Source organism: Triticum aestivum, chromosome 3D (genome assembly GCF_018294505.1).
Source record: "Triticum aestivum cultivar Chinese Spring chromosome 3D, IWGSC CS RefSeq v2.1, whole genome shotgun sequence".
Lineage (NCBI taxonomy): Eukaryota > Viridiplantae > Streptophyta > Magnoliopsida > Poales > Poaceae > Triticum > Triticum aestivum.
This window is the reverse complement of record NC_057802.1, coordinates 502,805,128-502,877,216: the sequence shown is the minus strand read 5'-3', so window position 1 is coordinate 502,877,216 and position 72,089 is coordinate 502,805,128. Positions and strand designations below refer to the sequence as shown.

General features: G+C 45.8%; 2 protein-coding genes across 28 annotated transcripts; one reads left to right on the top strand and one right to left on the bottom strand.

The window, feature by feature from the left end:
* Positions 1-43,521: 43,521 nt before the first annotated feature.
* Positions 43,522-44,954, bottom strand: LOC123075100 (protein PELOTA 1). Its single transcript, XM_044497777.1, has one exon. It carries the CDS (start codon positions 44,795-44,797, stop codon positions 43,661-43,663), a length of 1,137 nt encoding a protein of 378 aa, XP_044353712.1. The 5' UTR covers positions 44,798-44,954; the 3' UTR covers positions 43,522-43,660.
* A 13,906-nt stretch (positions 44,955-58,860) lies between these two features.
* On the top strand, positions 58,861-67,886 carry LOC123080013 (uncharacterized). 27 transcript variants are annotated; one of them, XR_006438198.1, is made up of 15 exons: positions 58,866-59,374; positions 59,509-59,630; positions 60,059-60,854; positions 62,035-62,102; positions 62,369-62,500; positions 62,584-62,682; positions 63,354-63,433; positions 63,545-63,594; positions 63,683-63,762; positions 63,915-64,061; positions 65,054-65,148; positions 65,740-65,918; positions 66,981-67,064; positions 67,287-67,356; positions 67,534-67,886. XR_006438198.1 is itself a non-coding variant. In XM_044502867.1 (9 exons), exons 5-9 carry the CDS (start codon positions 63,955-63,957, stop codon positions 67,689-67,691), a joined length of 552 nt encoding a protein of 183 aa, XP_044358802.1. In that variant the 5' UTR covers positions 62,818-62,852; positions 63,354-63,433; positions 63,545-63,594; positions 63,683-63,762; positions 63,915-63,954; the 3' UTR covers positions 67,692-67,886. The 27 variants fall into 27 exon arrangements, 4 of the variants coding, with proteins under 4 accessions (XP_044358802.1, XP_044358803.1, XP_044358804.1 ...); XR_006438197.1 differs by having other exon boundaries at positions 59,489-59,630; XR_006438194.1 differs by having other exon boundaries at positions 58,864-59,374; positions 59,509-60,854.
* Positions 67,887-72,089: the final 4,203 nt, after the last annotated feature.

Here is a 72,089-nt window from a genome sequence, read left to right as displayed (position 1 = left end):
CCTCCTCGGCCGGGTGTTTTGGTGTGGCTCTGAGTTCATCGCTTTCACCACCCACAACAGGTTCACGGAGTACACCAACATCTTCCATACCGCGACGCGCATGCACACTCTTCCGTACCCCATCGACAACACCCCGGGGGAGTAGTGAAAAGGGCGCCCGGAGGAGGAGCGAAGTGGAGAAGGCGGCGGCTAGGTTTCTAAAACCTCTATCTTTTTTAGTCTATGTTATGTTAAGTTGTAATTGAACTATGTTGGAGTTGCTATGGGCTTGTTGGCCCTTTTCTTAATTCTTTTATTAAGTTCTCTATCTATTCTATTATTAAGTTCTTCCTAGTTTGAACTATGTGATCGTGCTATGGGCTTGTTGGCCCTATCTACATATTGGGACTACATATTTGTTGATTGTTTTCTTAGAGAGCTCGGCTTGTTAGTAGGGTTCCCTTGTTAGTAACCACCTAGTGCATGCAAGCAAGCTTTGTTAGTAGGGATGAATGAGTAGAGCTAAGCAAGGGAGTGGCTCTTTTTTTACACAAGCCACAAATATGTAGCCACCTAGCTAGAAGAGAGGAACCAGCGGCAATGACCGTCGCTCATCAGTGGCGGCTGGCGTGCAAGAAAGCTTCTCGGTCAGTGCATCGTGGCGGACGCATCAGCGCATGCAGGCTCGATTGGCGCATCGTGGCATCGGTGCATGCAGGCTCGATCGATGCATGTAGGCAGGCTTTGCTGGGTGCATGCTTAGCAGGCTTCTGTCCTGGCGGCGCGCGCAGACGTTTAATGCAAGGGACGACCCAACAAAACAACGGCCCAACGGTCGAACAGCGACACCACCCAACGCGGCCCCACTTGTCAGGTCCAACGGACGACACAGTCCAACGTGGCCACACTAGTCAGAGTTAACAGTCAAGCCTTTGACCCGACGGCAATGTCCGTTGTGACCAGTTATGAGGGTTTCTAGCAAGGGAGTGGGGAAATTGAGCAAAAGTTAAGAGCGCGGGGATGAATGAGTAGAGCTAAGGAACCAGGGGCACAGATGTAAAAAACCCATAAAAATATCAACAACATCACACACAATTTTTTTGTAGGAACCCTTTGCGATGAAAATTTGTGGGTCTATTTAAGTCTACCTCCTTAAGCTTCGTTGGCTTCGTTTGCTCCAGTGCCGGTAACCCCCGAATCAAGGAATCCCGATCCCCATTCCCACAACCCCTTCTTGCAAAGATGGAAACGCTTCATGAGGGCTTGTACGGTAGTCGTGTCCTCACTGAGCGCGGCCGCCTACGCCGAGAGCACGGCCGCCTACGCCGAGAGTGCCGCCGCATCCGCATTGAGCGCGGCCGCATCCGCCGAGAGGGCATCTGCGGCAGCCGAGACGGCTGTAGCAGCTGCTGCAACAGCGGCTGCAAACACCGAGAGCGCTCGAGCTGCCATCCGTGCCACCGATGTCGCCCTGGCCCCAGTCGAGGCCATCCTCGCCAAGATCAAGGACGCACACGCCAAGATATTCCAGGCCACCTTGGAATCCAGCATGCAACCCACGTCCGAAAAGGCGGTGGTGGCCATGGTGTTGGGAACGTAGTAATTTCAAAAATATTCCTACGCACACGCAAGATCATGGTGATGCATAGAAACGAGAGGGGAGAGTGTTGTCCACGTACCCTCGTAGACCGAAAGCGGAAGCGTTAACACAACGCGGTTGATGTAGTCGTACGTCTTCACGATCCGACCGATCAAGTACCAAACGCACGGCACCTCCGAGTTCAGCACACGTTCAGCTCGATGACGTCCCTCGAACTCCGATCCAGCCGAGTGTTGAGGGAGAGTTTCGTCAGCATGACGGCGTGGTGACGATGATGATGTTCTACCGACGCAGGGCTTCGCCTAAGCACTGCTACGATATTATCGAGGTGTAATATGGTGGAGGGGGGCACCGCACACGGCTAAGAGATCAATAGATCAATTGTTGTGTCTATGGGGTGCCCCCCTGCCCCCGTATATAAAGGAGCAAGGGGGAGGCCGCCGGCCTAGGAGGTGTGGCGCGCCAGGAGGAGTCCTACTCCTACCGGGAGTAGGACTCCCCCCCTTTCCTTGTTGGACTAGGAGTGGAAGAAGGGAAGAGGTGGAGGGGAGGAAGGAAGGGGGGCGCCGCCCCCCCCCCTCTCCTTGTCCTATTCGGACTGGGGGGAAGGGGGCGCGGCCCTGCCCTAGCCTCCTCTCCTCTCTTCCACCTAGGCCCACTAAGGCCCATTAAGTTACCGGGGGGTTCCGGTAACCTCCCGGTACTCCGGAAAAATCCCGATTTCACCCAGAACACTTCCGATGTCCAAACATAGGCTTCCAATATATCAATCTTTATGTCTCGACCATTTCGAGACTCCTCGTCATGTCCGTGATCACATCCGGGACTCAGAACAACCTTCGGTACATCAAAACATATAAACTCATAATATAACTGTCATCGTAACTTTAAGCGTGCGGACCCTACGGGTTCGAGAACTATGTAGACATGACCGAGACACCTCTCCGGTCAATAAACAATAGCGGAACCTGGATTCTCATATTGGTTCCCACATATTCTACGAAGATCTTTATCGGTCAGACCGCATAACAACATACGTTGTTCCTTTTGTCATCGGTATGTTACTTGCCCGAGATTCGATCGTCGGTATCTCGATACCTAGTTCAATCTCGTTACCGGCAAGTCTCGTTACTCGTTCCGTAATACATCATCCTGCAACTAACTCATTAGTCACAATGCTTGCAAGGCTTATAGTGATGTGTATTACTGAGTGGGCCCAGAGATACCTCTCCGACACTCGGAGTGACAAATCCTAATCTCGAAATACGCCAACCCAACAAGTACATTTGGAGACACCTGCAGAGCACCTTTATAATCACCCAGTTACGTTGTGACGTTTGGTAGCACACAAAGTGTTCCTCCGGTAAACGGGAGTTCATAATCTCATAGTCATAGGAACATGTATAAGTCATGAAGAAAGCAATAGCAGCATACTAAACGATCGAGTGTTAAGCTAACGGAATGGGTCAAGTCAATCACGTCATTCTCCTAATGAGGTGATCCCGTTAATCAAATGACAACTCATGTCTATGGCTAGGAAACATAACCATCTTTGATTAACGAGCTAGTCAAGTAGAGGCATACTAGTGACACTCTGTTTGTCTATGTATTCACACATGTATTATGTTTCCGTTTAATACAATTCTAGCATGAATAATAAACATTTATCATGATATAAGGAAATAAATAATAACTTTATTATTGCCTCTAGGGCATATTTCCTTCAGTCTCCCACTTGCACTAGAGTCAATAATCTAGTTCACATCGCCATGTGATTTAACATCAATAATTCACATCACCATGTGATTAACACCCATAGTTCACATTGTCATGTGACCAACACCCAAAGGGTTTACTAGAGTCAATAATCTAGTTCGCGTCGCTATTGATTAACACCCAAAGAGTACTAAGGTGTGATCATGTTTTGATTGTGAGATAATTTTAGTCAACGGGTCTGTCACATTCAGATCCGTAAGTATTTTGCAAATTTCTATGTCTATAATGCTATGCACGGAGCTACTCTAGCTAATTGCTCCCACTTTTAATATGTATCTAGACCGAGACTTAGAGTCATCTAGATTAGTGTCAAAACTTGCATCGACGTAACCCCTTACGACGAACCTTTGTTCACTTCCATAATCGAGAAACATATCCTTATTCCACTATGGATAATTTTGACCGCTGTCTAGTGATCTACTCCTAGATCACTATTGTACTCCCTTGCCAAAATCAGTGTAGGGTATACAATACATCTGGTACACAACATGGCATACTTTATAGAACCTATGGCCAAGGCATAGGGAATGACTTTCATTCTCTTTCTATCTTCTGCCGTGGTCGGGCTTTGAGTCTTACTCAATTTCACACCTTGTAACACAGGCAAGAACTCTTTCTTTTGACTGTTTTATTTTGAACTACTTCAAAATCTTGTTAAGGTATGTACTCATTGAAAAAACTTATCAAGCGTCTTGATCTATCTCTATAGATCTTGATGCTCAATATGTAAGCAGCTTCACCTGAGGTCTTTCTTTGAAAAACTCCTTTCAAACACTCCTTTATGCTTTGCAGAATAATTCTACATTATTTCCGATCAACAATATGTCATTCATATATACTTATCAGAAATGCTGTAGTGCTCCCACTCACTTTCTTGTAAATACAAGCTTCACCGCAAGTCTGTATAAAACTATATTCTTTGATCAACTTATCAAAGCGTATATTCCAACTCCGAGATGCTTGCACCAGTCCATAGATGGATCGCTGGAACTTGCATATTTTGTTAGCACTTTTAGGAAAAACCTCCTGGTTGCATCATATACAACTCTTCTTTAATAAATCCATTAAGGAATGCAGTTTTGTTTATCCATTTGCCATATTTCATAAAATGCGGCAATTGCTAACATGATTCAGACAGATTTAAGCATAGATACGAGTGAGAAACTCTCATCGTAGTCAACACTTTGAACTTGTCGAAAACCTTTTTGCGACAATTCTAGCTTTGTAGACAGTAACACTACTATCACTGTCTGTCTTCCTCTTGAAGATCCATTTGATCTCAATGGCTCGCCGATCATTGGGCAAGTCAATCAAAGTCCATACTTTGTTCTCATATATGGATCTCATCTCAGATTTCATGGCCTCAAGCCATTTCGCGGAATCTGGGCTCATCATCGCTTCCTCATAGTTGGTAGGTTCGTCATGGTCAAATAACATGACCTCCAGAACAGGATTACCGTACCACTCTGGTGTGGATCTCACTCTGGTTTACCTACGAGGTTTGGTAGTAACTTGATCTAAAGTTACATGATCATCATCATTATCTTCCTCACTAATTGGTGTAGGAGTCACAGGAACAGATTTCTGTGATGAACTACTTTCCAATAAGGGAGCAGGTACAGTTACCTCATCAAGTTCTACTTTCCTCCCACTCACTTCTTTCGAGAGAAACTCCTTCTCTAGAAAGGATCCATTCTTAGCAACGAATGTCTTGCCTTCGGATCTGTGATAGAAGGTGTACCCAACTGTCTCCTTTGGGTATCCTATGAAGACACATTTCTCCGATTTGGGTTTGAGCTTATCAGGATGAAACCTTTTCACATAAGCTTCGCAACCCCAAACTTTAAGAAACGACAACTTTGCTTTCTTGCCAAACCACAGTTCATAAGATGTCGTCTCAACGGATTTAGATGGTACCCTATTTAACGTGAATGCAGCTGTCTCTAATGCATAACCCCAAAACGATAGTGGTAGATCGGTAAGAGACATCATATATCGCACCATATCTAATAAAGTACGGTTACGATGTTCGGACACACCATTACACTGTGGTGTTCCACGTGGCGTGAGTAGTGAAACTATTTCACATTGTTTTAACTGAAGGCCAAACTCGTAACTCAAATACTCTTCTCCACGATCAGATCGTAGAAACTTTATTTTCTTGTTACGATGATTTTCCGCTTCACTCTGAAATTATATGAACTTTTCAACTATTTCATACTTCTGTTTCATTAAGTAGATATACCCATATCTGCTCAAATCATCTATGAAGGTGAGAAAATAATGATACCTACTACGAGCCTCAATATTCATCGGACCACATACATCTGTATGTATGATTTCCAACAAATCTGTTGCTCTCTCCATAGTTCCGGAGAACGGCGTTTTTGTCATCTTGCCCATGAGGCACGATTCGCAAGCATCAAGTGATTCATAATCAAGTGATTCCAAAATCCCATCAGTATGGAGTTTCTTCATGCGCTTTACACCAATATGACCTAAACGGCAGTGCCACAAATAAGTTGCACTATCATTATTAACTTTGCATCTTTTGGCTTCATTATTATGAATATGTGTATCACTACGATCGAGATCCAACAAACCACTTTATTGGGTGTATGACCATAGAAGGTTTTATTCATGTAAACAGAACAACAATTATTCTCTAATTTAAATGAATAACCGTATTGCAACAAACATGATCAAATCATATTCATGCTCAACGCAAACACCAAATAACACTTATTTAGTTTCAACACTAATCCCGAAAGTATAGGGAGTGTGCGATGATGATCATATCAATCTTGGAACTACTTCCAACACACATCGTCACCTCGCCTTTTACTAGTCTCTGTTTATTCTGCAACTCCCGTTTCGAGTTACTACTTTAGCAACTGAACCAGTATCAAATACCGAGGGGTTGCTATAAACACTAGTAAAGTACACATCAATAACATGTATATCCAATATACCTTTGTTCACTTTGCCATCCTTCTTATCCACCAAATAGTTGGGGTAGTTCCGCTTCCAGTGACCAGTCCCTTTGCAGTAGAAGCACTTAGTCTCAGGCTTAGGAACAGACTTAGGCTTCTTCACTTGAGCAGCAACTTGCTTGCCATTCTTCTTGAAGTTCCCCTTCTTCCCTTTGCCCTTTTCTTGAAACTAGTGGTCTCGTCAACCATCAACACTTGATGTTTTTCTTGATTTCTACCTTCATCGATTTCAGCATCACGAAGAGCTCGGGAATTACTTTCGTCATCCCTTGCATACTATAGTTCATCACGAAGTTCTACTAACTTGGTGATGGTGACTAGAGAATTCTGTCAATCACTATTTTATCTGGAAGATTAACTCCCACTTGATTCAAGCGATTGTAGTACCAAGACAATCTGAGCACATGCTCACTGCTTGAGCTATTCTCCTCCATCTTTTAGCTATAGAACTTGTTGGAGACTTCATATCTCTCAACTCGGGTATTTGCTTGAAATATTAACTTCAACTCCTGGAACATCTCATATGGTCCATGACATTCAAAACGTCTTTGAAGTCCCGATTCTAAGCCGTTAAGCATGGTGCACTAAACTATCAAGTAGTCATCATATTGAGCTAGCCAAACGTTCATAACGTCTGCATCTGCTCCTGCAATAGGTCTGTCACCTAGCGGTGCATCAAGGACATAATTCTTCTGTGCAGCAATGAGGATAATCCTCAGATCACCGATCCAATCCGCATCTTTGCTACTAACATCTTTCAACATAATTTTCTCTAGGAACATATCAAAAATAAACACAGGGAAGCAACAACGCGAGCTATTGATCTACAACATAATTTGCAAAAATACTATCAGGACTAAGTTCATGATAAATTTAAGTTCAATTAATCATATTATTTAAGAACTCCCACTTAGATAGACATCCCTCTAATCCTCTAAGTGATCACGTGATCCATATCAACTAAACCATGTCCGATCATCACGTGAGATGGAGTAGTTTCAACGGTGAACATCACTATGTTGATCATATCTACTATATGATTCACGCTCGACCTTTCGGTCTCCGTGTTCCGAGGCCATATCTGCATATGCTAGGCTCGTCAAGTTTAACCTGAGTATTCCACGTGTGCAACTATTTTGCACCCATTGTATTTGAATGTAGAGCCTATCACACCCGATCATCACGTGGTGTCTCAGCACGAAGAACTTTCGCAACGGTGCATACTCAGGGAGAACACTTTTATCTTGAAATTTTAGTGAGAGATCATCTTATAATGCTACCGCCAATCAAAGCAAGATAAGATGCATAAAAGATAAACATCACATGCAATCAATATAAGTGATATGATATGGCCATCATCATCTTGTGCTTGTGATCTCCATCTCCGAATCACCGTCATGATCACCATCGTCACCGGCGCGACACCTTGATCTCCATCGTAGTATCGTTGTCGTCTCGCCAACTATTGCTTTTACGACTATCGCTACCGCTTAGTGATAAAGTAAAACAATTACATGGCGATTGCATTGCATACAATAAAGCGACAACCATATGTGTGACACCCCAAAATTTTGACCTTGTTTTATTCATTAAAATTTTGCCAGGAAATAAAACTTTTCCATTTGTCTAGATTTACCCTTTTGATATTATGGGTTTTTACCTCAAGTGAAAACTTTCCAAAGATATTATTGGACTTGTATGCTCTCTCTATGGAACAATTCTTGATCAGTGGATTTAATTGCAAGGTTTGCTTTTTCTTGAGCTTTACTCTTTTAAAATGATCTTTCATAAATATGGAGCCTGTTTTGCACTGCAACCATTTGACAGATGCATCTAAAATTTCCACCAAAATTTGGGGATGTCATGTGATGTTTCCACATCACTTTTATGCAAAAATATCTTTTGGTTATTGGAGATTTTGAGCTCTACATCAACTTTTCAAATCTGGTCCAGTAGGCACTTTTGCACTACAACCTATTTAAATATTTCTTTAAAAATTCTTCCAAGTGTTTGGAGATGTCAGTAGATGCATATAATTCAACTTCATGCAAAAACCCAGTGTTGTTCTTTGAAAAATTTGAGTGAATCAACCTCTTTTTCATTCTGGTTCAGTTTGATGATTTGTACTGCAACCCTATTTTATTTTGCTCTAGGGCCCATGAACTTTTTCCTGCTTGTAGCCCTCCCTACAAAACCCTTAAGTCCAGGAGAGTGGACCCATTGGAGGATTTTAAGTGCATGCAATGAGACCTCTTTCTTTCTGCCCAAAACTGTAGTTTTGCAAAACTTGCACTAGCAAGTTTCTGGTTTTGCCCAAATGACCTTGCCATCATCACTTACATCCAGGGAGACCCTGATCTGGAGATTTTGGCCACTCCAAGAGTTGCCTAAATGCACTTAGCATTCTGTCGAACACTTGGTGTGCACAGTCAGTTTTGGCATGTTTTCTAGTTTGTATTATGGATTTGATCCACTGACCCAGCAACCTTGTCCACTAAGCTCCTAGCTACTCCTAACCTAGTCCTGTTAATTGCCAGCCTCTCTCCAGCATTCTAGGCTGCCCTGGCATTTCGTCGAGCATGCCCCGTGCGTGCTCTGGGCGCGCCCAGAGCGCATGTTTTGCACGCGCGCGCACCGAGTCGACGCGTCACACTGTCGCCCTCGCCGCATCGCGCCCCTGGCCCTTGCTCACCTGCAGAGCCGCGCACTAACCTCGCCCACTCTCCACGCCACCTCTGGCGCCCTACGGCGCCGCCGTCAGGGCTTTTGGCGGCACGCCGGCGTCGGCAGTGAGCGCCTGCCATGGACGGCGCCGCCCAAGCCACCCGCGCACGTCAGCTGCCCCTGTGAACAGCTCGAGCTTATCCTGAAGCTCGTCGGCACGCGCTCGTCGCCGCCACGTCGCCCTGCAGCTACAGCGCGATGGTCGTCGGCATTCTTATCCACGGCCGCCGCGGGACCAGCCTCAAACACCTATAAAAGGAGACCCCGAGCCCCTCCGAGCTCTCAGGCGACCTCAAGCTGTCCCCCTAGTGCTCCCCTAACAGTGGATTGACCGGACAAGGCCATCTTCCCCACCTCCGGCCGGTTCGGCCGCCGCTGCCTTCCGGTGCCATTCGTCGCAACCAGGCACTCCCTCGCCCATCCAGCGCCACCACTCGCTTCCCCTTGTTCTTGCGGAGCTGCCCAGCGCCTCAGCCTCGATCGGAAACCACCGGAGCCCAAAACCCACTTCACTCCCGTAGCCCTCTCCGCCGCGGAGCTCGCCGCCGGCGACTCCTCCCACCACCGTCGACCCAGCGACCACCGAGAGGACCGCCCCGGTCTGGCGGGTCCATCCCTGCCCTCAGGTGCCCTCGAGGAGCCGCCGTTCATCGATGGCGATCGCCGGAGACCCGCCCCGTTCGGGCAGAAGAAGAGGAGGGAGAGGGGGGAATAGTCAAACCTGACCAGTGGGCCCTCTGGACCCACTGTCAGTGACCCCCGCGCCACCCGCGCTGGCTTAAGTGGAAGCGTATTTCCGCGAGTACGTATCCCCTACCCCGAAAGCGTATTCTGTATCGAAGCGTTTTCCTTTTTCTGGTTTTATTTAAAACAGAACTTTGACCAAACTTTGACTGGCTATATCTTTTAAAATAAAACTCCAAATGAGTTGATTCTTTTTCCTACCTCTCTCAAATTTCCTCTAGTTTATTTTAAGATTTATTTCAAAAATATTGGAGACAACTTTTTGTACTGTGTTTGAAATGCGTGTTATTTGATTATTTCTCAAAATAGGATTTTGGAGAGAGAAGAAAACTTTCAAAAGTGCACCCCCCTTGCATACTCTTGAAGGCAAGCATTCTGAACTCTGGCATAATATTTTTGTGTGGTGTTTTGATACGGTTACAACACCACTTGACTTGGAGCATACGTTATTTTTTTATGTGACGATAAAAATCATTCGCATGAATGCACAATGGAGATTCTTTGCTGGTAGTAATGGTCATGCTGATGATGGTAGTCATCCTCGTGAGCTTCTCATGCATACCGGAAGGAAGCCGGGAAAGTCGTGGTCTTGGGTAGACACGAGCTTGTCCCTAGTTCCTCGTCGAGACGAGTATGTCCGGTATGGCATGGTGAGGCTTGATGAGTGGTGAGTTTGTCTGTTATTGGTAATATTGTTGGAGAATTCTTGGACCTCCTGAGTCGGTCGTAGGTCGAGTCTTGTTCAGTGACTTCCCCTACTTGTTTTGTACTACCACTTGTCCCTGCCGCAGGTAGGGTATGGTTCAGTAAGTTGTCAACCCCTTACCAAAGCACACACCGTATAGAGAGGCCATGGTGGAAGATACCGGATGCATCCGGTAGGCATGCCACCTGGTCCGGGGGCATGGGTGTTTCCGGTTGGGACCGAGAGGGGGGCACCCCTTAGAGCGCACGATATAAATTTGATCCCATGCTACGTCGAGGTTGTAGCCTCCCCACTTAGAGTTTTGCTTGACGGGTGTCGTGGGTGATTCCATACACCGGTAAGTTAAGCTGGTGTGTGCAGGTCAGGCGTGTTTTCAATTAAAAGGCCATAGGCGGAATTAGTCCCGATGGACTAAATAAATCCGTTACTCGTGGGTAAAGAGTGCACCCTCTACAGAGGTTATATCTATTTCGGATGGCCACGTCCATGGGTAAGAACTACAGTCTGAGATGAGTCTAGTGACGGTTTTCGGATGGAGACACGGTTAAACTGGATCATAGTAACGGTATTCGGATGGAGAAACGGCTAAACTAGAATCTAGTGACGGTCTTCGGATGGAGAAACGGCTAGACTAGATCATTGGATTATGATTATGTTGGTGACGGTCTTCGGATGGAGAAACGGCTAAACTAGATTTTGTTTATGACCTGTGACATATGAGGATTATGTTTGTTATTATCATGGACTAACCATTTACATTATTTGAATTATTGAGTATCCCTGGGATGGTTCTACCTCCTGGATATTCACTGTGATTATTCTTATATAAGCCCTTTATGTGGTGTCGCTCAGATGCCCGACTGTGGCACGTTTGTTATTTATTTATTCTTTATAAGCCCTTTATGTGGCGTCGCTCAGACGCCCGACTGCGGCATGTTTGTTATTTATTCATTCTTTATAAGCCCTTTATGTGGTGTCGCTCAAACGCCCGACTGCGGCATTATTAATTCTTTTACCCTCTTTCGAGGAGTCATTTCAGACACTCGATCAGTGCATCCTATTTTCTACTCCCGTATTGCATGTTCACATTTTACCTGCATGCGTGCATCACGGATTTCGTTTATTCGTGACAGACGCTATGATCATGAGTATTTCGGAGCATGATTATCCCTTGTTATATTACACCCGTATTCTTAATGTTTGCGAGTACATTCAAACGTACTCACTGGCTTGTCCCTGGCTATTGTCTTGGCCAGATTTCTTGCGTGGAGAAGAGCGTTATGACGTTAGCCCCGAAACCTACGCAATGACGATAGCAGCCTCGCGAAGATAGGAGTTATCCTGGTCAGCTGTTCATGTGGGAAATGGAGTCCCATAGACGCAGATGTACCGCAATCCGCTTCCGCCATCAACCACTAGAAACCAAGTGTTGTACTCCTAGGCCACAATGGTCTTGTACTGCATATTTTGTACTTTGCTTGGAATTCTTGTATCAAGTTGGTGCCTCATCAGCTAACAGTAATCCTGGGGTTGGTGAGCACAAAGGCCGCTTTCTGGGATATCAATATCCCGAAAAGCCGGTCGCGACAGACTTGGTATCAGAGCCAGGCTGACCATTGGCTAATCCTATCTTAGCCAGGTCAATAAACCTAGGTTAACCAAACCACCAGACCTTAACCTAATCCCGGCCAAGCTTCTCGCGTAAGATAGCCCCATAGTGACCCGACGCCTTTCGGTGGACGGTGCCTAACCTGTCAGCCTAGCCCGTCGATCACGCGCCAGTGACCGACACCGAACACGTCTCATTCGCAAGCGTGCGAAGGAAGACTCCGTCCCCTTTTTCTATAAAAAGGGCACGCTAGCCTCAACACAGCACAGCAGAGCCTCTTTCCCCAAACCAAGCCACGATGCCTGGCCCCATTGTTCACAATGAGACCACAGCAACCAACCTTGGAGGTTTTGTGACCGTGCTCGCAAACCTCACCCGCCGTGCCTATGCATTAGAAGAGCCTCCTGAATATGTTGTGTACCAAGGACCCATGTACGGTGAGAGCCGTCAGTACTGGGCCACTGTGCACATCTATGGTAGGGGTCTGTCGCCAGAATGCCCCTACAGGTTCACTGGAAGGACAACTTCCTTTGAGCCACAAGCCATCCAGCTAGCAGCCCGAGAAGCTATAGTTCAACTCCGGCACTCGTCGCCCAGAGTTAACTGTCGCTCGTTCTACTACTACCCCAGTCGTGACGGGTATGGTAGGCCGCCCCAGGTCGCCAACGGAGATCACGAGACAGATCCTGCACTGTTGCATCTGGTGCGCTATGTAAGTGCACTAGAGCAACTGTTCGATCAAATCACCCTTGATCTGATCGCAGCTCGTGGAGAACTGGTTCGCCGAGCCCCGGCGAGAGGAGAAATGGAGCCCGACGCCGACAACCCAGTCGTGCTGTTCGGACACCCGATTGATCCCTTGAGGTCTGCCCCAACCATCAACCAGAGTGCTTTGGTGTCCCCAGAAGCGCTTCGTCGCCTTTTGGGAACCCGTTCCAACGGGATTGTGGCCAGCAACCCCCGCGATGGTCACCACCACTACCCCGACCCTACAGCCCCTCAACCTCAACCAGCAAATCCCGACGGTGAGAACCATGGAGAAACCCCGGCGTCTACCAGGCCAGCCCACTTAGACATTAACGAAGTAGACTAGACACTCGAGTTGTATCAAGCCTTAGTTTCCCTACGCTTTGTAATGGTGTGATCTTGTATCGCTTTTATTAAATGTTGTCTGCTTGTGCGCCCCTATTTTTGGAGTAGCAGCTATGCATATGTACGTTGGCGTACAGTTGCATTTTTTCTAAATATCGGGCGCAGCTACCAAGACCAACCCCGACGGCACCCACAGTATTGCGTCACCTTTATGAGATAGGTATATTTGTGGGTTTGACCCCAGAACAGGATCGACAACCAGTTACCCTTCACCACGGTAGATAACCCAGCCCCAATGCTATATAAAGGCCACCTCGTGACCTTACCGAGTACCCCTCACCTTGTGCGCAACTCTCACAGCCATTCCTTCGCCATGCCGACCCCTAGTATTTATCTGAGAACCCCAGACGCAACCCCGCGTAGTTTTGTTAAATTATTGTGGGACTTTACCTGCAATACCATGAGTGCCATCCATCCACCCCAGTACGAGTTGCTCAAATCGAGGATCACTCCATCCACCTCGAAATATTGGGCAGTGGTGCACATCCCTCCCGCAAACCCAAACCAAGACCCAACGGAAGTTTCCTTCGTGGGGAAATCCATGCCGACTCCGCATATGGCCATAGAAGTTGCTGCGTACGGAGCACTCGCTCGTCTTCGATTCGCGGTACCCTATGCCAGCGAACGAGGATATTATTATTTTCCGAGTCGTGCAGCACCCGGAGAAGTTGCATCTTTTCCTGGTGGACGAATTGAGAGAGATCCAGTACTGGCCAACCTTGCCCAGTACGTTATCGCTCAGGAGCGTTTGACTCAGCGGGTAATGGGTTATCTCCAGAGCCTCGCTGATTTAAATCCTCGGATCGCTATTGGCAGACCACTGAGGCCTGACCAGGAGAGGCGCATTCATCGACTTGTCAACCCACTTCCCCCGATAGAAGAGGAGTGTGCCCCAGTACCAGAGGCGTTTTCTCAGGACCCTGTCCTTTTGCCGTTTACATTGTAAACGTCACCGCTATATTTATTATCCCAGTATTTATTTATGTGTTGTAACTTGTGCGTGGTATCCAAAAATTTGTGCGATGGATCCGATTTTTTGGTTTCATTTATGTGAGCAGTTTTACTGTTGTTAATTTTGTTTTAACTAATTTTTACTTGCGATAAAATTTTGTAATGAGATTTCTTTCCCCGAGTTGCTGCAGCGTATATATCTTCACGGCATAGATTTTTATTCATGCAGCACCGTAACAGCAGACTCACAACCGCAACCACTCGACCGCGTGCGCTAATTACAAATTCTCATGCATGTTTTTGCGCCTAACTGATCACACCCGAGGACACCACAGTCTCAGTAAGAGAGATTTGTGAGTAACCATTCGGGTGCAAGTTGCCCCAGCGCACCGACAGCAGTTAGCCCTCGATGCCGCGCCTAATCCTCATGATCGCCGCCACCGCGAAGAGCTAGCACTCGAGCGGCAGCATCACGACGTTCATCCAGGATCATCGCGTACAAGAGCATGGATAACCCCAGCAGCGTCGCCAAACCTCCACACACCAGGACCACGTACCAATCCGGCATCGCCTCCGCCATTAGAGCCTCGCCTCGAGCCCCTACTAACAGCAATGGAGGAAAAGGAAGGAGAAGTAGAAGCGAGGCCAGGTGTGAGGAAGAAGAGAGGAGCACCGCGATCGTTTTATAGCTCGAGATCGGTGTACGGTGGGCGAGGTCCACCAGCGCCACTCGTCGCTCGATCGCCGGTGTTCGGAGGCGAGTCCGCGAGCAGTGCCGACAGTGCACTGGCCCGCGAGGTGAGTGCACGCTGCACCGGCAGCTAGCACGCCGCGCACTACCGCAGTACGGCCTAGATGCCCTACGCGCTAGGCGTTGCCGGTGCAGGAAGCGCGGGAGAGCACGCGAGAGAGAAGAGAGAGCCAGAGGTAGAAAAAGAGGCCGACAGTGGGCCCTGGGTCCACCTGTCAGCCAGAGAGAGCATTGTGCTCTCGGGTACGACCAGCGTGTTTTAGTAATTTAGAATTTATTCTGAATTACTGTATCCACGTAGAAATATCTCATTTTTCCCCGACCATGGATTTTTCCACACTATGCCAGTGTACCACACTGTGGTATTACACCACTTATTGCCCTCTCACTGTAGCCACTTTTTTTATTGCACAGTAGAATGTTTTCTTTTGATAAAAGCAATGTTTGTTCAAAAAGGCTTTTAACAAATCTCGAGGACGAGATTTTTCTTAAGGGGGTAGTGTTGTGACACCCCAAAATTTTGACCTTGTTTTATTCATTAAAATTTTGCCAGGAAATAAAACTTTTCCATTTGTCTAGATTTACCCTTTTGATATTATGGGTTTTTACCTCAAGTGAAAACTTTCCAAAGATATTATTGGACTTGTATGCTCTCTCTATGGAACAATTCTTGATCATTGGATTTAATTGCAAGGTTTGCTTTTTCTTGAGCTTTACTCTTTTAAAATGATCTTTCATAAATATGGAGCCTGTTTTGCACTGCAACCATTTGACAGATGCATCTAAAATTTCCACCAAAATTTGGGGATGTCATGTGATGTTTCCACATCACTTTTATGCCAAAATATCTTTTGGTTATTGGATATTTTGAGCTCTACATCAACTTTTCAAATCTGGTCCAGTAGGCACTTTTGCACTACAACCTATTTAAATATTTCTTTAAAAATTCTTCCAAGTGTTTGGAGATGTCAGTAGATGCATATAATTCAACTTCATGCAAAAACCCAGTGTTGTTCTTTGAAAAATTTGAGTGAATCAACCTCTTTTTCATTCTGGTTCAGTTTGATGATTTGTACTGCAACCCTATTTTATTTTGCTCTAGTGCCCATGAACTTTTTCCAACTTGTAGCCCTCCCTACAAAACCCTTAAGTCCAGGAGAGTGGACCCATTGGAGGATTTTAAGTGCATGCAATGAGACCTCTTTCTTTCTGCCCAAAACTGTAGTTTTGCAAAACTTGCACTAGCAAGTTTCTGGTTTTGCCCAAATGACCTTGCCATCATCACTTACATCCAGGGAGACCCTGATCTGGAGATTTTGGCCACTCCAAGAGTTGCCTAAATGCACTTAGCATTCTGTCGAACACTTGGTGTGCACAGTCAGTTTTGGCATGTTTTCTAGTTAGTATTATGGATTTGATCCACTGACCCAGCAACCTTGTCCACTAAGCTCCTAGCTACTCCTAACCTAGTCCTGTTAATTGCCAGCCTCTCTCCAGCATTCTAGGCTGCCCTGGCATTTCGTCGAGCATGCCCCGTGCGTGCTCTGAGCGCGCCCAAAGCGCACGTTTTGCACGCGCGCGCACCGAGTCGCCGCGTCGCACTGCCGCCCTCGCCGCGTCCCACCCCTGGCCCTTGCTCGCCTGCAGAGCCGCGCACTAACCTCGCCCACTCTCCACGCCACCTCTGGCGCCCTACAGCGCCGCCGTCAGGGCTTTTGGCGGCACCCCGGCGTCGGCAGTGAGCGCCTGCCATGGACGGCGCCGCCCAAGCCACTCGCGCGCGCCAGCTGCCCTTGTGAACAGCTCGAGCTTATCCTGAAGCTCGTCGGCACGCGCTCGTCGCCGCCACGTCGCCCTGCAGCTACAGCGCGACGGTCGCCGGTGTTCTTATCCACGGCCGCCGCGGGACCAGCCTCAAACACCTATAAAAGGAGACCCCGAGCCCCTCCGAGCTCTCAGGCGGCCTCAGGCTGTCCCCCTAGTGCTCCCCTAACAGTGGATTGACCGGACAAGGCCATCTTCCCCACCTCCGGCCGGTTCGGCCGCCGCTGCCTTCCGGTGCCATTCGTCGCAACCAGGCACTCCCTCGCCCATCCAGCGCCACCACTCGCTTCCCCTTGTTCTTGCGGAGCTGCCCAGCGCCTCAGCCTCGATCGGAAACCACCGGAGCCCAAAACCCACTTCACTCCCGTAGCCCTCTCCGCCGCGGAGCTCGCCACCGGCGAGTCCTCCCACCACCGTCGACCCAGCGACCACCGAGAGGACCGCCCCGGTCTGGCGGGTCCATCCCTGCCCTCAGGTGCCCTCGAGGAGCCGCCGTTCGTCGACGGCGATCGCCGGAGACCCGCCCCGTTCGGGCAGAAGAAGAGGAGGGAGAGGGGGGAATAGTCAAACCTAACCAGTGGGCCCTCTGGACCCACTGTCAGTGACCCCCGCGCCACCCGCGCTGGCTTAAGTGGAAGCGTATTTCCGCGAGTACGTATCCCCTACCCCGAAAGCGTATTCTGTATCGAAGCGTTTTCCTTTTTCTGGTTTTATTTAAAACAGAACTTTGACCAAACTTTGACTGGCTATATCTTTTAAAATAAAACTCCAAATGAGTTGATTCTTTTTTCTACCTCTCTTAAATTTCCTCTAGTTTATTTTAAGATTTATTTCAAAAATATTGGAGACAACTTGTTGTACTGTGTTTGAAATGCGTGTTATTTGATTATTTCTCAAAATAGGATTTTGGAGAGAGAAGAAAACTTTCAAAAGTGCACCCCCCCCTTGCATACTCTTGAAGGCAAGCATTCTGAACTCTGGCATAATATTTTTGTGTGGTGTTTTGATACGGTTACAACACCACTTGACTTGGAGCATACGTTATTTTTTTATGTGACGATAAAAATCATTCGCATGAATGCACAATGGAGATTCTTTGCTGGTAGTAATGGTCATGCTGATGATGGTAGTCATCCTCGTGAGCTTCTCATGCATACCGGAAGGAAGCCGGGAAAGTCGTGGTCTGGGGTAGACACGAGCTTGTCCCTAGTTCCTCGTCGAGACGAGTATGTCCGGTATGGCATGGTGAGGCTTGATGAGTGGTGAGTTTGTCTGTTATTGGTAATATTGTTGGAGAATTCTTGGACCTCCTGAGTCGGTCGTAGGTCGAGTCTTGTTCAGTGACTTCCCCTACTTGTTTTGTACTATCACTTGTCCCTGCCGCAGGTAGGGTATGGTTCAGTAAGTTGTCAACCCCTTACCAAAGCACACACCGTATAGAGAGGCCATGGTGGAAGATACCGGATGCATCCGGTAGGCATGCCACCTGGTCCGGGGGCATGGGTGTTTCCGGTTAGGACCGAGAGGGGGGCACCCCTTAGAGCGCGCGATATAAATTTGATCCCATGCTACGTCGAGGTTGTAGCCTCCCCACTTAGAGTTTTGCTTGACGGGTGTCGTGGGTGATTCCATACACCGGTAAGTTAAGCTGCTGTGTGCAAGTCAGGCGTGTTTTCAATTAAAAGGCCATAGGCGGAATTAGTCCCGATGGACTAAATAAATCCGTTACTCGTGGGTAAAGAGTGCACCCTCTGCAGAGGTTATATCTATTTCGGATGGCCACGTCCATGGGTAAGAACTACAGTCTGAGATGAGTCTAGTGACGGTTTTCGGATGGAGACACGGTTAAACTGGATCATAGTAACGGTATTCGGATGGAGAAACGGCTAAACTAGAATCTAGTGACGGTCTTCGGATGGAGAAACGGCTAGACTAGATCATTGGATTATGATTATGTTGGTGACGGTCTTCGGATGGAGAAACGGCTAAACTAGATTTTGTTTATGACCTGTGACATATGAGGATTATGTTTGTTATTATCATGGACCAACCATTTACATTATTTGAATTATTGAGTATCCCTGGGATGGTTCTACCTCCTGGATATTCACTGTGATTATTCTTATATAAGCCCTTTATGTGGTGTCGCTCAGATGCCCGACTGTGGCACGTTTGTTATTTATTTATTCTTTATAAGCCCTTTATGTGGCGTCGCTCAGACGCCCGACTGCGGCATGTTTGTTATTTATTCATTCTTTATAAGCCCTTTATGTGGTGTCGCTCAAACGCCCGACTGCGGCATTATTAATTCTTTTACCCTCTTTCGAGGAGTCATTTCAGACACTCGATCAGTGCATCCTATTTTCTACTCCCGTATTGCATGTTCACATTTTACCTGCATGCGTGCATCACGGATTTCGTTTATTCGTGACAGACGCTATGATCATGAGTATTTCGGAGCATGATTATCCCTTGTTATATTACACCCGTATTCTTAATGTTTGCGAGTACATTCAAACGTACTCACTGGCTTGTCCCTGGCTATTGTCTTGGCCAGATTTCTTGCGTGGAGAAGAGCGTTACGACGTCAGCCCCGAAACCTACGCAATGACGATAGCAGCCTCGCGAAGATAGGAGTTATCCTGGTCAGCTGTTCATGTGGGAAATGGAGTCCCATAGACGCAGATGTACCGCAATCCGCTTCCGCCATCAACCACTAGAAACCAAGTGTTGTACTCCTAGGCCACAATGGTCTTGTACTGCATATTTTGTACTTTGCTTGGAATTCTTGTATCAAGTTGGTGCCTCATCAGCTAACAGTAATCCTGGGGTTGGTGAGCACAAAGGCCGCTTTCTGGGATATCAATATCCCGAAAAGCCGATCGCGACAATATGGCTCCTGCCAGTTCCCGATAACTCGGTTACAAAACATGATCATCTCATACAATAAAATATAGCATCATGTCTTGACCATATCACATCACAACATGCCCTGCAAAAACAAGTTAGACGTCCTCTACTTTGTTGTTGCAAGGTTTACGTGGCTACTACGGGCTTAGCAAGAACCGTTCTTACCTACGCATCAAAACCACAACGATAGTTTGTCAAGTTGGTGCTGTTTTAACCTTCGCAAGGACCGGGCGTAGCCACACTCGGTTCAACTAAAGTGAGAGAGACAGACACCCGCCAGTCACCTTTAAGCAACGAGTGCTCGCAACGGTGAAACCAGTCTCGCGTAAGCGTACGCGTAATGTCGGTTCGGGCCGCTTCATCTCACAATACCGCCGAACCAAAGTATGACATGCGGGTAAGCAGTATGACTTATATCGCCCACAACTCACTTGTGTTCTACTCGTGCATAGCATCAACGCATAAAACCAGGCTCTAATACCACTGTTGGGAACGTAGTAATTTCAAAAATATTCCTACACACGCGCAAGATCATGGTGATGCATAGCAACGAGAGGGGACAGTGTTGTCCACATACCCTCATAGACCGAAAGCGGAAGCGTTAACACAACACGGTTGATGTAGTCGTATGTCTTCACGATCCGACCGATCAAGTACCGAACGCACGGCACCTCCGAGTTCAGCACACGTTCAGCTCGATGACGTCCCTCGAACTCCGATCCAGCCGAGTGTTGAGGGAGAGTTTCGTCAGCACGACGGCGTGGTGACGATGATGATGTTCTACCGATGCAGGGCTTCTCCTAAGCACTGCTACGATATTATCGAGGTGTAATATGGTGGAGGGGGGCACCGCACACGGCTAAGAGATCAATAGATCAATTGTTGTGTCTATGGGGTGCCCCCTGCCCCCATATATAAAGGAGCAAGGGCGAGGCCGCCGGCCTAGGAGGTGTGGCGCGCCAGGAGGAGTCCTACTCCTACCGGGAGTAGGACTCCCCCCCTTTCCTTGTTGGACTAGGAGTGGAAGAAGGGAAGAGGTGGAGGGGAGGAAGGAAGGGGGGCGCCGCCCCCCCTCTCCTTGTCCTATACGGACTGGGGGGGAAGGGGGCGTGGCCCTGCCCTAGCCTCCTCTCCTCTCTTCCACCTAGGCCCACTAAGGCCCATTAAGTTACCGGGGGGTTCCAGTAACCTCCCGGTACTCCGGAAAAATCCCGATTTCACCCGGAACACTTCCGATGTCCAAACATAGGCTTCCAATATATCAATCTTTATGTCTCGACCATTTCGTGACTCCTCGTCATATCCGTGATCACATCCGGGACTCCGAAAAAACCTTCGGTACATCAAAACATATAAACTCATAATAAACTGTCATCGTAACTTTAAGCGTGCGGACCCTACGGGTTCGAGAACTATGTAGACATGACCGAGACACCTCTCCGGTCAATAACCAATAGCGGAACCTGGATGCTCATATTGGTTCCCACATATTCTACGAAGATCTTTATCGGTCAGACCGCATAACAACATACGTTGTTCCTTTTGTCATCGGTATGTTACTTGCCCGAGATTCGATCGTCGGTATCTCGATACCTAGTTCAATCTCGTTACCGGCAAGTCTCTTTACTCGTTCCGTAATACATCATCCCGCAACTAACTCATTAGTCACAATGCTTGCAAGGCTTATAGTGATGTGTATTACTGAGTGGGCCCAGAGATACCTCTCCGACACTCGGAGTGACAAATCCTAATCTCGAAATACGCCAACCCAACAAGTACCTTTGGAGACACCTGCAGAGCACCTTTATAATCACCCAGTTACGTTGTGACGTTTGGTAGCACACAAAGTGTTCCTCCGGTAAACGGGAGTTGCATAATCTCATAGTCATAGGAACATGTATAAGTCATGAAGAAAGCAATAGCAACATACTAAACGATCGAGTGCTAAGCTAACGGAATGGGTCAAGTCAATCACGTCATTCTCCTAATGAGGTGATCCCGTTAATCAAATGACAACTCATGTCTATGGCTAGGAAACATAACCATCTTTGATTAACGAGCTAGTCAAGTAGAGACATACTAGTGACACTCTGTTTGTCTATGTATTCACACATGTATTATGTTTCCGTTTAATACAATTCTAGCATGAATAATAAACATTTATCATGATATAAGGAAATAAATAATAACTTTATTATTGCCTCTAGGGCATATTTCCTTCAGTCTCCCACTTGCACTAGAGTCAATAATCTAGTTCACATCGCCATGTGATTTAACATCAATAATTCACATCACCATGTGATTAACACCCATAGTTCACATTGTCATGTGACCAACACCCAAAGGGTTTACTAGAGTCAATAATCTAGTTCATATCGCTATGTGATTAACACCCAAAGAGTACTAAGGTGTGATCATGTTTTGATTGTGAGATAATTTTAGTCAACGGGTCTGTCACATTCAGATCCGTAAGTATTTTGCAAATTTCTATGTCTATAATGCTATGCATGGAGCTACTCTAGCTAATTGCTCCCACTTTCAATATGTATCTAGACCGAGACTTAGAGTCATCTAGATTAGTGTCAAAACTTGCATCGACGTAACCCCTTACGACGAACCTTTTTTCACTTCCATAATCGAGAAACATATCCTTATTCCACTAAGGATAATTTTGACCGCTGTCCAGTGATCTACTCCTAGATCACTATTGTACTCCCTTGCCAAAATCAGTGTAGGGTATACAATACATCTGGTACACAGCATGGCATACTTTATAGAACCTATGGCCAAGGCATAGGGAATGACTTTCATTCTCTTTCTATCTTCTGCCGTGGTCGGGCTTTGAGTCTTACTCAATTTCACACCTTGTAACACAGGCAAGAACTCTTTCTTTTGACTGTTTTATTTTGAACTACTTCAAAATCTTGTTAAGGTATGTACTCATTGAAAAAACTTATCAAGAATCTTGATCTATCTCTATAGATCTTGATGCTCAATACGTAAGCAGCTTCACCTGAGGTCTTTCTTTGAAAAACTCCTTTCAAACACTCATTTATGCTTTGCAGAATAATTCTACATTATTTCCGATCAACAATATGTCATTCACATATACTTATCAGAAATGCTGTAGTGCTCCCACTCACTTTCTTGTAAATACAGGCTTCACCGCAAGTCTGTATAAAACTATATCCTTTGATCAACTTATCAAAGCGTATATTCCAACTCCGAGATGCTTGCACCAGTCCATAGATGGATCGCTGGAACTTGCATATTTTGTTAGCACTTTTAGGAAAAACCTCCTGGTTGCATCATATACAACTCTTCTTTAATAAATCCATTAAGGAATGCAGTTTTGTTTATCCATTTGCCATATTTCATAAAATGCGGCAATTGCTAACATGATTCAGACAGATTTAAGCATAGATACGAGTGAGAAACTCTCATCGTAGTCAACACTTTGAACTTGTCGAAAACCTTTTTGCGACAATTCTAGCTTTGTAGACAGTAACACTACTATCACTGTCTGTCTTCCTCTTGAAGATCCATTTAATCTCAATGGCTCGCCGATCATTGGGCAAGTCAATCAAAGTCCATACTTTGTTCTCATATATGGATCTCATCTCAGATTTCATGGCCTCAAGCCATTTCGCGGAATCTGGGCTCATCATCGCTTCCTCATAGTTTGTAGGTTCGTCATGGTCAAATAACATGACCTGCAGAACAGGATTACCGTACCACTCTGGTGTGGATCTCACTCTGGTTTACCTACGAGGTTTGGTAGTAACTTGATCTGAAGTTACATGATCATCATCATTATCTTCCTCACTAATTGGTGTAGGAGTCACAGGAACAGATTTCTGTGATGAACTACTTTCCAATAAGGGAGCAGGTACAGTTACCTCATCAAGTTCTACTTTCCTCCCACTCACTTCTTTCAAGAGAAACTCCTTCTCTAGAAAGGATCCATTCTTAGCAACGAATGTCTTGCCTTCGGATCTGTGATAGAAGGTGTACCCAACTGTCTCCTTTCGGTATCCTATGAAGACACATTTCTCCGATTTGGGTTTGAGCTTATCAGGATGAAACCTTTTCACATAAGCTTCGCAACCCCAAACTTTAAGAAATGACAACTTTGGTTTCTTGCCAAACCACAGTTCATAAGATGTCGTCTCAACGGATTTAGATGGTACCCTATTTAACGTGAATGCAGTTGTCTCTAATGCATAACCCCAAAACGATAGTGGTAGATCGGTAAGAGACATCGTATATCGCACCATATCTAATAAAGTACGGTTACGATGTTCGGACACACCATTACACTGTGGTGTTCAAGGTGGCGTGAGTAGTGAAACTATTTCACATTGTTTTAACTGAAGGCCAAACTCGTAACTCAAATACTCTTCTCCACGATCAGATCGTAGAAACTTTATTTTCTTGTTATGATGATTTTCCGCTTCACTCTGAAATTATATGAACTTTTCAAATATTTCAGACTTCTGTTTCATTAAGTAGATATACCCATATCTGCTCAAATCATCTGTGAAGGTGAGAAAATAATGATACCTGCTACGAGCCTCAATATTCATCGGACCACATACATCTGTATGTATGATTTCCAACAAATCTGTTGCTCTCTCCATAGTTCCGGAGAACGGCGTTTTAGTCATCTTGCCCATGAGGCACGGTTCGCAAGCATCAAGTGATTCATAATCAAGTGATTCCAAAATCCCATCAGTATGGAGTTTCTTCATGCGCTTTACACCAATATGACCTAAATGGCAGTGCCACAAATAAGTTGCACTATCATTATTAACTTTGCATCTTTTGGCTTCATTATTATGAATATGTGTATCACTACGATCGAGATCCAACAAACCACTTTATTGGGTGTATGACCATAGAAGGTTTTATTCATGTAAACAGAACAACAATTATTCTCTAATTTAAATGAATAACCGTATTGCAACAAACATGATCAAATCATATTCATGCTCAACGCAAACACCAAATAACACTTATTTAGTTTCAACACTAATCCCGAAAGTATAGGGAGTGTGCGATGATGATCATATCAATCTTGGAACTACTTCCAACACACATCGTCACCTCGCCTTTTACTAGTCTCTGTTTATTCTGCAACTCCCGTTTCGAGTTACTACTTTAGCAACTGAACCAGTATCAAATACCGAGGGGTTGCTATAAACACTAGTAAAGTACACATCAATAACATGTATATCCAATATACCTTTGTTCACTTTGCCATCCTTCTTATCCACCAAATAGTTGGGGTAGTTCCGCTTCCAGTGACCAGTCCCTTTGCAGTAGAAGCACTTAGTCTCAGGCTTAGGAACAGACTTAGGCTTCTTCACTTGAGCAGCAACTTGCTTGCCATTCTTCTTGAAGTTCCCCTTCTTCCCTTTGCCCTTTTCTTGAAACTAGTGGTCTCGTCAACCATCAACACTTGATGTTTTTCTTGATTTCTACCTTCATCGATTTCAGCATCACGAAGAGCTCGGGAATTACTTTCGTCATCCCTTGCATACTATAGTTCATCACGAAGTTCTACTAACTTGGTGATGGTGACTAGAGAATTCTGTCAATCACTATTTTATCTGGAAGATTAACTCCCACTTGATTCAAGCGATTGTAGTACCAAGACAATCTGAGCACATGCTCACTGCTTGAGCTATTCTCCTCCATCTTTTAGCTATAGAACTTGTTGGAGACTTCATATCTCTCAACTCGGGTATTTGCTTGAAATATTAACTTCAACTCCTGGAACATCTCATATGGTCCATGACATTCAAAACGTCTTTGAAGTCCCGATTCTAAGCCGTTAAGCATGGTGCACTAAACTATCAAGTAGTCATCATATTGAGCTAGCCAAACGTTCATAACGTCTGCATCTGCTCCTGCAATAGGTCTGTCACCTAGCGGTGCATCAAGGACATAATTCTTCTGTGCAGCAATGAGGATAATCCTCAGATCACCGATCCAATCCGCATCTTTGCTACTAACATCTTTCAACATAATTTTCTCTAGGAACATATCAAAAATAAACACAGGGAAGCAACAACGCGAGCTATTGATCTACAACATAATTTGCAAAAATACTATCAGGACTAAGTTCATGATAAATTTAAGTTCAATTAATCATATTATTTAAGAACTCCCACTTAGATAGACATCCCTCTAATCCTCTAAGTGATCACGTGATCCATATCAACTAAACCATGTCCGATCATCACGTGAGATGGAGTAGTTTCAACGGTGAACATCACTATGTTGATCATATCTACTATATGATTCACGCTCGACCTTTCGGTCTCCGTGTTCCGAGGCCATATCTGCATATGCTAGGCTCGTCAAGTTTAACCTGAGTATTCCACGTGTGCAACTATTTTGCACCCATTGTATTTGAATGTAGAGCCTATCACACCCGATCATCACGTGGTGTCTCAGCACGAAGAACTTTCGCAACGGTGCATACTCAGGGAGAACACTTTTATCTTGAAATTTTAGTGAGAGATCATCTTATAATGCTACCGCCAATCAAAGCAAGATAAGATGCATAAAAGATAAACATCACATGCAATCAATATAAGTGATATGATATGGCCATCATCATCTTGTGCTTGTGATCTCCATCTCCGAATCACCGTCATGATCACCATCGTCACCGGCGCGACACCTTGATCTCCATCGTAGTATCGTTGTCGTCTCGCCAACTATTGCTTTTACGACTATCGCTACCGCTTAGTGATAAAGTAAAACAATTACATGGCGATTGCATTGCATACAATAAAGCGACAACCATATGTGTGACACCCCAAAATTTTGACCTTGTTTTATTCATTAAAATTTTGCCAGGAAATAAAACTTTTCCATTTGTCTAGATTTACCCTTTTGATATTATGGGTTTTTACCTCAAGTGAAAACTTTCCAAAGATATTATTGGACTTGTATGCTCTCTCTATGGAACAATTCTTGATCAGTGGATTTAATTGCAAGGTTTGCTTTTTCTTGAGCTTTACTCTTTTAAAATGATCTTTCATAAATATGGAGCCTGTTTTGCACTGCAACCATTTGACAGATGCATCTAAAATTTCCACCAAAATTTGGGGATGTCATGTGATGTTTCCACATCACTTTTATGCAAAAATATCTTTTGGTTATTGGAGATTTTGAGCTCTACATCAACTTTTCAAATCTGGTCCAGTAGGCACTTTTGCACTACAACCTATTTAAATATTTCTTTAAAAATTCTTCCAAGTGTTTGGAGATGTCAGTAGATGCATATAATTCAACTTCATGCAAAAACCCAGTGTTGTTCTTTGAAAAATTTGAGTGAATCAACCTATTTTTCATTCTGGTTCAGTTTGATGATTTGTACTGCAACCCTATTTTATTTTGCTCTAGTGCCCATGAACTTTTTCCTGCTTGTAGCCCCCCCTACAAAACCCTTAAGTCCAGGAGAGTGGACCCATTGGAGGATTTTAAGTGCATGCAATGAGACCTCTTTCTTTCTGCCCAAAACTGTAGTTTTGCAAAACTTGCACTAGCAAGTTTCTGGTTTTGCCCAAATGACCTTGCCATCATCACTTACATCCAATCAATATAAGTGATATGATATGGCCATCATCATCTTGTGCTTGTGATCTCCATCTCCGAAGCACCGTCATGATCACCATCGTCACCGGCGCGACACCTTGATCTCCATCGTAGTATCGTTGTCGTCTCGCCAACTATTGCTTTTACGACTATCGCTACCGCTTAGTGATAAAGTAAAACAATTACATGGAGATTGCATTGCATACAATAAAGCGACAACCATATGGCTCCTGCCAGTTGCCGATAACTCAGTTACAAAACATGATCATCTCATACAATAAAATATAGCATCATGTCTTGACCATATCACATCACAACATGCCCTGCAAAAACAAGTTAGACGTCCTCTACTTTGTTGTTGCAAGTTTTACGTGGCTGCTACGGGCTTAGCAAGAACCATTCTTACCTACGCATCAAAACCACAACGATAGTTTGTCAAGTTGGTGCTTTTTTAACCTTCGCGGGGACCGGGCGTAGCCACACTCGGTTCAACTAAAGTGAGAGAGACAGACACCCGCCAGTCACCTTTAAGCAACGAGTGCTCGCAACGGTGAAACCAGTCTCGCGAAAGCGTACGCGTAATGTTGGTCTGGGCCGCTTCATCTCACAATACCGCCGAACCAAAGTATGACATGCTGGTAAGCAGTATGACTTATATCGCCCACAACTCACTTGTGTTCTACTCGTGCATAGCATCAACGCATAAAACCAGGCTCTAATACCACTGTTGGGAACGTAGTAATTTCAAAAATATTCCTACGCACACGCAAGATCATGGTGATGCATAGCAACGAGAGGGGAGAGTGTTGTCCACGTACCCTCGTAGACCGAAAGCGGAAGCGTTAACACAATGCGGTTGATGTAGTCGTACGTCTTCACGATCCGACCGATCAAGTACCGAACGCACGGCACCTCCGAGTTCAGCACACGTTCAGCTCGATGACGTCCCTCGAACTCCGATCCAGCCGAGTGTTGAGGGAGAGTTTCGTCAGCACGACAGCGTGGTGACGATGATGATGTTCTACCGACGCAGGGCTTCGCCTAAGCACTGCTACGATATTATCGAGGTGTAATATGGTGGAGGGGGCACCGCACACGGCTAAGAGATCAATAGATCAATTGTTGTGTCTATGGGGTGCCCCCTGCCCCCGTATATAAAGGAGCAAGGGGGAGGCCGCCGGTCTAGGAGGTGTGGCGCGCCAGGAGGAGTCCTACTCCTATCGGGAGTAGGACTCCCCCCCCTTTCCTTGTTGGACTAGGAGTGGAAGAAGGGAAGAGGTGGAGGGGAGGAAGGAAAGGGGGGCGCCGCCCCCCTCTCCTTGTCCTATTTGGACTGGGGGGGAAGGGGGGCGCGGCCCTGCCCTAGCCTCCTATCCTCTCTTCCACCTAGGCCCACTAAGGCCCATTAAGTTACCGGGGGGTTCCGGTAACCTCCCGGTACTCCGGAAAAATCCCGATTTCACCCGGAACACTTCCGATGTCCAAACATAGGCTTCCAATATATCAATCTTTATGTCTCGACCATTTCGAGACTCCTCGTCATGTCCGTGATCACATCCAGGACTCCGAACAACCTTCGGTACATCAAAACATATAAACTCATAATATAACTATCATCGTAACTTTAAGCGTGCGGACCCTACGGGTTCGAGAACTATGTAGACATGACCGAGACACCTCTCCGGTCAATAACCAATAGCGGAACCTGGATGCTCATATTGGTTCCCACATATTCTACGAAGATCTTTATCGGTCAGACCGCATAACAACATACATTGTTCCTTTTGTCATCGGTATGTTACTTGCCCGAGATTCGATCGTCGGTATCTCGATACCTAGTTCAATCTCGTTACCGGCAAGTCTCTTTACTCGTTCCGTAATACATCATCCCGCAACTAACTCATTAGTCACAATGCTTGCAAGGCTTATAGTGATGTGTATTACTGAGTGGGCCCAGAGATACCTCTCCGACACTCGGAGTGACAAATCCTAATCTCGAAATACGCCAACCCAACAAGTACCTTTGGAGACACCTGCAGAGCACCTTTATAATCACCCAGTTACGTTGTGACGTTTGGTAGCACACAAAGTGTTCCTCCGGTAAACGGGAGTTGCATAATCTCATAGATATAGGAACATGTATAAGTCATGAAGAAAGCAATAGCAACATACTAAACGATCGAGTGCTAAGCTAACGGAATGGGTCAAGTCAATCACGTCATTCTCCTAATGAGGTGATCCCGTTAATCAAATGACAACTCATGTCTATGGCTAGGAAACATAACCATCTTTGATTAACAAGCTAGTCAAGTAGAGGCATACTAGTGACACTCTGTTTGTCTATGTATTCACACATGTATTATGTTTCCGTTTAATACAATTCTAGCATGAATAATAAACATTTATCATGATATAAGGAAATAAATAATAACTTTATTATTGCCTCTAGGGCATATTCCCTTCACATGGAGCACCCGCTTCCTCATGAGAGCACCGAGCGGGAGCTGGAGATGCAGTAGGCGGCGGAGATCGAGGAGCGTCGGGAGGAGGAGTTGCACGTGGCCAAGGTCGAGGTAGAGAAGAGTCTATCTGTCGAGGAATCAGCGGTGGAACCAACGCGAGCTCTGGCGCAGCCACTACTACGAGTACTACAACCTTGAGGGCAGCGCCGAGGACGAGGACGAGGACACGGTCGACTTCGGCAGGGGGACACGGAGTCCACCAACGGCAGCATGTCGCCAGGACAAGTCATCAACGTCTCATCTGACATCAGCGATGCATAGGCCGGCATAGCGGCGGCTTTGTTAAAATTATGCGTACTTAGGCTATGTTTTTAATGTTGGTCTCTTATTAGAGCAATGTTTAGGTCAACTGGCTCTGTTTAATTACTAAAATTGCTCGATTTAGTAAGTGTGGTCTGTGTGCTGTACGCTCTTTCGTGTGCCCAAATGTCGTGGGAAACCACGGCCATCTATGGGGCCATGAGCCCCTTGTGGTTCGGCAGGGGGGATGAGCGCTTTGCACAAAGAGCGGAAAACGCCGCGCAGCACGGCAGAGATCACACGGGCAGTTTTTACCTAGGTTCAGGCCGCCGCGAGGCGTAAAACCCTACTCCTGCTTTGGTGGATTGATGGTAGATAGTGGTGGAAACGCAGTGCTCTGGCCCAACAAGGTTGCCTTGGGGCGAGGGCAGCTACGCGCGTATGAGTGTACAGCGGTCCGAATCCTTTCTATGGTTGCCACGGGCCTCCTTTTATAGATCAAGGGGTCACCACAATGGCAAATCGGTCATTATGCACTGATTAGATAGCAAACAGTGCTATCATACCTAACTCTGCAGACAGGGCAGAGCGCATTAAATGTGCCGCTTAGTGCCACATCATGGAGTGCCCGGCATCTGCCACCTTCTTGTCTGTCTGCTTGATACTCCGCTGGACGGGTGTCATTTGGAGGTGATTTCCATAGGAAGTTGCTGCCATGTGGCAAAAAACAGCCACTTAGTCACTTGGGGGCTTGACACCACACCGATCGATGACTTGCGTCGCCACAAGGTGGAGCGGTGGAGCCTTGGCGGGGTATTTTGCCTTCGTTGTGCCCGACAGGCCTGCACGGACTGTCTTGATGCTTACTCTTGAAGCCACCTTGACCTCACCAGGCTCGCCTGCCCGGCAAGGGAGGTTTTCCCTTAGTGGTGTCTTGCTCCTTTGGCTTGATTTGGTCTTCTTGATCTGCCCTCTGATTTTCTCAAAGAGATGATCTCTTCAGCTTGGCCATGTCTTGGATATTGCAACCTTGCTGGCCCGATGAACTGTCGTCCGTGCACAAGTTAGGGGAAAACATACACCCCTGTTTGTGTACCCCGACAGAAGCCCCCGGTCCTGAGCCATACGTGCCGCTGGGCACGTTGGGTTAGGCCCCAAACAGTGCACAGACACGTGGCAAGGTAAGGTTGCGCGTGCAGTGGTTTGTCATGATGACCAGTCAATCCAACGTCCACTTCGCGTAATTACCGGAGGTCGTGGGGTCATGGGACTGCAGCAGTTAATGTAAAATGGTAACTTTCTGAAGAGTCGCGTCCTCCCCCACATTCTTCCCCTTAAGAGAGAAAAAAACGTGGAAGGGTACTGCTCATTCACCGTCTGCCTTGCCCCTCCTCCATCTTCTTTGGCAAGCCAAGCGATCGCTCTTCCTTCTCGCCCGTATCCGCCAGCGGCTTCCATCCAACTTCCTTCCCCCATCCCACCGCAACTCAAAGAGATGGGGAAGAAAACCGCTGCTCTAACGGGGAAGCGGACGACTGACGCAAAGGAGGTGGCCGCTGAAGGGAGTAAGTGGGCCGCGGATTTGGACAGGAAGCGAAGGGGAGATGTCATCTTCTTCCCGTCGAATCTAGATGTGGATATGCTGGAAGCAAGGTATGGATATCTGTGGGGGAGGGAAGTCCCGAAAGGGCACGAAGCACCCAAGGTCTTGGCGGAGGGGCAAGAGGATCCGCGAGATTCGTATCGATTCTTTTGCGCATACTTTATCTGCGTTCTCTGCCCTCCTTTTTCTGATTTCTTCGAAGCAATGATGGTGATCTATGGACTCCATCTTCTGGATTTTATGCCGAATGCAATAGCGTGTATGGCAATTTTTTCCCATGTGTGCAAGAATTTCATTGGGGTTGCCCCCAATGTCGACTTGTTCAGGTACTATTTTGTCTCGTGGGTGGAGAACAAGGCTCACCGTTCCAGGAACATAAGCTGGATGTCGCGGGTGGCGAGGGAGAAATGGGATTGCCTCCCTGGTCAGCACCATGGCAGATGGGAAGAGTGGAGAGCAGATTGGTGCTGGATCCAGGATGAGAAAGCCCCAGACTTCTGCCAAGCGTGGGCAGAGTGCGCTAAACGCGGCAGCGATTGGAGGGAGGTCGGCCTTTCTGATGACAGGCTCCGCCTAGCAATAAAAAGAATCACCTGCCTAAAGGCTGTCGGGCTAACCATCGAGCATGTGGGGGCCGACTTCCTTCTCCGTCGTATCGCGCCACTGTAGAAGAGGGACCAGTTTGCCTGGTTGTATGGAGATGTTGCAGATAGGATGAGACTGCTCCCAGGCTTGACCAACAACCTGTCAGTCTGCGGCCGTTCTTGGTTGTGTGAACAACTGTTCGGCAGCCTTGGGCCGTTCAAGTTGCCGGCAACTGTCATCCCGCTGAACATCAACTCTGCCAGGGACCAGATTCTGAAATGGATGCCAGACTGCCATGCCCATGGAGTATCGGGCGATTGGCGACTGCCCATGTTCGACGAGGAGCTCGCGTGGTCCTCCACCCTGGTGGAAAGGGCCACCAAGGTGGAGACCAACATGTACAAGGCCACCTCCAAGGTGGAGGAGGCGTTCATCAAGAAGCGGCTCGAGGAGGATAGGGCACCCCGGGCTGCCGCAAAGGTGAAGGCCGGAAAGGCAGCGGGGGGAAGGGGGAGGTGGAAGACAAAGGCCCCTCCAGTGGCAGAAGCGAAGCGCAAGCCACGAAAGAGGCTACCGGGGACGAGCCTTCCAGAATTGAGGCTCTAGCTGCCGCAGCAGCAGATGTCCAGGAGGAAGGGAGGGTTGAGGAGGTGGAGCAACCTGAAGAGGAGTGGCTCGCGACAGGCCCTCAAGCCCCCGAGCCGGTCCTAGATCCGAGTCCTCGCAGGCGGGCTGCCACCCGCGGAGTTGCGGTTCCTGATCCTGCGCTCGTGGCCAAGAAGGTGAAGAAGATTACCTCCAAGGGCAACACACTGGACACGGTGCGCCGGCAGTCCTCCCATCTTGCCGGAGTTAAAACCCCTCCCGCCAAGCAATCGGTGGCCGCGGGAGTTGACTCCAGCTCCCAGTCTGGCTCGAGTTCCTCGCAGAGCTCGTCCTCGTCGGAGCCTCCTACGCCCCAGCAAGGCTCAAAGCTGGCGGGAAGCTCCGTCCCCCCGTCTCAGAAGAGAGCCAGGGCGCCCTCGCCGCCAATGGAGTTTGAGCTGAGCTCCATGCTCATTGACGAAGAGTGAGGAAGACCATTCCGCTTTCCTTGCAGTAGTTTCAGTATGCTTGTTTCCTCTTGTTGACTAATCTTGCTTGCTGCCATCGTCAGGGAGGAGGAGGAGATCGAGACTCTCATCCACCGGTCCAAACGGCTCAAGCGTGCGGATCCGCCGAAGGCTGCAGAGGACACAAGCCTGGCGGGGAGTAGCATGAATGACCCGTCGCCAAGCCCCCAGTCCAGCCCCCGGCATGAGAGCACAAGCTTGGTCCCTCCCGTGGAGAGTGATGCAGGAGAGCTCCCAGCCTCCTTGGCTGGAGGAGGGAGAGAGATGACTCAGGGCGAGCCCCTCCAAGAGGGGCTTATCCCACCCGCCGGTCAAGTCGAGGAGCCCCTGATGACGGATCCTACGGGAGGACTTGCCCAGGACGACGTCGTGGTCGTCACGGAAGGGGACGGAGATCTTGGCCTGGCAGCTGAAGTTGCCGGGGAGACTGAAGTTTCCGCCCGGCAGACCTCCCCAGGTAACTAATTTGCTCCTTCTCCTTGCTTCTTTCTTTTATCATCTCGCCCCATGCTTCTGGCTCTCTAAAACTTATGCTTATTTTATTATTGCTTGTTGTCTTCGCTTGCAGTCCCTCAGGCTGAAGAGCCTGAACTATTGGAAGAAGTGGCCAGCATAGGGAGAGATGCCGCGGATGAATCCGCCAAGATTGCTGCCGCGGAGGGGCAGGGACATGCTGTCGGGAGCGTCCATGAGCCCTCAATGGAAACGAAGCAGATCCTCGACGACGCGCCAGGGGCGGGGGCGACAGTCGAGGAGAAGGTCCCCCTTCAAACCATGGGCCCCCTCCCCTCATTTGGAACCATGACGGAGGCCTCACCACCAGCTTTGGGCTGCCTGGGCTCGGAGCCCTGGGCTCATCAGTGGCGACGGGCGCAGAGCTTGATGGAGAACTTCAGCGCATTCTAGCGTCGCTGTACAAAGGGGTCGACGAGGCTGATGACTCTGTTGATGTCGTGATGGACTTGTCCTTCCTGGAATTCATGGCGGCGGGCATTAAGGAGATGCAAGGGCGGCACAACCAGAAGTGGCAGGTGCTCAAGGAGCAGCGCAATTCCGCCTACAAGGTGGACCAGCAACTGAGGGACAAAGGTAACGAGCTGCACAACTGGCACGGTGAGCAGTTCCAGGTCCTAATGAAACAGTAGGAGACCATCTCGATGGCGAGGGAGTATGTCATTGCCTGGGAGGCCTGCATAGCGGAGCGCAAGGCGCTTCTGGACGCCAGAGAGCAGGACATCTCTTCCCAGGAGGAGAAACTCGAAGCCACCCTCCGCGCCAAGGATAACGATTTGGAAGCCCTCGTGCAGCAGTGCACCAAGGAGCTAGAGGACAAGCACAAGGCTGCTCTGGATGCTCTCGCTACTGATTCTGCTAGCCAACTAAACAAGCTCGCTGATGACCTTGCCGTTGCATCCACTGCCAAGACTGACCTCGACCAACAGGTGGCCAAGCTAACTGAAGAGCTTGACGGGAGTGCCAAGGAAGTCATGACCCTCAAGGAGGAGGCACAGAAAGCAGAGACCCTTCTGAAGGATATATAGTCGCAGCTTTTCGCCAAGAGCCAAGGCCTTGAGACCGCCAACAACACCATTGAAGACCTGAAGGCCAGGATGGGCACCTTGGAGAGCTAGGTAGAATCCAGCGGGACTCGTGAGCAGCAGCTGACAAAGGACCTGGACACCACAAGGCGCCTTCGGAAAGATGCAGAGGACAAGCTGGCGAATCATTCTGAGCAGGTCGACCTCTGGATCAAGAGCTTGATCGACATTGCGGAGCGTCTCACCACCCAAACTGCAGCGATGGGCATGGAAGGGCCAGTCTTCTCGGCCAGCAAGTAGGAGATCCCCAGCATCAAGTTAGGGATCTTCTTCAACGAGCTGATCGACAAGTTGAAGGCGCATGAGGAGGGAAGGGCCAGTCACTTCGTGACTGAATCCCGGAAGGTTGCCCGCAATGCCCTCTTCATGGTTTTGAGCAATATCGCCTGTCGCCATCCGTACCTCGACCTTGCCGACGGCTTCCGGAAGCCGCCGGAGGGCGAGGACGTTCCTGCTGCCGAGGAGAAAGATGCCCCCCCTCGCCGCCAAGGTCCTTTCCGTTCTAACGGCTCCACGTGGTCGCCAGGCCCGGCACTGAACTATTCTTGCCACTGTGTCGTCCTGTAACAAAACATGGCGCATGTTCTGTATTTAGACACCGTTTTATTCATGCTTGCGCGGAACTGATGTTTTTGCTTAATCTTTGATTGCGTGTTTATCCCTTTTAAATCTGCCCATCAGTGTTCGTACTATTAGTCCCTATGCGTGTTCTAGTTGCCTGCCGGTATCATATTGCCGCGATAGTCGTAAGGGTCAGGCCCTTAGCATTCATCTTGGCGTGGATGCGTCCCGGCAGGTTTTTCCTTAGTAGTTTTCGACGCAGTCGCCCATTCTGCGAGCGGGGCTCGGAACAGAACGAGGGTGCAGACAGAGAACTAACAAGGTGCCATCACACGAAGGATTCCCTCGCACGAATACTTTGGTATTCAAGGGATAAACAAACGCGAAATCTTAAATTCATAAGGGAATAATGACTGCATGGGCTTAGCTTTTGTCCTCGCCTCCTACCGTTCCCTTCGGCTGTGAATGCTTGTCGCGCTCGCATGCTTCGGGAAGAATAGATGTCGCGCACGTAGTTCTCTAGCTCCCGGCAGGGGACGATGAGAAATCATATGTATCTTGCGGGCGGCAGGACGCGGTGCAAGGTACGACCGGTTTCTCTTTCCTTCCCTCCATATTTTCCAAACAATCTGGTGGCGGTTGGCGTAAGAGTCACGCTAATGCGGACGGCCTTGCCGGAGCGCACATGTCGGGGCATCGATCAACGGATTCGCACCAGTGCTCCACTCAGGATTTCCCTAGGTAGGGTAAATGCTAAACCAAGTTTCGCGTGGTACTCATCGACATTGATGATGCAAAAACCCAGAGTGGCTCGATCGTCGATAAATGAGAGTGGCGGAAAGAGAAACCTTGTACCTATACACTTCGATCCTTTCCCCTAGATGGGGCTCGCGTGGCGATTATGCCTCCCAAACCACAGGGGTCGGCTCGCCGCCAACGTTACTGGTTCTCGCCACCGCAGCGGCCACAGCTGAGGGAGGTGATGGAGATTTGAACAGGGCGCGAGGAAAGCGATATCGCTCCCCCTCTCCGTTCTCATCACCTCCTGCCTTTTCTTAGGCGTCACGGAGGATGAAGCCGTTGATGAAGAAATGACGGTGAAGATGACGCGCTGCGTATGCTTCTCGGGTTTGCGCAAGCGCTTCCCCCTACCTGGCGCGCCAAAGATGTCGTGGGAAACCACGACCACCTATGGGGCCATGAGACCCTTGTGGTTAGGCAGGGGGGATGAGTGTGTTGCACAAAGAGCGGAGAACGTCGCGCAGCACGGCAGAGATCACACGGGCAGTTTTTACCCAGGTTCAGGCCGCCGCAAGGCGTAAAACCCTACTCCTGCTTTGGTGGATTGATGGTGGATAGTGGTGGAAATGCGGTGCTTTGGCCCGGCAGGGTTGCCTTGGGGCGAGGGCAGCTACGCGCGTATGAGTGTACAGGGGTCCGAATCCTTTCTATGGTTGCCACGGGCCTCCTTTTATAGATCAAGGGGTCACCACAATGGCAAATCGGTCATTATGCACTGATTAGATAGCAAACAGTGCTATCATACCTAACTCTGCAGACAGGGCAGAGTGCATTAAATGCACCACTTAGTGTCACATCATGGAGTGCCCGGCAAGCCTTGCCGGGCTGTTCTGCCACCTTCTTGTCTGTCTGCTTGACACGCCGCTGGACGGATGTCATTTGGAGGTGATTTCCATAGGAAGTTGCTGCCATGTGGCAAAAAACTGCCACTTAGTCACTTGGGGGCTTGACACCGCACCGATCGATGACTTGCGTCGCCGCGAGGTGGAGCGGTGGAGCCTTGACGGGGTAGTTTGCCTTCGTTGTGCCCAGCAGGCCTGCCGGGACGGTCTTGATGCTTACTCTTGAAGCCACCTTGACCTCGCCAGGCTTGCCTGCCCGGCAAGGGAGGTTTTCCCTTAGTGGTTTCTTGCTCCTTTGGCTTGACTTGGTCTTCTTGATCTGCCCTCTGATTTCTCAAAGAGCTGGTCTCTTCAGCTTGGCCTTGTCTTGGATATTGCAACCTTGCTGGCCCGACGAACTGCCGTCCGTGCACAAGTTAGGGGAAAACATACACCCCTATTTGTGTACCTCGACACCAAATTACCAAGCGATGTTAAATTATCCAATGACGTGGATGAGGACAGTACCCAGGGAAATTTCCACAAAATTTTGAATTATCAAACTCACCCCATGCGCGTAAAGAAGAATAATCGTTCGCGATGCACACAATTGTTCAAATTGAATGGTGTCCAGCGGCACTGCGCGCAAAGTTTCCCTCCACATTTCGAAATTTTTGGCCTACCACCGAAATATCTACCCCACCCCCTTTTCTTCCCGATCACAAGTCACATTTCCCCCATTTCCTCCTTCCTTCCTTCCGAAGCTATAGCCGCTTCCTCACTTGCTTCCTCGCTCTCGCTGTCTTGCATCCTACCGCCGGGGTTGCCATGGTCTTCTTCAATGACCTCTCCAACGGTTCGTCCTCCGACGACGACTCTTTCACCACCCAGGTATGCCTCTCTTCTCTCTCTCGGGTTATGACTTGGAATGAAGGATTTTAACCCGGCGGTCGATTTGAGTCATTTCTTCCTCTTGTAGCTCCCTAGGACAATTAGTTGCAACGAATGGAGCGGGGTGGCTGAAGATCTGCCTGCTCGTTGTCACCATCAATCTCCATGCGTGAAGTTAGTTGCGTTTGAATCTGTGGACAGTGGGAGGAAGTTTCTGGCATGTGCAGAGAATTTTAGCCCCACTTTCGTCGTTACAAATCATTTGTTAGATGTGATTCAGACACTGTCGCTGTGCTACGTTATTCTGGATGTTAAGACAGTGTCACAGTTTGTACCTAGTAACTAAAAATGTTGCCATCTCATCAGTGGTTCCATTAGAAAATTATTTGGCGCCGCTTCAGTAGTTTGTGCATCCAACTTTGGTCTACACATCCAAGCAGTCAAGCAGTAAAATACTAAATCTTTATAGCACGAAGGAACTGGGCATCGGAGCAACTAGGTGCTCCGGAGTCCGGTTCCCTGGTATTTTTTTCCGGTTGCATCGGCTCGCCAGTGCAGGTCACTGGTGCCAAATGTAGCAACAGTTGTCTTGACACCGGTTTTGGCATACATAGTGGATGACCTTAGTGCTATTAGTTCTATGTTACTAAATTTGTGCATGCACACACCTGTTAGGATCAATTTGATGTCATCCAAACACTGTCGCTATGTTGTTGCAGTTATATTTAGCTTCCTCATAAAATGTTCAATTTGTTATTTATAGTACATGACTAAGAACTTGTAGCGTTGTTGTAGTTAATTATAGCTTCTGGTGTTTCAGAATTTGGTTGTTGTCTCAGTAGCAATTAATTCATTTGCACATTGATCGTCTTGGGAAGATATGTCATAATTAACATGTTTCTTCAGTTTTTTAAAATACGTATTTGGTGATTTTCTATGTTGCTAGAAACCCATTTCCCCTACAATTGTTACTAATCTAGTTTTAAATATTATAGGATGAACGGAAGTGTTCTTACCTGGAGTGGGTTGATCAAGAGTGGCCACAATCTTTGAAGATGTGCCTAGCAAAGCTATAGAGCATGTATGAGGAAGAGAACAGAGGTAGGCTCAGAGAAAGTGTTGCCAATGCTGGAGAATATTTCAAGATGCGGGAAAAAAGAGGAAGATGGAGAATGAGTTCAGATTTTGAAATTAGACTTTGCTAGGATGATGTTGGCAAAGGAGGAGACACTTTCCCAGTTCGTCAGTGCAAAACAGGTTCTTACTGAACTGAAAGTAGAGGTGGATAAGACGAGCCTGGATGATCTCGATTAGGAAAATGAATATATTGTTCTGATATTGCTCTTATGAAGGTGAACTAGCTATATGTTGCACTGTGCTGTTTTCAGGTAGTTATCGTACTGTGATGTTAAAATATATTTATGTGCCTGATATGAAATCGGCAAACAACTGTTCGATATGAAATGTGAATTTGCGTAATATTGGAATTATTAATTGTAAACTAATAAACCTGCTAAATGGGTCATGAAACTTTGCAAACGGTTCTAGCAGTAAAAGCGGTTGTGATGGATAGCCCAATGCCATACAATTTTCTTCACCAAATCGTGTGTGATGTAGTTAAATAAAAGCAAACGGTTAACCGAGGCAGAGCGTGTGTGATAGTTACACCTATCACACACGAGGTTATATATAAAACTGTGTGGGATGTATATACGAACGGAAACGTTTTCTCTGGATTGACTGTGTGGGATGTACATACGAACGAAAACGTACTTCTTGGATTGACTGTGTGGAATGTACATAAGAACGGAAACGTATTCCTTGCATTGACTGTGTGGAATGTACATAACAAACGGAAACGTTTGTCTGCGACTGACTCTGCGGGGTGTACTTACGACCAGAACCGATTGGGCATGTATAATTGTATTTGATCGCTCGTCCGTCGCACACGTTCTCATTTTGCCCAGCGTGTGTGACCGAAGGGCCTATCCCCGACGGTTTCTGGGTCGTGTGGGAAGGACCCCCTATCGCACACACTTACTTGTAACCTTAGATACCCTCACTGGCATGTATATAAGCCATAGGGTTTAGCCCGAAGAGGGAACATCAACACAAAATCATTCATCTAACCCTAGAGTTAGACCAAACATTATGATCTCGGGGTAGATCAACTCTGTACTCGATACGTCTCCATCAATATAAACAAGAGCAAAACGTAGGGTTTTACCTCCATCAAGAGGGCCCAAATCTGGGTAAATATCGTCTCCTCCGTTCCCGTTACCCTTGATCCGAGATCCACAGCTCGGGACCCCGTACCCCGAGGTCTGCCAGTTTTTACACCGACACTATGGTAATTCTTATAATAATAATAATAATAATAATAATAATAATAATAATAATAATAATAATAATAATAATAATAATAATAATAATAATAATAATAATAATAATAATAATAATAATAATAGGATGCCCTCTGATCTTGAAAGCAATATTAAAGAATTTATTAACGCGCAAAAAGTTTTCAACACTACAATAGAAAAAATTGAGTGCGTCGCCGACAGTTGTATCCGAAGATTTGCAGTAGATGTACCTATTTTTTTAGGGGTACTAGATGTAGCTAGTGGGCATGCAGAGCCTAGAGTGGGATCGAGCTATATCAGATTATAATTAATGACTGTCCATCTAGAACAACAGAAGATTGTGCTACTAATTGATATCCATGAAAATTTCTCAAATTCATGAATATTTTAAATTCACGAGCATTTTTTAAATTCGTGAATATTTTTAAATTAATATAATTTTTTTACATATTCATGAACTTTTCTCACATTTATGAGAATTTTAAAATCCATCAACATATTTTGAACTCGTAAACATTTTCAGATCAAGGAGTCGGTGCACGAGCGCTGCAGGAAAAGAATGCGAGGCAAGCACTGTAGTGGGCTCCGCCCATAGCGTGATTTAGTGGCAATTCGCCATAGTGGACGGGGACCACCTATTTCGTGTGTGGGTCGACGTGAGAGCCAAACCCTATTTGGCGCCTTCTGCGCCCGATATAGCGTTAATGGTGCAGGGCGCACACCCCCTTGTCCATGCTGGGCCGGCCCACAGTTCCTTTTTTCGGTTTTAAAGACGAAAAAAACAATACGTGTAGGACCGTGATTCAAACATCGAGCGCCTGGTTCAACCTTCGCTAACCTAACCAACCAGCCACATGCGCTTCAGGTGTTTAGTTACAGGTTTTTCCTTCTTTTCTTCTTTTCCTTTTTTACTGGAATGGTTTTGTTATTTTTTCTATTTTTATTCATTTCCATTTTACCTTTTTTAAGCTTTTTTTACAATACAGGAATATTCATTTCAAATTCGCGAACTTTATTCTAATTTGATGAACTTTGTTTTCAAACTCAATGAACTTTTTTGAATTCGATGAACTTTTTTAAAATCCAATGAACTTTTTTTCAAACCCGAAGAACTTTTTTCAAATTCGATGAACTTTTTTCAACAATGATTTTTTTTCGAAATTTGATGAACTTTTTAAACTTGAATGAAAATTTTCAAACCCGATGCTCTTTTTTTCAAACCCGATGAACTTTTTAAACTTGAATGAACTTTTTCAAACCCAATGATCTTTTTTTCAAACCCGATGAACTTTTTTCCATATTCGATGAACTTTTTACGAATTCGATGAACTCTTTCCATATTCGACGATCTTTTTTTCGAATTCCATGAACTTTTTTTCAAATTTGATGAACTTTTTTTCAAATTCGATGAACTTTTTCCACTTTTGATGAACTTTTTTGAAATTTGATGAACTAATTTTCAAATTCAATGATTTTTTTTTAAAATTCGATGAACTTTTTGTAAAATTCAATGAACTATTTTCGAAATCGATGAATTTTTTCGTTACAACAAGAATACATACTGCAGCCAACTGATTGTTTTTTTCTAAGAAAAATGAGTATGTACTGCAGCGATTTAGCTATAAAAACAATCGAGCGGGAGCCAGCTAGCGATTGAGTGAGCGAAGGCGTCAGCGAGTAGGGAGGCGAGCGAGCAAGCTGGCGAGGCGCGCTGGGCAGCGTTCCATGATTTGACCTGCGGGCACCACGATCAAACGAGCAAAAAAGTGTAGCTCGCGAGGGCGCTGAAGGCGCTCGTGAGGAGCTCTCAGACGTGAGACGCCCAAACGAGCACAACCCAACCCACTGCTCCCACGCAGGCGGTTTTGGGACGGCCCATGTGTGGGGTGGGCGCCCGTGGTTTCTTTTTTTGCCTCTTTTAAAAATTTGAAAAAATATTTCAAATCTCAAACAATGTTCCAACTTTCAAAAAATGTTCTTGGATTACAAAATAATAATTAAATTTTCCAAAAAGATTAAAAAAATGTTCCCTGACTTAAAAAGTGTAGCTCATGAATTTTTTAGAAAAATCATGAATTTGAAAAATAGTTGTGAATTAAAAAAATCAAGAATTCAATAAATGTTTGTAAATTTTAGAAATTGGACCCAAACTTCACAAAATGTTCTTTGATTAAAAAATTGTGGATTCAAAATATTTTCGTAAAATTAAAAAAGTATTTGCAAATTTCAGAATATGTTCATCGGTTAAAAAAAGTTCGCTGATACAAAAAATATTCACAAATTTTTAAAAATAGCCCAATAATTAAATAAATCCCTTAATTTGAAATATATTTCATGAATTTCAAAATACATTCCAAATTTTAAAATAAAAAATAAAAGGAAAAGAGAAAAGAAGAAGAAGAAAGAGAAAAGAAGTAACAGAATAATTAAAAAGAACGTACCAAATAGAAAACCTGGTTCGAGGAAGGTTCTAGAACCTTCCCAAAACAGACGCGAGAGGTCCCATATTTAAGCGAGCGGTCCTAGGAGGGTGTATATCTATCGACAATTTCAATTAACAATACCACCACATCGCCTTAAGCCGACCCATGTCTAGTTTGTGGTTGCGTTCTTTTCTTGTTGGTTTTACTAGTAGTTTGGGTACAGGATAAACGGCGGTTCGCCACACCGTTTTTATCATTTGTTGCTTAGCATTTTTGTGTGTGCTATTATGATTGGCTGGCTCGTTTTGGTTTTGCCTAGCCAGTTCAGGAGACGGTTGACCTGTGTTTTCCTTTATTTATGATCGTTCTGACTCGTCAGTTGATGCGGTGCAGTTACTCTGTGTATCCCTATGGTGCTTTTACACATCGTCTCTTTGTTGCCGATCAATGGCGGGCGCGCACATTCCTTTGTAGGCATGTGTGTGCTTTCTCTCATGTGCCGTTGCGTGAGTCGCTTGGTTTAAAGGAACACGACCTATACTACCGCCACACTGATATAGTACCCTCGTCAGGCAGCCGCACCCTTCCAACTAGGCATCATCAATGCCTTACAAAGCCACGAGCCACCACATGCTAGCAATTCTAGGAGCTTAGTAACATTGATATTTCCATGAAAAAAAAATCACCTCCACAATATATAAACTTTGCTTGGTATAACAGAAATAAGTGATCAAAGTTTTTATTTGAGACATCTAAAACGATAGTAAGTAAAAGTAAAACACGCTACAAAGGAAACAAGCATAGCGATTATCACATCTCGATGTCATCTAAATCAGGCATGGGAAAACGAAGAACCGCGGCTATCCCCGTGAGCTGCTCGAGCTGGTTGCCGGAGACATGCATGGACGAAAAGACCCGCACATTGCCACCGACCTTCTTCACCGATTCGGCCAAATCGACGCACTTGCGCCTAGCAGCAACGTCGGGGTTCCGGAACCAAGTGTCCGTCAGCAAGAGGGTCTGGATGGCGAGACGTTCATGCGCGACCTCGACGTGCTTGGGCCCGTAGCAAGCCCGCGCCGAGTCCTTGGCGATCATGGCATAGAACTCCTGCAGCGCCGGCACCTCCTGCGCGGCCCTCATGTCCTTTATCAGCGACATGACGCTCGGGGCGGCCAGGACGTCCTTGAGGCTGTGCGGGTAACCCGAGGGCGCGGGCGCGAGCACGAAGCGCGCCTTGTGCTCCGTGATCGCGCGCAGCTCCCCTCGCCGCGTGGCCTCCAGGAGCATGTAGTCGCGGAACTGGTCCTTGGTGAAGCCGGGGCTCGCGATCACCACGCACTGGACGAGGCCGAAGTCGACGTGGTGCACGAAGGCGGCGAGGACGCGCTGGAAGAAGTCCTTGAGGGCGGTGTCGTACGCGGCGACTGCGCCGGAGCCGTGCTTCCTGGGGATGGGCACCTCGACGCGCGCCCTGGTGGCGGTGACGCTCCGCCCGACGAGGAAGAGGTGGGCGAGGTCTTCCTGCATGAGGAGCACGGCGAGGTCGGCGTTGGCGGCGGTCTCGTCGCAGGACTTGCGGATGGTGTCGAGCGCCGGCCAGTCCCAGGCCTCCTTGCGGAGGAGGAAGGGCCTCCGCAGCTCGATCTCCAGGGTGTGGTACTGGCCGATCTGGACGTGCTCGTTCTTGGAGAGGTTCTTGCCGCGGACGCGCAGGACGGAGCCGTCCTTGTCGTAGTCCGTGGACTCGACCGCCACCTCCAGCGTCAGCTTGACGCGCTCCGAGTCGCGGCCTCCGGACCTCGTGATCTTCCGGACCGTGACGGCCTCGACGGAGTCGCCGGCGGCGATGAGGTTGTACGCGTCCCACAGGTCGTCATCCACCTCCGGCAGCAGCTTGACGGAGCCGGGCCCGTCGCGGGCGAGGCTTTTTCCCACGAGCTTCATCGTCCAGCTGGATCAAAGTGCGCGGCGGTCTCGTTGTTGTCGAGGGAGACGGGAGACTGATCTTGACGGCGGCGGCGGCGAGCGATGGATGCGAGAGCGGGGACGGAAGCATAAACCGATCTGTGCTTGCTGTTGTCGTCGTGAGCTGCGAGCGGAGCGAACGTGTTGGATGGATCAATGGACGGACGGACGGACTATTTATAACGTTGGTTTCGGTGGAGACCCGATCGACTCCGAGTTCAGATGGAGCAGGTTTAGATCCGTAGACAGAGTTCGTTTCCGTAACCCAATGCTACATGCGCACGTAATTAGCGGCGACCCAGCTGGACACGGATCGCTGAAGGCGTAGCACGACGCCCAACGAGCCTGGGGTGTCCATAGCAATTTGCCTCTGGTACAAGTCCGTTGAGACTCCAATATAACTTTAGCTCGTAGTACTTCCTTCTTTATCACTTTTGTTTATTTTTTTCACTTTTTTCCTTATATATATTGAAATGTTCAAAAGGTATCAATTTTTTAATATTAATTTTGTAAAATGTTAATCGTGTAATTATAAAACGTTCACTGTGTATTTAAAAAAACTTCATCGCATAGTTCAAAAAAAAGATCAACATATAATTCACAAATATATGGCATGCATTACAGTTGTCTTATAATATATTAAAAGACATTCATCATGTATTTTCTTTATAAAACTTTTATACAAATTCCAATACGATGATCATTTAAAAAATGTTTATAATGTATTTAAAAATGTTCATCGGGTATTTAGAAAGGTTTGCCCATGACTTACAAGTTTTTCATGTAGAAAAAGAAATGGGAAAAGGAAAACGTGCAATACAAACCCGATAAAGAGTTCACATATTTTTAAAGTAATGTTCACATTTTTTAAAAGCATTCCATGTTTAGATCCATTTCAATCATGCACATTAAAATTTCACCATGTTTAAAAGAAAATGTTCGCCCTCAATGTTCATCGTGTATCTAAAATATGTTCAACATGCATTCGCAAAAAGCAAATATGTTCAAGATGTATTTGACAAATGTTCATCATGCACATTAAAAACATTCAATGTTATTTGCAAAATGTTCATTATGTAAAAAAATAAAAATTCAACGTGAATGTAAAAAATCATCCTGGGGAAAAAATGTTCATGTAAATGATGAATTTGGGTATGACAGACTGCTGAAGGTCTAATCTACAACAAAGTTGTTTGCCGATCAGTAGACCTCTTCACCATTAAGGTGATAAATAATCAGCTCTTTTTAGTAAGTGATGAATAACAATTGCTTATCCTGGAGTAAGTTTCTTCCGTGATGGTAGACATAATAAATATGCCAAACAATACAAATTCACATGGAACTTTGAGAACAATCTTTGGGTTCAGAGCCTGTGACTAGCGACGGCGTTTATGATTCATTGTCACCCAAACATCGTACTGTTGGTAGGAAACGGTTGCCCTAATGGAAATGGAACCAACTTCCTTCCTTGCTTGCGTACCAACACGGCGGGATCCGGTTCGGACAAAACGCAGTCACGGTCTAGCACAGGCCTGTGACAGGCGACGGCGTTTTCTTCCTCGTCGACACCAGTGGTGGAGGAGGAACGAAGGAACAAGTAGACACACGTGAATCCCGAGGCAGATTTTGAGATGATGAAGATGGTGCCTCTTGCTGTGATACGATGTCCATGCTGATACTGATGGTGATGGTTGACTTTGCCAGGTTTTCCTTTCATTTTCAGAAGAGACCTTTTACGATACATCAAGTCTATTTGGGTCGTCCATTTATGTGGTTGAAGGGCCCAGATGAGCCAATACTACAATAGATTTTCGGTAGTATAGTAATTAGTTAGGGGCATTATAGGAACACTCAAATTCAGTTGATACTCAAATTGCAATGACATCTATTATTTGTATAGTTGGATTGTTCCCTTTTTTCTATGCAACAAAAATAGGACAGCTGTTATCTGATGGCATTTACAAGTGAAGCCACACACAGAGAGAAATTAATACTTCTTGTATACATTTACGACAACTGGATATACCTTCACACAATTCAATTAAGCTAGTTTAATTCAAGATTGGTCTTGTTCTAAAGATCAATGTGTTCAGGAATTTGATTATTTTAAAAAATTCAGTGATAGAGCGTTACTGTTGAAGATATTGGGCATCTAAAATTTTAAACAAAGAGAAAATGCAAGGATATGGTGGAGAGAGATGTTGCATGCATGCATGCATGGGTGTCACTGTTGGAAATATGCCCTAGAGGCAATAATAAAATGGTTATTATTGTATTTCCTTGTTCATGATAATTGTCTATTGTTCATGCTATAATTGTATTAACTGCAAACCGTAATACATGTGTGAATACATAGACCACAACATGTCCCTAGTAAGCCTCTAGTTGACTAGCTCGTTGATCAATAGATGGTTATGGTTTCCTGACCATGGACATTGGATGTCATTGATAACGGGATCACATCATTAGGAGAATGATGTGATGGACAAGACCCAGTCCTAAGCATAGCACAAGATCGTGTAGTTCGTTTGCTAAGAGCTTTTCTAATGTCAAGTATCATTTCCTTAGACCATAAGATTGTGCAACTCCCGAATATCATAGGAATGCTTTGGGTGTACCAAACGTCACAACATAACTGGGTGGCTATAAAGGTGCATTACAGGTATCTCCGAAAGTGTCTGTTGGGTTGGCACGAATCGAGACTGGGATTTGTCACTCCGTATGACGGAGAGGTATCTCTGGGCCCACTCGGTAATGCATCATCATAATGAGCTCAATGTGACTAAGGAGTTAGCCACGGGATCATGCGTTACGGAACGAGTAAAAAGACTTGCCGGTAACGAGATTGAACGAGGTATTGGGATACCGACGATCGAATCTCGGGCAAGTAACATACCGATGGACAAAGGAATTGTATACGGGATTGATTGAATCCCCGACATCGTGGTTCATCCGATGAGATCATCGTGGAACATGTGGGAGCCAACATGGGTATCTAGATCCCGCTGTTGGTTATTGGCCGTAGAACGTCTCGGTCATGTCTGCATGGTTCCCGAACCCGTAGGGTCTACACACTTAAGGTTCGGTGACGCTAGAGTTGTTATGGGAAATAGTATGTGGTTACCGAAGGTTGTTCGGAGTCCCGGATGAGATCCTGGACATGACGAGGAGCTCCGGAATGGTCCGGAGGTGAAGATCGGTATATTGGACGAAGGGTATTGGAGTCCGGAATTGTTCCGGGGGTACCAGGCTATGGCCAGCATGTCCGAAAGGGTTTTCGGAGGCCCCCGCAAGCGTTTGGGGGCCTTATGGGCCAAGGGGAAGGGGCAAACCAGCCCACTAAGGGGTTGTGCGCCCCTCCCAACCCCTCTCACGTAACCAGGAGAGATGGGGGCGCCTCCCCTAGGGCAGCCACCCCTCCTGGCTTTGGGGGCAAGTCTCCTAGGGGTGGGGCGCCCAGAACCCATCTAGGGTTTCCCCTTGGCCGCCGCCCCTCCCTTAGGGCGCCTCCTCCACCCCCTTCCCCCTATATATAGTGAGGGAGAGAGAGGGAACCGAACCCCTTTGCCTGGCGCAGCCCTCTCCTCCTCCAACTCCTCCTCCTTCTCCGTAGTGCTTAGCGAAGCTCTGCCGGAGAACCACGAGCTCCATCGCCACCACGCCGTCGTGCTGCTGGAGTTCTCCCTCAACTTCTCCTCTCCCCTTGCTGGATCAAGAAGGAGGAGACGTCCCCGGGCTGTACGTGTGTTGAACGCGGAGGCGCCGTCCGTTCGGCGCTAGATCGGATCTTCAGCGATTTGAATCACCGCGAGTACGACTCCATCAACCGCGTTCTTGTAACGCTTCCGCTTAGCGATCTTCAAGGGTATGAAGATGCACTCCCTCTCTCTCGTTGCTAGCATCTCCTAGATTGATCTTGGTGACACGTAGGAAAATTTTGAATTATCGCTACGTTCCCCAACAGTGGCATCATGAGCTAGGTCTATGCGCAGATTCTATGCACGAGTAGAACACAAAGTAGTTGTGGGCGATGATTTGTTCAATTTGCTTACCGTTACTAGTCTTATCTTGATTCGGCGGCATTGTGGGATGAAGCGGCCCGGACCGACCTTACACGTACTCTTACGTGAGACAGGTTCCACCGACTGACATGCACTTGATGCATAAGGTGGCTAGCGGGTGTCTGTCTCTCCCACTTTAGTCGGATGGGATTCAATGAAGAGGGTCCTTATGAAGGGTAAATAGCAATTGGCATATCACCGTTGTGGCTTTTGCGTAGGTAAGAAACGTTCTTGCTAGAAACCCATAGCAGCCACGTAAAACATGCAACAACAATTAGAGGACGTCTAACTTGTTTTTGCAGGGTATGCTATGTGATGTGATATGTCCAAAAGGATGTGATGAATTATATATATGTGATGTATGAGATTGATCATGTTCTTGTAATAGGAATCACGACTTGCATGTCGATGAGTATGACAACCGGCAGGAGCCATAGGAGTTGTCTTAATTTCTTGAATGACCTCCGTGTCATTGAAAAACGCCACGTAATTACTTTACTTTATTGCTAATCGTTAGCCATAGTAGTAGAAGTAATAGTTGGCGAGACAACTTCATGAAGACACGATGATGGAGATCATGGTGTCATGCCGGTGGCGAAGGTGATCATGCCGCACCTCGAAGATGGAGATCAAAAGGCGCAAGATGATATTGGCCATATCATGTCACTTTATGATTTGCATGTGATGTTTGTCATGTTTACATCTTATTTGCTTAGAACGACGGTAGCATAAATAAGATGATCCCTCACTAAAATTTCAAGAGATGTGTTCCCCCTAACTGTGCACCGTTGCGAAGGTTCGTTGTTTCGAAGCACCACGTGATGATCGGGTGTGATAGATTCTAACATTCGCATACAATGGGTGTAAGCCAGATTTACACATGCGAAACACTTAGGTTGACTTGACGAGCCTAGCATGTACAGACATGGCCTCGGAACACAAGAGACCGAAAGGTCGAACATGAGTCGTATAGTAGATACGATCAACATGAAGATGTTCACCGATGATAACTAGTCCGTCTCACATGATGATCGGACACGGCCTAGTTGACTCGGATCATGTATCACTTAGATGACTAGAGGGATGTCTATCTAAGTGGGAGTTCATTAAATAATCAGATGAACTTAATTGTCATGAACATAGTCAAAAGGTCTTTGCAAATTATGCCATAGCTTACGCTTTAGTTCTACTGTTTAAGATATGTTCCTAGAGAAAATTTAGTTGAAAGTTGACAGTAGCAATTATGCGGACTGGGTCCGTATACTGAGGATTGTCCTCATTCCTGCATAGAAGGCTTATGTCCTTAATGCACCGCTCGGTGTGCTGAACCTCGAGCGTCGTCTGTAGATGTTGTGAAACATCTGACATACACGTTTTGATGACTACGTGATAGTTCAGTGCGTAATGCTAACGGTTTAAAATTGTGGCACCAAAGACGTTTTTGAAACGTCGCAGAACATATGAGATGTTCCAAAGACTGAAATTGGGATTTTAGACTAGTGCCCACGTCAAGAGGTATGAGACCTCTGACAAGTTTCTTAAGCCTGCAAACTAAGGGAGAAAAGCTCAATCGTTGAGCATGTGCTCAGATTGTCTGAGTACTACAATCGCTTGAATCGAGTGGGAGTTAATCTTCCAGATGAGATAGTGATGGTTCTCCATAGTCACTGCCACCAAGCTCTTAGAGCTTCGTGATGAACTATAACATATCAGGGATAGACATGATGATCCTTGAGCAACTCGTGATGTTTGACACCGCGAAAGTAGAAATCAAGTAGGAGCATCAATTGTTGATGGTTAGTAAAACCACTAGTTTCAAGAAGGGCAAGGGAAACAAGGGATACTTCATGAAACGGCAAATCAATTGCTGCTCTAGTGAAGAAACCCAAGGTTGAACTCAAACCCGAGACTAAGTGCTTCTGAAATGAGGGGAACGGTCACTGAAGCAGAACTACCCTAGATACTTCGTAAATGAGAAGGCTGGCAAGGTCGACAGAAGTATATTGGATATACATTATATTAATGTGTACTTTACTAGTACTCCTAGTAGCACCAGGGTATTACATACCGGTTCGGTTGCTAAGTGTTAGTAACTCGAAATAAAAGCTACGGAATAAACGGAGACTAGCTAAAGGTGAGATGACGATATGTGTTGGAAGTGTTTCCAAGGTTGATGTAATCAAACATCGTACGCTCCCTCTACCATCGGGATTGGTATTAAACCTAAATAATTGTTATTTGGTGTTTGCGTTGAGCATAGACATGATTGGATTATGTTTATCGCAATACGATAATGCATTTAAGGAGAATAATGGTTACTCTGTTTATTTGAGTAATACCTTCAATGGTCTTGCACCTAAAATGAATGGTTTATTGAATCTCGATCGTAGTGATACACATGTTCATGCCAAAAGATATAAGATAGTAATGATAGTACCACATACTGGTGGCACTGCCATTTGAGTCATATTGGTATAAAACGCATGAAGAAGCTCCATGTTGATGGATCTTTGGACTCACTCATTTTTGAAAATATTGAGACATGCGAACCATGTCTATTGGTAGATATGCATGAAGAAACTCCATACAGATGGATCGTTTGGACTCGCTTGATTTTGAATCACTTGAGACATGCAAATCATACCACATGGGCAAGATGACTGAAAGGCCTCGTTTTCAGTAAGATGGAACAAGAAAGCAACTTGTTGGAAGTAAAACATTTTGATGTGTGCAGTCCAATGAGTGCTGAGGCATGCAGTGGATATCGTTATGTTCTTACTTCACAGATGATTTGAGTAGATGCTGAGTATATTACTTGATGAAACACAAGTCTGAATTATTGAAAGGTTCAAGTAATTTCAGAGTGAAGTTGAAGATCGTCGTGACAAGAGGATAAAATGTCTGTGATATGATCATAGAGATGAATATCTGAGTTACGAGTTTGGCACACAATTAAGATATTGTGGAAATTGTTCACAACTAATACCGCCTGGAACACCATAGTGTGATGGTGTGTCCGAAGATCATAACTGCACCCTATTGGATATGGTGCATACCATGATGTCTCTTATCGAATTACACTATCGTTTATGGGTTAGGCATTAGAGACAACCGCATTCACTTTAAATAGGGCACCACACAATTCCGTTGAGACGACACCGTATGAACTATGGTTTAGAGAAACCTAAGCTGTCGTTTCTTAAAAGTTTGGGGCTGCGACGCTTATGTGAAAAAGTTTCAGGCTGATAAGCTCGAACCCAAAGCGGATAATGCATCTTCATAGAATACCCAAAACAGTTGGGTATACCTCCTATTTCAGATCCGGAAGCAAAGTGATTGTTGCTAGAAACAGGTCCTTTCTCGAGGAAAAGTTTCTCTCGAAAGAATTGAGTGGGAGGATGGTGGAGACTTGATGAGGTTATTGAACCGTCACTTCAACTAGTGTGTAGCAGGGCACAAGAAGTTGTTCCTGTGGCACCTACACCAATTGAAGTGGAAGCTTATGATAGTGATCATGAAACTTCGGATCAAGTCACTACCAAACCTCATAGGACGACAAGGATGCGTACTACTTCAGAGTGGTACGTAATCCTGTCTTGAAAGTCATGTTGCTAGACAACAATGAACCTACGAACTATGGAGAAGCGATGGTGGGCCTGGATTCCGACTAATGGCTCGAGGCCATAAAATCCGAGAGAGGATCCATGTATAAAAACAAAGTATGGACTTTGGAAGAACTACTTGATGGTCGTAAGGTTGTTGGGTGCAGATGGATTTTAAAAGGAAGACGGACAATGATGGTACGTGTCACCATTAAGAAAGCTCGACTTGTCGTTAAGATGTTTTCCGACAAGTTCAAGGAGTTGACTGCGATGAGACTTTCTCACTCGTAGCGATGCTAAGAGTCTGTTGGAATTATATTAGCAGTTACTGCATTATTTATGAAATCTTGCAGATAGGATGTCAAAAAAAACATTGTTTCCTCGACGATTTTCTTGAGGAAAGGTTGTATGTGATACAACCAGAAGGTTTTGTCAATCCTGAAAGATGTTAACAAGTATGCAAAGCTCCAGCAATCCTTCTAAGGACTGGAGTAAGCATCTCGGAGTTGGAATGTACGCTTTGATGAGATGATCAAAGATTTTGGGTTTTTACAAAGTTTATGAGAAACTTGTATTTCCAAAGAAGTGAGTGGGAGCACTATAGAATTTTTGATGAGTATATGTTGTTAACATATTGTTGATCAGAAATGATGTAGAATTTCTGGAAAGCATACAGGGTTATTTGAAAAGTGTTTTTCAATGGAAAACCTGGATTAAGCTACTTGAACATTGAGCATCAAGATCTATAAGGATAGATCAAAAAACGCTTAATAGTACTTTCAAATGAATACATACCGTGACAAGATTTTGAAGGAGTTCAAAATAGATCAACAAAGAAGGAGTTCTTGGCTGTGTTACAAGGTGTGAGTATTGAGTAAGACTCAAGACCTGACCACGGCAGAAGAGAGAGAAAGGACGAAGGTCGTCCCCTATGCTTTAGACGTAGGCTCTACAGTATGCTATGCTGTGTACCGCACCTGAAGTGTGCCTTGCCATGAGTTAGTCAAGGGGTACAAGAGTGATCCAGGAATGGATCACGTGACATCGGTCGAACTTATCCTTAGTAACTAGTGGACCAAGGAATTTTCTTGATTATGGAGGTGGAAAAGGAGTTCGTCGTAAAGGGTTACGTCGATGCAAACTTTGACACTAATCCGGATGACTCTGAGTAGTAAACCGGATTCGTATAGTAGAGCAGTTATTTGGAATAGCTCCAAGAAGCGCGTGGTAGCTGCATCTACAAGATGACATAGAGATTTGTAAAGCACACACGGATCTGAATGTTGCAGACCCGTTGACTAAAACCTCTCACGTAAGCATAACATGATCAAACCCTAGAACTCATTGAGTGTTAATCACATGGTGATGTGAACTAGATTATTGACTCTAGTAAACTCTTGGGTATTAGTCACATGGCGATGTGAACTTTGAGTGTTAATCACATGGTGATGTGAACTAGATTATTGACTCTAGTGCAAGTGGGAGACTGTTGGAAATATGCCCTAGAGGCAATAATAAAATGGTTATTATTGTATTTCCTTGTTCATGATAATTGTCTATTGTTCATGCTATAATTGTATTAACTAAAAACCGTAATACATGTGTGAATACATAGACCACAACATGTCCCTAGTAAGCCTCTAGTTGACTAGCTCGTTGATCAATAGATGGTTATGGTTTCCTGACCATGGACATTGGATGTCATTGATAACGGGATCACATCATTAGGAGAATGATGTGATGGACAAGACCCAGTCCTAAGCATAGCACAAGATCGCGTAGTTCGTTTGCTAAGAGCTTTTCTAATGTCAAGTATCATTTCCTTAGACCATAAGATTGTGCAACTCCCGAATATCGTAGGAATGCTTTGGGTGTACCAAACGTCACAACATAACTGGGTGGCTATAAAGGTGCATTACAGGTATCTCCGAAAGTGTCTGTTGGGTTGGCACGAATCGAGACTGGGATTTGTCACTCCGTATGACGAGAGGTATCTCTGGGCCCACTCGGTAATGCATCATCATAATGAGCTCAATGTGACTAAGGAGTTAGCCACGAGATCATGCGTTACGGAACGAGTAAAGAGACTTGCCGGTAACGAGATTGAACGAGGTATTGGGATACCGACGATCGAATCTCGGGCAAGTAACATACCGATGGACAAAGAGAATTGTATACGGGATTGATTGAATCCCCGACATCGTGGTTCATCCGATGAGATCATCGTGGAACATGTGGGAGCCAACATGGGTATCCAGATCCCGCTATTGGTTATTGGCCGGAGAACGTCTCGGTCATGTCTGCATGGTTCCAGAACCCGTAGGGTCTACACACTTAAGGTTCGGTGACGCTAGAGTTGTTATGGGAAATAGTATGTGGTTACCGAAGGTTGGTCGGAGTCCCGGGTGAGATCCCGGACATGACGAGGAGCTCCGGAATGGTCCAGAGGTGAAGATCGGTATATTGGACGAAGGGTATTGGAGTCCGGAATTGTTCCGGGGGTACTAGGCTATGGCCAGCATGTCCGAAAGGGGTTTCGGAGGCCCCGGCAAGCGTTTGGGGGCCTTATGGGCCAAGGGGAAGGGGCAAACCAGCCCACTAAGGGGCTGTGCGCCCCTCCCAACCCCTCTCACGTAACCAGGAGAGATGGGGGCGCCTCCCCTAGGGCAGCCGCCCCTCCTGGCTTTGGGGGCAAGTCTCCTAGTGGTGGGGGCGCCCAGAACCCATCTGGGGTTTCCCCTTGGCCGCCGCCCCTCCCCTAGGGCGCCTCCTCCACCCCCTTCCCCCTATATATAGTGAGGGAGAGAGAGGGCAGCTGAACCCCTTTGCCTGGCGCAGCCCTCTCCTCCTCCAACTCCTCCTCCTTCTCCGTAGTGCTTAGCGAAGCTCTGCCGGAGAACCGCGAGCTCCATCGCCACCACGCCGTCGTGCTGCTGGAGTTCTTCCTCAACTTGTCCTCTCCCCTTACTAGATCAAGAAGGAGGAGACGTCCCCAGGCTGTACGTGTGTTGAACGCGGAGGCGCCGTCCGTTCGGCGCTAGATCGGATCTTCCGCGATTTGAATCGCCGCGAGTACGACTCCATCAACCGCGTTCTTGTAACGCTTCCGCTTAGCGATCTTCAAGGGTATGAAGATGCACTCCCTCTCTCTCGTTGCTTGCATCTCCTAGATTGATCTTGGTGACACGTAGGAAAATTTTGAATTATCGCTACGTTTCCCAACAATCACCTCTTTAAAAAGGTACTACACTATCCTGACATTGATTTGACTAAAATCAGAAATACAGTTATTTTGCGAGGAAACACTTTCATATATACATGCATATAATCCCACAACTTTACATATGTCAGTGGCCATCGCTAGATACCGAAACCAGTAAAAATGTAATGTGCATGTTGTGCGAACGGGGACGAGTCAATCTAAGATTCGATGCATACTTTTGATACATTTTTTATTTGTTTTGTTGGACTAACATATTAATCTTGTGTTCGTTGCTTTCTACTGTTTTTTTTATGTAACAGAATTTTGAAGGACAATAAAAATACACTGATCAGAGTGAAATATGGGCGTAAAAGAGAGCATGCTCTATCCTCGACGGCCGAAGAGCATGCTCATTGATAATGATGATCTTCTACGGGTAAGTTATAATTCTCAGTCAAAAACCGATACAAAAGAATGGAGAAAGTGCAATTCAAGAGACAAAAACGATTACAAAACTCTATGAAAATCCTTTAGCAACTCAAAAATAGGCATATCCAGCAATAGTACTTAACTGCGAAACCCTAAAAAGAAGTGCAACATATTAATGCCACACATTACACGAAATTATACGAGTTCAACCACAATATACTAACTCGACTATAGTACTGTAAATATTTCTATCCGATAAATATGAGACGCAAGTAGAAGTGCGCCAAACAAAAGTCTATGTCGAAGGTCGAAGACTGAGTGGCAAAACTTGGATCCACTGATTTTAGTATGCACCGCCACTGCTTCCGCCCTTCCTCTTCGAGGTCGCCGGCTGCTGCTGCTCCTGCTCACGTATTTGCCTCGACGCGCCAACCATCCTCTGCATCGCCGGCGTCGCGTACGCCCCAGCCGCGCCAAAACCAAGAATCGACGGCGCCGCGCCCGGAGCCGCCCCGCCCGGCTGGGGACAGCCGTACCCCTCGGCACCGGCCACGAAGGCCGACGCGGCGCGCTGCTGCGTGTGGGAGCTGTAGCCGGTCAGGATGCACGCGCGCCCCGACTTCTCGTACTCCCGCCGGCTGGCCACGCGGGTGCTCAGCTCCCGCAGCTCCTCCACTAGCGCCTTGCACCTCGCGTCGTCGGCCAGCGCGGGCACAAGCGCCTCCCGCCTGCGCTCCAGTATCCTCGCGGCCTCCGCGTACTCGCCGCGCTCCGCGGCCGCGCGCGCCGCCGCGATGTCCTCCGTCGCCTCCACGTGGAATTTTCCCGAGCCACGTCCATGGACGGCTGCTGGTCCTTGGCCAGCTCCACCGGCCTCTGCACCGCCACGTCCTCGCCGGCCACGTCCAGGACCTGCCCGGTCGCCGTGTCGCGGTAGGTGCAGGTCACCTTCACGAGCCGCGTCACGTCGTCCGCGGCGCCGGCCCTCGGCACGTCCACCAGGAGCAGGAAGCGCCTTTCCTCGTCCGCGTAGAGCTCGCCGACGTCCACCGAGGCGGAGCGCCCGTACGCGTCGATGCTGGTGTTGTAGCGGCCGGACTTGACTGCACGGACGCGCACTGGGTGCACGCACTTGACGGTGATCAGCGCCTCCTGCACGACCACGGATAGAAGCCCGCCGATGCACTGCGCGAACGAGTCCTGCACCACCTTCTCGTCCTCGATGAAGGAGAACGTGCCGCCGGTCTCCTCGGCGATCGTGTGCATGGCTGACGAGTCGTGGTCGACGCCGAAGCCGAACGTGTGTATCGGCGTCGATCTGTGGCCGGCACCGCTTAGCAAGGAGCTTGGCACGAGACCACGGTAGTTATTTGTCTGGTATGAGCCGTAACCGTAACCTCCAAGATCGAGATTGTACGTGTCCTGGCCGTCCGAGAGAAGGATGATGCTGACCACGGCGTTCTTGTGCCGGCGGCCGTCGAGCACTTTGGCAGCCTCGGTGAGACCCTTGAGGATGTTCGTTCCACCTTCAGCCTCGAGTAACTGCACGGCGTCCTTGGCCTTGACCTTCCCGACGTCCGACATGCGCGTCAGCGGGATGACCCGATGCGCGGCCGTCGAGAACGCCACGACGCTGAGGCGGTCCGCAGGGCCGAGCTGGTCGACGACGAACTCCATAGCCTTCTTCAGCAGCGCGATCTTTTGGCCCGCCATGCTGCCGCTGACGTCGAGCACGGTTACCAGGTCGAGCGGCGCGCGTGTCTGCGCCGCCGCTGCGGTGACGGCGCCAGGGGCCTTGGCGTGGACCAGCACCACGAAGTTATCGTGCGGCTTGCCCCTGGCGACGGTCGGGTACTCACAGTGGGCGTCGAGGACGAGCTTGCCTCCGCCGTTGGCCGCGTCCTGGACGAGATCCCAGTCGCCCAGCGGCGCCCCCTGCACCGGAGGCTCCACCGGCTCGTCGTCGTCGTACACGGCGCGGTAAGGGAGATACATGTGCGATGGCTGGTCCATGAAGGGAGGGAACAGCGCCGGCCCCGGTGGCGGAGCGTAGTGGTGGAAAGTGGGGTACGAAGAGACCTGGTAAGGCCAGCGCGTGTTGCAGACCGGGCAGACGCTCCCCATGACGCACGAGAGGTGGAACGTGTGCTCGCACTCAGAGGTGAAGGTGGCGCCGGCGAAGGCGCCCTTGCAGACGGCGCACGTGGACCGCGACGGGGCGCCGTGGAAGGGCAGCGGCATCCGGCCGGGCTGCGGCTGCAGGGGAGAGTAGACGAGCGGGTGCGGCGTGAAGGTGGGCGTGGCGCGCCACGTCGCGTAGCAGGAGGGGCACGCGGGGACGCCGGAGGCGCAGCGAGGGTGGAAGACATGGGCGCACTCCGCCGTGAAGGCGCCATCCTGGCACGTCATGGTGTTGTAGCAGGCGGCGCACCGCTGGCCTGGGGTCGCCATGAGATCAGATCGTCGGTTTTGCTACGAGGCACTAGATTGTGGAAGTCGATCGTGGTGTAGCCCTATAGATTGGGTATCTCTACTCCTAATGTCTCAGTTGGTAGTCCGCGTTCCGGGTTTTATTTTCGTCCCATCTAATACGGTCTTTTTGGTACTTCTTTCGTCCCATCAGAGACGGTTTTTTTTCGTCCTCGATCCCACCTCCCGCATCCCCTCGATTCCCACCTCCGCCCTCGAACCAGGAAATAAAAATCGGTATGCTCCCACTATGTCCACTGCTAAACCCTCCGGTTCATCGAAAAAAACTCGCACCTGAAAAAAATCTACGAAAATTAACCTACGCCCCGACCGCCGCCCGCGGGTCGCCCGCTCCCTCGCGCCCCTGTTGCTCCCTCCTCGATCCCGATCTGGATCGAGGGGACGAGGAGCTCCTGCCTCCCCGAGACCCCGACGGCCGGCCTCCTCCTCGCCCCGCCGCTGCGTCCGGCGCCGCCACGGCCTCTGGAGCCAGGGAAGCCATGGCCTGAGCTCGGCCTCGAGGTCCCCGCCGCCGTCTCCTGCAGCTTCTGCCCCGCCGCCTCACCGCCCGAGCTCGCCGTCGCGCCGCCGCCGGCTCTGGTCGCCTCCACCTCCGCTCCAGGCAACCCTCGGTCGCCGGCTCGCTGGAGCACGACGGCAGACGATGGATGCCTGGTTGTGTGCGACGGATGCAGTTCTCACGCGCAAGCTAGGGTTGGAGCCGCCAGCTCTTCATCCTGCCCGCCGGCGGCGAGTCTTCCCGTCCCGTACTGCCGCCTCCCCGTTATCACAGGTATCTCCACCCCTTCCTCTTTCCCCCTCTTCTCTCCTCTCCCTTCTCCCTCCTCCATCTCTGTTCCCTTCCCCCTCCCACCCCGTTATCTGTTCATGTTGTTGGCACCTGAAGAAGTTGGTGGCATGGTGAAGCCCCTGAGCAAAAGTTGCAGGAGTCTTTGAAGGAGTTGGAGAAGTCTTAAACCTGAGTCCGAATCCAATTTCGTGGGAACAAGCATATATTCCATGAATTTTCCATTAGATTCAGTGGACAGGTAATGTCCTCAACGACACTTGCACACCCTAAACCCTAAAAGAAACAACTAGATGCCTTGGGTAATTTTGGCTGCATCCGTCTTGGTTAGTTGGTTTACATGTGAATTCACACGTTTAAAGGGCATGTGACCATTAACTTTATAAGTATTTATCCATGTTCTAAAGGAATTAAATAGGATGCAGTAGTGCAGACATTCAAAGGAGGTGGGAAGTGTGCATATGCTTTATGTTAGTTATATGCACAGGGCAGCCTATCAATATAGAGGTGTCATTCAGACAGAGCTCTTTGAATATAATAAGACAAAAGATCGGGTTCCTGATTTTTTTATAAGAAGATTCTTCTATATGTTCAGTTACATGATTTTTAATTTGATCATCTTCTTTGAACAATTTTTGTGCTGACTATGATATTTCTTTTGATTTGTAGGTTCATCTGGTCCTTTACTCCTCACATAATAACTGTGAAACTTAATGAGGAACTTCTGAAAAATGCTCCCTCCCCTCTGATGTCTATTTGGTTACTTATGCTTTTGTGGTCTGGTTGTTCCTAAGTGCTTTCGGACATTATTATTTGTGTGATCAGCATTGAGTAGATTGCCTGCAGCAAGATAACTTGAGTTTTTTTACTTAAGTAAACGATATGTAAATAGCTCTAAGTTAACTGGACATTTTGTCGCATTGGCTTGAATCTGCATGTTGCATCATTTGTGCACAATGAAAACTGTATGAACCTGCATTGGATGGTGTATTTGTAGGAAGGTTATCCTTTCTTCAAGGACTGGAAGTTTCCTGGTAAGTGTTCCTTTTTCTTAAAAACTCTGTGTTTGTTCGCTGTAATATTTTGTTTACATCAGGTTTCTCTTTCCTTTTGTGGGCATAATGGGCGAGACAATAATATTCATAAAGTTGTTGTTTTAGGGAAACTGCTAACTCCATATGTCAGACCCATATCATTGTTGAGCATGCATAGTGTTCCTATGTCATTTCTATGATGTATTTGTTTCCTTTTATATCACAGTAGTCTTCATTTTGGCCATGTACCTTCAAACTGAACCAAAAATGGTTTGTCTGATGACATGTTTGAGGAGATTCTTGATATGAAACAGTAGATATGAGGGTGACCGTTTTTTTTGCAAGTTTTGTCCGTGGAATCTTTTTGCAGTTGATAAGACATGGGCTGGACTTACTTCCGATCTGCAATATTTTCGGTAAAGTGATTCAAGGTATGTTCGATTGTTTACTTAGGGTGGTTACTGAACCTCTTCCATTGTATAAAGAACTAACCTTCCATTTTAGAAAATATCCCTGCAGGTTACAAACCTAACTGATTGCTTGATAGTTCTTGTTTGAACTGTCGATATTTATAGCTTAATCTGGAGTAAACAAGCCATATAATTATATCATCTTACTATTCTTAGCACTGCATTGATAAGCACCCCATTCTTTGAAAATGTTGAGTTTTATCTTATTATAGGTTTTGATACCAGCACCATTTTGGGTCATAGGAGCGAAAAGCATCTCTTAAATCATGACTTGCTATACTAATCAAGAGGGAGGAAGCAATTAAACCTGTAGAAACCATGAATGAAAAAAAATCATATACCTATCTATACCGTATATCACTTAATCATATGTTTGCATCATTGAGCCGCATTGTCAGCTGGCTAATGGCAACTGGTCCATGGAAACTCCTTAATAGTTAGCCAAAGAAACCTCATCGCGTGGGCACCAGATGGCCTTGCTGCGGCCCTGTGTTACACGCCTGTTTCACTCGAAGCCGTGCCCAGGAGTGCGTCGATGGTCGTTGCCTGCCTCACGCCAAGCTCATCGCTTTGGAATTGACTAGGCATAGGTCATTGTGATCAGGTGGGCAATGCGGCCATCATCGGCGTACAGAAGGATAAGCGGCGACAAGGGTGGGACACGGTGTTAAAATTTAGGGTGTAGACATGTGTGTGGAAGGAGGTGTTGAGACATGCTTATTGTCTAGAAGCATATCATATATTTTCTCCCGTTGCAAGCTATCTCCCCCTGCCTCTCAAAATACAGTAATTGATTGCCTGAATACGTATATGGAATGTGAAACAATATTGCTTACACTAATTGGAATGGAGCTAAATTTTCTTCAATATTTGAATATATGCCTTCAAATATGCAAGATTATACTCCCTCCATTCCGAATTACTTGTCGCAGGTATGGATGTATCTAGATGTATTTTAGTTCTAGATACATCCATTTCTGCGACGAGTAATTTGGAACGGAGGGAGTAGTTTCCTTTATGAGTATGATGCAGGATTATCACTTATGCAGTTTGATACTTGTGCTGAAATCTTACTTTATTTGAATCTCGATTCTGTTTCAAGCATACTTTGTCGAATTCTCATTGGTTTCATGGTTTCCAGGAAACAAACATCCACTGTGTCAATCACTCAAGATGGTGCATGCAGTTTTCCTGAAAGTTAAGTCTGAGGTAGTCAACAATACATATGCATATATGAATATGTCTCCTGGACTTGAACTTCGATTAATGAAAAGACACTTTCAACTTTGTCAGTTTCATTCACACATTGTTGTGATCTAGAAAGCATACCAAAAAAATTGCTTTTTGAAAATGCACTTGGCTCTGAACATGTATGGATCCCAGTGCACCATTTCACTCAATTTTGGAGAAATATGATAATACCCATGGCATTTGGTGCCGGCTGACCCTGACGGTGTGGCATTCGCCCTTTTCAGAGCCTGCTCCTACATAAAGCTGGGTGACGGGACGACGGCCAATTTCTGGGAGGACAAATGGTTGCCGGGTGGGCGTTCCGTCTAAGACCTGGCGCCAACACTGCTCACTTTTGTGCCCAAGAGCACAACTAGGTTTACTTCTGCCTTCCTTTTGACTGCAATTCCTTGTGTGAGCTCCTCCCTCTAAATCATGTCCTCCTAATTTATTTTTTCAGTCATCTATGGTTTGGATGGGGCTGGGTTCCTACAACGACGGCAACAGAGGCGACAAACACCACTTTGCAACCTCGCCGAACTGTGTTGCTGAACTGAAGGTACTGTAGCAATCCTTCTGGTTTGGTAGCTACAACCGAGATACTTAGCTTGTTTATGCCTTCATTTTTTGTAGTAAAAAACATGATTCCAGCATGTGTAGAGTATTAGATTTCAGTTGTTTGTTGTAGTTTGTTTTGCAACCTCGCCGAACTGTGTTGCTGAACTGAAGGTACTGTAGCAATCCTTCTGGTTTGGTAGCTACAACTGAGATACTTAGCTTGTTTATGCCTTCATTTTTTTGTAGTAAAAAACATGATTCCAGCATGTGTAGAGTATTAGATTTCAGTTGTTTGTTGTAGTTTGTTTTCAGGGTTCAGTAAATTCTGCATCAATATTTAAAATTTTAGTATCAAGCGATGATGAGCAAGGTCCGCTTCTGATTGTTGTATGCCAACCCATGTTTTCTATTTGTAGATGGTTGTGTTTTTGCAGTTGGCCTACATCTAATAATTAGTAGTTAATGTCTGGATTACTTTCGACCAAATATTTTGAAAGTTGCTTGTTCTTTTGTACGTATCTGTGTTGGATTATCAATGCATGATCTAATTATCATTTTCTTCATATCGATATCCTATTAATTACTACTACATCAAGGATCTTCATGTTGTTCGTTTTCTTACAAATCCACTCATTGGTAATGATGGTTTAATTTCTTTGATATTTTCTTCAGTTTAGGGACAGCAGCAGTTTTACCACCGATGGTGTTGCATGTAAGCTGGATGTTCTCATTGTTCTGTTGGCTCTGATCGGGTGAGTTCTTCCCTATTTCCTTTTTTGATGCCTCCGTATGCTCAACCTATTATGGTTTTAGTTGTAGTGTGAATGTTTTATAGTTTATATTTTTTTTGTGTTCTCTGGCAGTGTGTATGCTATGAAGTTAAGGTTCTTAAGATTAATGATGTTTATAGAAGGTAGATACTGTTTTATCATTCATTCATGATCATATTTGGCCTCTCTTAGTGGCCAGTCTATGGTAAATCTAATAGTTGCTCTTGATAGTGATGCAGGATGTGAGGTACAACTATCAAAGTGACATTAAGTTTGGTTCTGATTCCTATCCGCAGCCTCTTCTACACTAGGTGAGAAATTGGTTAAAAGAGTACATTTTATTACTTTTCTAAAAATATCTTCTGAGAAACATGATTATTATGTTCAGTAGTGTTGCTTCTCTATTCCAAAGGCACATGGAAGTTTACAGAAAAAAATCTTACAATTGTTTTTTTATCTTCAGAGAAGGAAAACACTCGACGATCTGGCTCTGTCTCAGGTATATGCTCCCTCGCCCGCAAGATCCGCTCTCTCCCATCTACGCATCGCAACAGCACTTCAGCTCCTCTTGTGGATTCTCACCAGATCAGGCCACCTCACTCACCTTCAGGTAAACCTTGAGCGACGACACAGTATGTTTTCGCGAACTAATCTTCTTTAGTCAACCTATCGATCCTTGTTGCGTGTGCTTCTTAATCGACATGTGAATAATCTGTTGATGCATGGAAATACATACTGATCTCCTATTTTCTTGCTGCCTGCAAGATAGTATATGCATGAATCTTGTTCAACTACAACAACCTGAAAGCCATGTTATTCTCAGAAAAATTATCATCTACGGTTGTATGCATATGCCTCTTGATATTTACCAGCTCTTCTTAGGATTGCCTAACTAGCATACATATCCTAGCTAGAACATAAGAGTTTGAATTTGTACATGTGAACTGCACATTAAGTTACTATCACCACTGTTTAACAACACTGTTGATTATGACTCAGGTTTGTAAACAGTCATCCATACCATAGGTACGTACGTTAATGCAGAAGCACTACTATGGAATTAGATGTAGTAAGTAGTAACTGCGTCAATCTGAACATTTTAGCAAGTTCATGCATCAACCTTAGGGTCCATCGGTGAAACAAAGCCAATCATATGAATTGAAGGAGCTACTGAAATAAAGTGGAAAGAACAAAGAGAAAATTGAAGATTATCTATATGAACATTCTGAGAATGGGATAGGAGAGGTGGTTCTTCCCAACAGGAAAAAGAGTGGAGCAGTACTGTTATCCTGCCTTTTCTACTACAATCCCAGTTAGCATAATAACATACGTGACATGAAAAATCATATTATCGATTCAATTATGATTCAAGCAACATGAACAATTATCCGTGAAATTCACTTCCAAAACCTGGTTTTATTTAGTTCTAACTTCAGGATAGACATTTACTGTATTGTAATTGCCAGACTTCCAAAATTCTATTATTACCATTGTTTAACAACACTGTTTTTGTCACGGGAAAATTATAGATGGATAAACGTCTCAAATCATACACTATAAAGCTTCCAACACTTGCTTACAGTGTCTTTCTTGTGTAATCAGTCTGTCGTGATGGACAAAGTTAAGATCCCAACAAAAAGTGCTTCTTGATGCTATGATGCAGCAACTTAACCTTCCAAATTACAGTTTACTAAACAGTAAGTGCTTCTCGATGCTATGATACAGCTTCTTGATGCTATGATGCAGAAACTTGATTCTATGGGCAAGTGATTCATGCTGCTCTTGGTTCTTCTGTATACTTGAAATAAGGAACAATATTTGAAAGTATGATAGTGTTTGGTTAAAACATATACCTCAGTCCATTACTTCAGTTTCTTCTTCTGAAGTTATGTGTTTTCTGCTTTTCTACTTCTTTGCTCTGCTTTACACAATTCACATGGCATTCGAGTCCTTTTATTTAGGACCAGGGAAAAACTCTAATTGTTAACTTTGTATTTTCCAACTAACTAGCACATATCTTGCCTAAGCGCATGCCTAGGCAAGCTTAAGCAATGCGTTCTGTTCTGGCCTAGCGCCTAGGCGCTTACACCCTTTCCCCCTTGCTTGCTTTGTTGTTCAGAGCACAGAAGAATTATATTCAAGTATACATCACCGTTGTTATTTTACTTGCTTGCAATTACAGTGTATTTTAAAACACACTTGGCGAACATCTGCTCGTGCTTACAATGCTCTATGAGGGAAATAATAGATCAATACTTGCTTTTTTGCTCCTTTTGAACGGTTGTCAGGACCTCGCCGGCAGATCCCTCAGCTATCAGGGAAGGCAGCCATCAGCGGAGATTGAGGGCGCCTCTCCGGCGAGAGTGCTCATGTCGTGGTGGTTTTCCACCAGCAGCGTGGGGGAGGCGGTGTCCTCTGCAGCTAGGTCTACTTACTGGCGACCTCACCATCACCAGCCCACCTGCAGGTATGCTAGCTCCTCTTCTATTAATGGAAAAAGGAGATGCTCAAATGGATTGGGTGGTACCTTCCTGAAAGTATTGTAGGGATGGACATATGGATTGATTGGTAGGCCCCTGAAAGCTACACAGATCTGAACCGATAACTTCAATAAGAATGTGTATCCCAGCTCCTTTTATAATCTTGAATCCTTCTTGGTCCTACTAAACTGTAACTCATGTTTCGTATTGGAAACAATATTTTGGACATTCCTAACCTGGCCAAGGGAATGTATTGCCCACCTACAGTGAGAGATACATACGAAATAGGTCCTACTAAACACCTAAAAGGATGAGTCATACTGTACGAACATTTTTGCTATCTTTATGCTCCATATGGATGGGAACTAAAAGGATGATGATATTATTCTACCTTTCAATATTTGGCGGCGCATGTTTAAGAAAATCATAGTGACTAATAAGCATGTCATTTTCTAGAAGGGGCTTGACTGGAATGTATTTATATAGTTAATAAAATCATAGTGACTAATTCTTCAGTTCCTCTATTTAGATTAGAGGTGTATGCATGCATATTAGCCAAGTGATCGGTCTTTCCAGGTCAAAAGAGAAAGTGACCAATATTTTGGCATATTTTCCTATTAAGAATAAATGGATATGCCCATGCACGTATGCACACAGATTTCAGGTTACAGTTTAATTAGGAAACAGATGATACCTCATTGTGTCGTCGTGGTCTGAGAAGAGGGGATATACTTGGTGAATATATATGTTCCACCCGACCATTGTGTTTCTTGGTCTTTTTAACTATTTTGGTTGATGGTCGATCAAGAGGTAGTAGAAACAGATGCAAAAAGAGAGGTGCAGATTTGAGAACTGGCTGACTACAAAAAATAACTCTATATGAAGATTAATTGTAAGGATATGATGCTTCAAGAAATAATGTGCATAATTAAGTCTGGTGCTTTTAACTAGACATGTTGATATGGCCATTGTTTCCTGTTGTGCTTCACCGGCGTCGATGCCACCAACTTCAAGTTCGTCCATCTTGTGATAATGTTTTTGGATTATAGAGCATTTGTAAAGGGCAGTTGATCTTCTCATTGGTTTCATTGGCGTTGTATGCAAGGTCTCAAAAGGTCTGCTGTTCCTGGATGGTGCGTGTGGTATAATCCCCATCTCCCCCAACTTTTCTTTTGTTACCATGCTTTTATCATCATTCACAGTAATTTCTACTTGCGCCTCTTGTCATGTGCTCCACCATTCCTCTCCTGTTCTAGGTCCAAAATGATTTGTTTAATTGTGTTGTGCATGTTATTTCACGGTTGCATCCTTTTTGGTGCTCTATTTAAATCTTTGTTCTCCACTCACTGCCTTAGATAGCTGCATATGAGGATGTACGAAGGATTTGGCTGCGAACTCAATCAGACCATTGGATTGAAGCTGAAGGTATACTTTGGCTGCTTTTCCTATTGTTTTTGTTCCTCTTTTCATGTGTGTTCAGGATTTTCTCCCTCCTTTTTTTTCCGCTTTAGAGCCTCAAATTTGACAAGCATATGTTGTCGATTAGTGAGTAATGAATTGACAATATCTTGATCTATGTTGACTCTCATTCTCTACTTTCAGGGGGCATTGCAAAGATACGAAGGAATGGCCTTTCGTTCATAACCTGGTCAGCTACACAACATCTGGTCGTACATGTTTCTGTTGCAGCGGCCCAGTTACGTGGAGAAGAATGGCATACGCTGAGGATTGTGTCAGCTGATTTTCTAACTCATGTTTAGCTCATGGATTCTCATTTATCTCTTCAATTTACACAAGGAGGTGCATTATCAGCTCTTATGTATTTTCTTAATAACCGTTGATAGGAATGACAACTATGTTGAGATGTGGTAGACCATTGAATGACTTTTGGTCCAGAATGAAAAATAGAGGCATAATTATTGTAATTTTGTTGCTGCTAATTTCTTTCAAACGAAGCATGGCTTCTAATCCACAAATCACGCTAACTAATGTTCATCACTTCATAACGCCTATAAGAAGTATCTCTCCTTATCTACCTTCCTTCCTAATAGCATTGTAAATATTCTATCATAAGCTTCTTAGAACATTATGTATCATGAATAATCCATGTGTTCCTATCTGCCCCTAAATATATTTTTGTTTACTCTTTCTATACTTGCCTCACTCTCGCCCCTTGCGCCATTGGTGCAACGGGTCATCGATCAATGGCTCATTTAGAACACGAGTTACTGGATTTAGTGAGAAGCCTGAGGGTTGTGAGTTAGCGGGATGGGGGTTGGGGTTGGTCCGTTCAACTACGGATGTCTAAGTGGAATAATTTCCCTACATTAGAAAATGTGGCAAATTGCATGAGCGAGTGGTTCATTGCCTTTTTTCCAGGGGATGTTGCCTTATTTCTACAGTAAGCAAATAAACAGTGTGATGAACTTAATAACTCTATCCTTATTTGCCATTTCCTTCTCACATATTGTATGGGTTTTCGGATAGCCTAGACATACTGAGACAATTTGGGGGTGTCGATTCTCTCTCTCTCTCTCTCTCTCTCTCTCTTGCATGCACGCACGCACACATATTACATACCTTCTCCTCAGTCCTACCGTGCATTATTTGACTTTTGTGCTAATAGATGGGAAAATATGTTGTAAACTTGTGAGTTGTGAGCTACTCCCCTTGTTCCTAAATATATGTCATTCACACTTTCACCCTTATATTTGATGTTAATGTATGAGTGTATGTCTAATTAGGGTTTCTCTCCAGTTGGTTGGTGTTTCAATAGGGGTTGCTTGCTTCCCTTTTATGGCGTAGCTCCTATTACAACACACACATTTCCTTTTGAGTTTTATGTGAAAATCCTTTTGAGCCGATACACAAAACATGAAGTTACATAACTCAAACAAAATTGAAAAATTATTATAAAAATACAAATAAATGCCAATAAAAGTTTAAACAATAAATGTTATCAAAGATTGATATGTCTACCTGTCACAAGAGAGGTAGGAGTAGCATGTTCTAGAACATGTGTTTTTCTGTATTACTTTCTAAATGGTAAATTGTATGGTTTGAAGCGCCTAAATCCATATTATGTAATAGTTTGCCAGCCAATTGCATATTGCAATGAAGTTTCTGGTTGGAACATTTGTTTAAAGGGAAAAAAATCCTTCATGTGTCGTTTTTAATTAATAGATAATAACAATGCACATGCTTTCATGAGGCAAACAATTTTAAGAATTAAAAAAAGGCATTCAAGTGTTATTATCATTTGTAATGCATTGCAGAATAAAGAGTTCAGTGTTTGTGTACCAACTTCTTTATTTTGTGCATCAGGTATATGGTCGAATTACATTTTTTTAATCGAAGTACATTGAAAGCGAATTAGATTTCAATTATTTTTTTATTTGTTATTACCTATCTTTCTATGTATGTAAAGTTTTACATGCAGCCGATACAAATTTTCAAAAGCCCGTGGCAACGCACGGGCACTCTACTAGTTTATATACAGGGAGGGAGCCGAATAGGAGGAGGTGATCGTCGCGCAAGGAAATCGCCACCGACTCCATGCATATTTCCTTTTTGTTACTTTATACATACATGTCGATGGGTGTTCGTTTTGGTATAATATCTTTCTACTTTTAGGCTTCTCGCGAGAAAATTCTAGACCCCGATAAGTGATACAGGAACCCATGGCAATTCCGAATGTTTTTTATGGCAAGTTTAGTGACGTGAGGATATCAACTTTAGTTGTAAGCGGGGCAACTTCTTTTCGGATGGCAAGTCTCAGGTCTTTTTTGTTTGTTTTTCTTTTCGAATGACAACTTTAGTTATAAAAAACGTCAAGGCCGGAAGCAGCTTCGTGCCACATGTGTGACACTTATCAGTTGAAAAAATTCTATACTTATGCACAAACTAGCAAAATTTGGTCATGTGTTGCAACACGAAAATGTGAGCCGCCTTAAATCATGGATGGCCGGGTGGAGGAACTATATCTCGAGACAAGGGCCGCTCATGAAAAAACCAGTGAACCGTTTGAGCTACAACTCTTTGGGACATGGAATATTATCCCGAGTTAATTCATCCGGATGAACATGATAACTTTGGATTATTAATTCATTTAGGAATTTAAAAGTAAAACAAAAAATAGCATTAGAGCATCTCCAATAGCTAGCCTATTTCAGGGCACAAAAAGAGGGTGTTGTAAAAAAAGGGGCATGAATTATTATTTTTGGGCATGACAAAGCACCGTCTCCAACAGTTGTCCTAAAATAGGGCATCCAGATGGAGCTCGGGTGCAGAAATGGATTTTCGATTCAGAGTAGGGCGTTTTGGTGCCCAGGCTCATCTGCACCCGGTTAGAAAAAAATCGTAACAAATTCAAAAAATTCCAAATAAAATTTGTGTGGTAGACAATTTGATGTGTGAGGCCCGCTCCAAATTTCAAGTCATTTGGACATATGAGCAGCTCTCAGCAAAAAAGACAAATCGGTCCAAAACAGTACATGAACAGTAAACATTTTTACAGAATCTCAATTTGTCTTTTTTGCTGAGAGCTGCTCATATGTCCAAATGACTTGAGATTTGGAGTGGGCCTCACACATCAAATTGTCTACCACACAAATTTTATTTGGATTTTTTTGAATTTTTCCAGTATTTGTTTTGATTTTTTTCGTCAGCGCGGGTGCAGATGAGCTCGGGTGCAGAAATGGATTTTCGATCCAGATGAGCAAAACCAATTTTCTTTTCAAACGAACATTTGAACACTTCGACCATATTTAATACTTCATAACCACTTGGACCACATTCAAAGTTCATATAATGTGACATTGTTCAACTACAAACTTAAAGTAGTACATGCAAACTGATGACTTAAACTATGACATGCCAACTTAACTACTAGGACATGCAAATTACAAACAAACTACAGATTATCACTGTCAATGTTTGTATGATCGGAGTATATCGACCACAGAGGAGGTGAATGGGAAATTTAAAATTTATTTCGAAACATAACTCTCAGTACAACACAATGGAAATAAATCTCAACAGATGCGGGGCTACGAAAGAAAACTACAATCAAAATAAAACTAAGTTAATGCTGGACCATGATAGACAACTACACCTAAAAGAAAACATGTCAAGATAGGTAGAATATGACCCTAAGAAAGAGAATTGCCAAAACTCAGATAAAAAACACGTAAACTATCAAGAGATGTTCATGAGAGCAAGACTTAGCTACATAATTAAGTAGCACCAGATGTAAATCAGATGAACATACAAACATACAATCCAACATCTTCACATACCGATTTGCATGAAAAGTTAGCAGCCAACCATCTCGGTTGGTGTGGGTGGCTATTTATAGCCGGAGTAATCCCGAGGGTAAATGACCAATAAGGGTCTATGGCCCAGCCAATGGTGAACCGACACGTTTCCAACAGTCGGATTTTAAACTCACTCGCTTGAGGAACAAGTAAATCTGATTGTGCTTTATGGTAACCAAGCCTAGTCATAAAAAAACTCAAACTTCTTGTACCACTGCCGAGGAGTTTGTTTCAAGCCACACAAGCTCTTATTGCAAACTAAGTGCTCCTTGCCTGCAACCATGAACCCCTTTGGCTGCTCCATCTCCATGTATATCTCATCCTCTAGTTCATCATGCAAGAATGCAGTCTTCACATCAAGTTGTTCAATTTCCAAGTCCATGGTGACAGCCATGCCAAGCACAACTCGGATCAAAGACATCTTGACCACCGGAGAGAATATCTCATCATAATCGATACCCTTTTTCTGACTGAAACCTTTCACAACCAATCTGGCCTTGTACCTTGGATGTGAGGTATTTTCTTCAGTATTCACTCTGTACACCCACTTGTTCTTGAGTGCTTTCTTGCCCTTTGGCAGATTCACCAACTCAAAAGTATCATTCTCATACAGGGAATTCATCTCATCCTGCATGGCTTCTCTGACAATTCATTCTTGTTCTCATCAGACATTGCCTCCTGAGGGCTCACCTGCATCAGTCATCAACACATATTGATGTGCTGGATACTTAGAAGAAGGAATGTGACCTCTTTCACTTCTCCTTTTTGGCTGCACTGGTGGTGAATCAGGTGGATTTTCGTTGGCATCATCATTACCAACTTCATCATTATCATGACTTGATG

Bases quoted from the DNA above. Each gene is read 5' to 3' on its own strand.
- LOC123075100 (XM_044497777.1), bottom strand. From the start codon at position 44,797: ATGAAGCTCGTGGGAAAAAGCCTCGCCCGCGACGGGCCCGGCTCCGTC.
- LOC123080013 (XM_044502867.1), top strand. From the start codon at position 63,955: ATGCTCCCTCGCCCGCAAGATCCGCTCTCTCCCATCTACGCATCGCAA. The intron at 65,919-67,035 runs GTATGCTAGCTC...CGTTGTATGCAA, and splicing joins CATCACCAGCCCACCTGCAG to GGTCTCAAAAGGTCTGCTGT. The intron at 67,357-67,533 runs GTATACTTTGGC...CTCTACTTTCAG, and splicing joins CCATTGGATTGAAGCTGAAG to GGGGCATTGCAAAGATACGA.